The sequence below is a fragment of the Bacillus rossius genome, chromosome 11 (genome assembly GCF_032445375.1).
Source record: "Bacillus rossius redtenbacheri isolate Brsri chromosome 11, Brsri_v3, whole genome shotgun sequence".
Lineage (NCBI taxonomy): Eukaryota > Metazoa > Arthropoda > Insecta > Phasmatodea > Bacillidae > Bacillus > Bacillus rossius.
The window spans coordinates 45,453,958-45,514,905 of NC_086338.1; the positions used below are offsets into that span (position 1 = coordinate 45,453,958).

General features: G+C 41.6%; 1 protein-coding gene across 1 annotated transcript; it reads right to left on the reverse strand.

Annotated features, from left to right (window-relative positions):
• Nucleotides 1-4,537: 4,537 nt before the first annotated feature.
• LOC134536903 (nose resistant to fluoxetine protein 6-like) lies at nt 4,538-59,596 on the reverse strand. Its single transcript, XM_063376981.1, has 14 exons — nt 58,603-59,596; nt 52,478-52,630; nt 46,734-46,942; nt 42,079-42,293; nt 40,561-40,643; nt 36,888-37,075; nt 32,625-32,785; nt 17,972-18,140; nt 17,020-17,213; nt 14,377-14,506; nt 12,487-12,679; nt 8,750-8,892; nt 5,289-5,391; nt 4,538-4,613 (listed from the first exon to the last, which is right to left on the reverse strand). The coding sequence occupies exons 1-14, from the start codon at nt 58,751-58,753 to the stop codon at nt 4,561-4,563; spliced, it is 2,145 nt and encodes a 714-aa protein (XP_063233051.1). The 5' UTR covers nt 58,754-59,596; the 3' UTR covers nt 4,538-4,560.
• Between the last annotated feature and the right edge of the window lie 1,352 nt (nt 59,597-60,948).

Genomic DNA, 60,948 nt, shown 5'->3' on the forward strand with positions numbered 1-60,948 from the left:
AAATTCAAAAGCTTTTTATTGACATGTTTGCTTACATTTTACATTAACAATGGTTCGCATAGTGGAACGCCAGCACATTGTGCTCTTTTTCCATATATTACATACATTTTACAACATTTATATACATTTTACAACATTTATATACATTTGCAGGTGATAAATAACTGTTATTGGAGGAAAAGTTTAAAAAAAACCGTAGTGTCACAGAAGTCGCGCGCCTTAGACCGCTCGGCTAACGAACGTAATGAAATTGGTGTGATTTTTTTTACAGTGATGAGCCACTCACTCTTAGTCGAAAGAGTTACAGACAGACGGACGGACAGACAAACAAACATACAGGTGAAGCTAATATAAAGCATGTAATATCACATATTGTTACGAGTGGGATAAAATCGGTCCATACACACAGTCTCGCATGCAACAGAGAATTTTGAATCAATACAATATCTCGGACATAAGCCGTTGCACGCAAATTATCAAATGTCTCTGGATCGGTTACTGTTAAAGACTGCAGAGAACATTTCAAAAGTACAATCAGGTACAACAGAAAATACTGGCTTCTGTCCTGCGTCCTTTATGAAGAAAGGAAATCTAATAATTAACTTAAAGCACGCCATAAATATAAAGTATGCGAAACAAATTAAAATTCAGCACAATTAAATATTCAAAAGTTGTAACCCGCCATTATTCGATTTAACGGCTTGAAACACTTGAACGCTTTTCCAACACTGTACAAGATTTGTTGTACATTTACAAGGATTGTCCTTGGAAACTCAGTTTTGAACGATGCCAGATAGAGCTTTGTACCATTTGCAATTTTACAAAGCTATGCCATACAGTTTTACAAGTAATATCGTTGGAAATTGGGTTTCCAAGTGTTTTTATTGTAAAAAATAGTGCGTGGAGTCCCTCCGCGTGGAAGAAGTGAAACTTCGTAATGTGGAAATGAAAATAGGAAGGGGAAGAAATTGATTTTTAGTGAACTCACATTGTTTCTTTAAGACAAACTTTACTTGAGTGCCATGCATTCACTCTCGCTCTGTCTCTTTCTATTCCCCCTGCCCAGGAGCGTTAAACGTTTAACGCAACCTTGTTGGAAGACGCATTAGAAGTTTCACTTCGAAAAAACCAAATACAGAATTTTACAGTGAAATGTTTACACAGCAAAGGCGAATTGTGTTGGAGGTGCGTTGAGCGAAGCAGCGATCGTGTGTTGAGAAGCGTTCGTACGTCTCAAAAATTTTCGTTGAGGTGACTACCACAAAAAACCCAAAGCATCAGCATGGCTGGGGTTGAATGATAGGAGCAAGTATGAGCTTAAAATTGCGTTCGTTGGCCGGAGTTCAACCTCACAAGCATTATAATGAATTATTTTTGACGTGACAACGTCTAATAAATCGATGAACGCCGGCTGCACGCACGAAAAAGGATGACTCATTGTCCCGTTACTCACATTGTCCCGTTACGCTTTGTCCCGTTACGCTCATTGTACGCTTGCGTCGCATCTATCTCTCTTCCACTCGATTGGAACAACCATCGATTTCACTTTTTAGAGGCACATTAAATTTGAAACACTCCCATTCGTTTCCTACTTTTCCTATCATCGTCCTATCCTAAACAGAATAACACAGATTGGAAGAAGTTAAATAGCAAACATGTATAAAAGTTATAGTTAAAATAATCTCTTCGTTAAAGTAATAAACATATTTGAATTAATGAGTGCAAATAAAAGTAAATTTATCAATTAAATTGTAGAATTCATTTCACTCCTTCTTTGTATCCATACAAGATAGTGATAATTCAATAAAAATGATTCAATTTTACTCATAAAACAATGCAATCATTTCATCAATGTTTTGTTATGACGTCACGTAAAACTATCGTCCGTAAACCGACTTTACAGACAACCAATTTTTTTTCAACGCATTTTAGCACGAGTGTTTTGCCGCGCGACGTAAGACGAAACAGTCAGTCCAGTGTAGCGAGCCTGCAAGTTAGTCCGGGCAGGTGTTTGTTCACACACGCAGCGAAGCGAGCTACCACCACGGACGCAGTTACACTGCACGAAATCACGTCGGAGTCAAATTCGCGTGCGCGCTAGCTAGTTCCCCTGCACTGGAAGGCTGCCTTACACTGGCCAGTTCGAGTTGGTCCGAAGCAGTGTGAGATGACGCCACAAGCTGCATTCACCAGCAAAGCCCAAACCAAATACGTGAACTGGATGTGTTGGCTTTAATGCGGGCGTACGGCAAACTTCAGTCAACAAAATCGATGCTTCGTGCCACTTACAATTTGCTTTAGCTCAAAGGTGAAATAAGACGTTGCAGTTCACAATGCAGACATAATGTCGGTGAGGCCATGTGTCGTTTTTCCGTTGGCCAAATAGGAGTTAGGCAAAACGCCGTTAGGCAAAACGCCGTTAGGTATATCGCGGTTAGGCAAATCACCGTTAGGCAAACCGCCGACAGGCAAAACGCCGTTAAGTTAGGTTAAGTTAGGCAAAACGCCGTTAGGCAAATCGCCATTAGGCAAAACGCCGTTAGGCAATTCGCCATTAGATAAAACGCCGGTAGGCAATTCGCCATTAGACAAAACACCGTTAGGCAAAACGAGGTATTGTCATCATAGTAACATTTTAGGCAAAACGCCGTTAGGCAAATCGCCGTTAGGCAAAACGCCGTTTGACAAATCGGAGTTAGACAAATCGCCGTCAGGCAGAACTCCGTTAGGGAAAACGCCGTTAGGCAAATCACCTTTAGGCAAATAGCCGTTAGGCAAGCCGACGTTAGGCAAAACGCCTTTAGGCGAAATGACTTTAGGCAAATCGCCGTAAGAAATTCATGTTTAGGCAAACCGCCGTTAGGCAAATCGCCTGTTACTCTGTCGGTGAAGCTAAATTTTTTCCTGGCTGACTTAATTATTTTTGGTCGGCTCTTACTTGAAAGTCCCCAGGTTCTCGCAGGTGAAGAAGGCGATGACGACCCCTGGCTGCCGTCTGCGGTGGTCCTGGTTGCAGGCTTGTCCGCCAGAGGGCGGTCGGATCCCGGGAGTCTCGAGCGCCCCACTCGCCGCGTGTTTCCCGCACCAAGTCCACAAGCACACTCCCCTCCCCTCCTCCCTACTACTACCCCTCGTGCACATTCTCGCAGTCCGCGGGCCGGCGCGGGCGATGACGCAAGACACCGTACAAATGGCACCAACTTCCAGATTTATGGTACACGCCCTGCCAAACTCATGCCCACCGCTAAAAGCATGTTCCATGTTACGTCCAGCAGTGAATTATATGGTACGCAAAATTAATCATGGTACAAAGTAAATGCGAGCATAAACTATTAAATCTATTTTATTATCATTCTTCTATGATATAATAAAACTTGCGCGAACCGTCGTGTCTGCACATTGAAAATATTTGCCCCCCCCCCCCCCCCCCAAAAAAAAAAATCCTTTCGTAGGCACAACATCGAATTCGTGCAAATTTTGTATTAATCTTATAATTTTTATCTCAAACGTTTGTCTGAAACAATTATGATTAGACGAACCATTGCATGAGGGGGTTGAAAAAATAAGTGGTAGAATTTTAAAAAAATGTAGGTATAACTCCCTGAGTAGGTACACTATCAAATCAGTACAGATTGTTTGTAAATCTTATAATTTTTTTCTAAAACTTTTGTCAGAAACAATTTTTGATAAGACGAATCATTTCTGCAAGGGAAGAAAGACAAAATGTAACTACTTTTTTAAAATAGATGAACTATCAAATCCATTATAATTTATTGTAAAACGCCTTAATTTTATCTAAAACCTGTGGCTGGAACAATTTTTAATGAAAGTAACTATTGCCGTTAAAACAGAGGTTGAAATTAAAAAAAAACCTTTCTTAGTATCAAATCCATCCAAATTTATTAATAACTATCTTAATTTTATCCTATAACTTTGTCCAAAAAAAATTATACGACCACGCATTAGTGCAAGGGATGAAAAATAAAGTTTTAGTAGGCATAATATGAAATTCGTTAAGACGTTCAATATTGGATGCATTATGTTAAAAACATTCGAAATATTTTTACCTTATGGAAAATAAGAAAATGTTAATTTTTTTTTTAAATTGTTGGACATATAGGATGTTTAGTAGGCTACATTAAGTTCTAAAAACGTTCCAGGAGTTTATAGAAGTTTCCAAAATATTTCTAGTATAACTAGGTACTCCGAAATCTACCTACCCCTGTAAGCTGTGCCGAAAGGGATTTTTATGGTATGTGTTTCTTCTTTGTTTCTACTATAAAAGTATTCGTAAAGTGTTTCGGCAAAAAAAAAAAAGAAGTAAATTTGAGGACTAACCCCCCCTTTAGCAAAATAATCTCAATATAAATTTTATAAATATCATACAATTTTTGATGTAGGGATTTTCAATGTAATATAAGGATGTTAATGCCTTTAAAAGATATATTAATGTACGGTACAAAATAATATTGACAATACATTAATAATATATGTTTTATTTAACATATATAAAAATATTATTTAAAATTTACATAGTATTTTTTTTTCCATAACTTACGGTCATTTATTGTTATTGTTTGAATTGGTCTTCGTTAATGTCTTCTTTACTGGTCCTGAAAATAAAAATGGTTGTCTGTAAAGTCGGTTTACGGACGATTGTTTAACGTGACAACGTCATAACAAAACACTGGTGAAATGATTGCATAATTTTATGAATAAAATTTAATCATTTTTATTGAATTATCACTATTTTGTATGGATACAAAGAAGGAGTGAAATTAAATCTACAATTTAATTGATAAATTTACTTTTATTTGCACTCATTAATTCAAATATGTTTATTACTTTAACGAAGAGATTATTTTAACTATAAATTTTATAACATGTTTGCTATTTAACTTCTTCCAATCTGTGTTATTCTGTTAAGGATAGGACGATGTTAGGAAAAGTAGGAAACGAATGGGAGTGTTTCAAGTTTAATGTGCCTCGAAAAAGTCAAATCGGTGGTTGTTCCAATCGAGTGGAAGAGAGATAAATGTGGCGCAAGCGTACAATGAGCGTAACGGGACACAGCGTAACGGTACAATGTGCGTTACGGGATACTTTTTCGTGCGTGCAGTTGGCGTTCATCGATTTATTAGACGTTGTCACGTCAAAAATTGTGGTTAGTTATTATAATTTATCAAGCACCATTTCCGCAATATTTTGGACGGAACAAAATGGCGATGGCGAAGTTAAAAAAATGACTTCACCTACGTCACAGCGTTGTCACTCCGTGGTCCACTCACCTCTCTCCATGAGAATGCTCTTCACTTCCTGCAGCGGCAAGTCGAACAACAGAGTCATGGCGACTGAGACGGCCAGGGTCGCCAACACCTCCCCTCCGTCGATCTAAGGACATGCGACAGCGGTGCTAAGTTTCGGGAAGCCTTAAGATGTACATCAAGTTCTGTCCCTGCCCGAACACGCCCGAATATTCATCTTAGGCCAACCTCGGGTTTATTTATATATATTTATATTTCTATGTTTATTTTAATGCAGCTATACTAACCTAACTAACCGTTACCTAACCGACCACTTTTAATATTTATTCACTTTTCCTGCGCAAAAATAAAACAAATCCCGAGTTTGGCCGAAGGTGAATATTCGGGCAGGGACAGAGCTTGATGTACATCTTAGGTTTCCCCTAAGTTTCAGGACGCGGCTTCAGGAATACACAAGACCCAAGAAAGCAACGCGAGAATCAGCAGATTTTCAAATTCTTGCGCTTCGGCTTGCGTTTACGCAAACATTTTTGCACACAGAAGGTCACGATGTTGTTTTTTTTACTACAAATAATACGTTTCCAATTGTTGCGGCTTTCGCACAGTAAAGAATACAAAATTTTAAAATCAAATTGTTGAAAGTTTTATATTTTTCTTCATTATAAACGTGAATCATCAAAAGAGTTCCGAGGAAGAACATTGTTTTAGAATGTTTCATTATTTCAGTTTTAGGGCTGATAACGACTTGCGATTCGTGCTTGTTTAACGAACGTGATTCTCTTGCGTTGTTTGCGTGTTGCGACGTTACGTCCCTTGCGTAGTTCACTGATACAAGAATATATAAATTCTAATGGGAATACACAGTCAATGGTATTGAACAGCTGTCTTTTTTTTTGTAATTATTTTAGGTAGATTTCGAAGAAAGTCTACCTATTATAGCCATTACCATGGTGCGACTTCCAAGAATGTTAACATAGTTTTTCGTTTCATAGTCCATAGACCCAAAAAACATCTATGTGTATACGCTATATATATCACATTTTTATGGACACAACTGCAGTAATTTTGCCCAAATCACTTCCAAACTGATAAAAAAATATAGTAATGTAAAATCTCGGTGGAGTTCGTTAATGGATAAATTCGACCAAAGTAGAAATTCGAAACGTTTTATTGAAAAACAGAAAAATCGATTTAAATCCCATACTATGACAAATGTTGCATACGTTTAACGTTATTTAACTCGTAGAAGTAATACGAAAAAAGTTTATCCAACAAAATTTTTGATATGACCAACCAATACCTTCAAGTAGTGAAAAAAAAAAAAAAAACACTAGTTGGAGGACAAAAACAAATCCATAACTCCCTTAGTAGATATACCATCGAATCAGTTAAAATTGTTTGTAAATTTTGTAACTTTTATCTAAAACTTGTCTCAAATTTTTTTTGATAAGACGAAACATTGTTGCAAGGGGTTGACAAAATAAACCGGGATGAAATAAGAAAAAATTCGTAATTTTCGTACCGTGTACACACTATTCAATCAGGTTTTATTTATTACAAAACTTAAAAATACTAACTAAAACTTTTATATGAAATAATTGCTTAAATGACCAACAGTTACAGTAAAGGGTTGATAATTACAGTGTTTACAGGACAAAAAATGCATAACTCAATATCAAATCCGTTCTAATTGTTTGTACAACTTATAAATATTATCTAAATCGTTTTATGTAACCATCTTTGGTTTAACCAGCAATTACTTCAAAGGGTGAAAAAAAAAAATCAGACATATAAGGACATAAATTGTATAACTCCCTTATTAGGAACACTATAAAATCTTTAACAATGAAATGTAAATCTAAAACTTTGGGATGACACAATTTTTGATAAGACGAAGCATCACAGCAAGGGGTTTTAAAAAACTGAGTTTGGAATAACAAATATATATATATATATATGTTTCATACAATGTACACTATCGAATAAGTGCTGATTGGTTTGTTTCTTAATATTGTCTAAAACTATGATATGACGGGAAAAAGGGTTGAAAGACAAAAAAAATCATAGTTTTTTTTTAGTAAGAAAACTATCAAATACATTGTAACTTATTGTGAAATTCCTAAACATTATTTAAAAACTTTGGTTGAAACAATTTTTTAAAATTTACTATCAAATTCGTTCGAAGAAGTTTGAATAAGTTTCCAGAACCAGTAAGTACTTCGAAATCTATCTACGCCTGTAGGCTGTGCCAAAAGGGATTTGTTTCTAATTTTTTCATTGTAATTACATAACAAAAATGTTACAAAGTGCTTTAAAAAGGGGTTAAATATGAAAGCCTGAGTAATTAAAGACAATACCACTTCAACCTACTAAGAGTAGGTTTATAAACTAAGCAAAAAATGAAACAATGACGCAACACGCTAAGAAACTGAAAAAAAAAATACATTTTTTAAAGCACGAAAGTCGCAAGATGTTACCAGCCCAACGGCTTGAAATTTTAAGACATTTTTTCCCTGCTTTTCTTGACGATTATGTTTTTCATAATTTGTGTTTTACAGGTGTTATTTTATTTCCCTTTTCGAAAGTTTAACTAGCGAAAACGATCCATATAGTAGCAGAATCACCGCCTCCTGGAAATATAACGTATGCGTATTTGAAAGTTTTCGGAATATGTACTTCACTTCAAATATGGAAGGCGGAAATGCAAGCAAAAACGCAAGAAGTTGGAAGTTGATCGATGCTTACGTCCAGTGGGGGATCCAGGATTTTGGTTTGGGAGGAGCTTGACCCAGCTGAGGCTATGCTTTATCAAGGCAAACACTAAAACAATAGTGGACCCAGATGATTTGGGGGGGGGGGGGGGGTGGCTTGAGCCCCTTAGCCCCCCCCTCTGGATCCGCTACTGCTTGCGTCGACTTTTTGCACCTTGAGTTGGCAGGTTTTTAAAAAAAACTTTTGTTTAACTTTTTTTTGCGTCCTGCTTTCTTGCATTATTTGCGTACTTTATAAACTCGTTCTTAGGCTTGTAGGTAAATATATTTTTATCATCTGAATCCGTTATTAACTTCAGTTCATTCATCTATTTTCATGTAAAAGGTTAAAGCTAATTAGATACATAAGTATGGTTATGGTAAATTCGTAATTCGACAAGTTTTGGATAGAAGATATAAAATTGCGAAGTATAACGTAATTAAAAAACAAAACAGATTCACGTTACAAGGCTATTTTGTGATGTTAATCCGTCAAAAGGTTAAAGCTAATTAGATACATAATTATGGTTATGGTAAATTCGTAATTTGACAAGTTTTGGGTAGAAGATATAAAATTGCGAAGTATAACGTAATTTAAAAGAACAAAAAACAAATTCACGTTACGAGGCCATTTTGTGATGTTAATCCGTCAATTAAAGCATACAAACAACACAAAGTGATAAAATAATTAACTAAAATCTGTAGGTAAATAAATAAAACAAACCTTGCACTTACACTTTTAAGAATGTGGAATTCTTGCTCAGATCGAATCATTCCCGCGTTGTAGAAGAATATCGTGAACTGCGTGAGGTACACGGAGTACGAGATCCTGCTGATAGGTGCCAGCACTCGCCACGTGAGGAAAGAGTTCACGAATCCTGCAAAAGATCGCGCTTCAGTACACCAGCAGTGGATTTTATATTAGCGAATTGCATCTATTTATTTTATTTATTATTCAATTTTTGGTTCTGTAGATCCCATATGGAGGTAAGGACTCCGGGATATAGAACAAGTCAATTAATACAAATATATACATATATACAAACAAACTGTACAACCACAAAAACTAGATATTACATAGTACTTTTACATTTCAAAAGTAAGAGAGAGAGATAAAAAAAAAAAAAAAACATAGGTACATAAGAAATTGTATAAACTGAAGTCTAAAGCTCAGAGTGAATAGTTAGTTTACAAAACTCAATATTTTTCTCCTCGTTTTGTAATGTATTTAAATAAAATTTACCAGAGTTTAGTTTTCTTATCTGTTATTAGGTCAAAGAATTCTATCAGAGAGTAGGAAGGATGTTCTAACAGAACTTGTTTGATTCTTCTTTTGAATATAGGTAAATAGGTTATACTTGTGACATTTTGTGGCAATAAGTTGTAAATTTTTATGGCTATGTAATGTGTGCCCTTTTCATACTGACTGGTATTATGAACTTAATATTTAGCAAATTAATGTCAATTACAAATAACTAGCAGTAAAATCACACCGCCAGTGTGGGATTGAAGTCTCGGGTTGGGCCTAGCTCCTCATTTCAAATTCTTTCCGTTTGTTGGTAGGAATTATAAAATTTTAGGATTTCAGCCAAAAAAAAATGGGGGGGGGGGGTGGGGGGGGGGTGGAGGACCTTCACATATATATATATCCCCTCCCCTTTTCCGAGTACGTCATTGATTTTTATAATATTGCATGCCATACGTACATAATTATTTGTAAGTGTTGTGCACTGTTCACATAAACATAAGTCGATCAATAGTTGAGAATTCATAACGCGGCATTCATATTATTAAAATATTGTCATAGATGATAAGGCGAATATGGAAAACTTGTAAAAAAAAAATCGCGAGACAAGTGATGGCGAACCTGGCGGTGTGGAGTGTAACCTACGTTTTCAAATGCGTGAAACTCGTTACAGTAGTGGCATCTAGCGGCGTAGAGTGTAAATAGCTTGAAAACAATGCAGTGAAGTGTCTCACGCTTCACCCATGCTAATTGGCCAGTTTCCCCCGTATTGTATTAGTTTATAGAGTGCATGTCTGTTCTGAAGTTGAATTCATTCCGGTAGGCAACTGTTTGGCAAAATACACCCTAAATGTATGATGAATATTGTGGGTGTAAAAAATGTGAAATTTAATGTGTTTCTCAATCACATACAGGCTAACGTGCAAGTGTTTTCTTCAAGAAAATTATATTTACAAGTTTTTAAATTTACATACATAGTTACAAAATAGAGCGATGTTCTCTGGAACACTTTAGTAAATAAAAAAAAGCTTATACTAGAAGTTTGTTTATTATTTTGAAGGGAACTGCCTTGAAACAATTATCATGAAGTGAGTATTTATCACCAAGAAACTAGCATTATTTTTCTATTTAGATTAGAAAAAAAAAGCCGTAGAGGTGGAAGAGAGTGATTATTTTGTTTGGTGGGTCGCCATAATCACAAGCGTACGCAGAATTTCATATTAAAAAAGGGGGGGGGGGGAGGGGGATTAGAACCTCTTAAGGGGCCCGCCTACCTGGGCACACATACGGTGTGCAGAGCTTCAGGAAAAACAACGCGATTTCAAAACTACTCAAGATATCCGAGTGGGGCCTATTTGCGAATAGCATTTAAGAGTTCGCTGAGGACCGAAAAGTACTTTTAATTTCGGATTAAGTTTTTAAACTGTATTTTTAGAAGCGTTAAAATGCCTAAAACGCGTGTTTTCAGAGTAATTTTTAGGCATAAAACAATCAGTACAGATTCTTGAAAGCACTTAAGGGGCTTGCATAACACCTTTATCTTCATTTCTCCGCCATATAATGTTACGGTCACCGCTCAAATTTCACAGTTATTCTGTGACGACGAGAAGACTGCGCGCCAGTCCAGAGGAGACACCGCGCTAGAAGCACCAGCGAGCGTCGCGCTTATCATCCCGCCTCACTAACACATATACACCCCTGACGAGGCGGGCCCCCCGCTGTTTGTTTTCAAATTATTTCTAATTGTTTTTAGGAATGCGGTTTTTTTTTGGGGGGGGGGGGAGGGGGGAGAGTGGACATATCCCTTCACGCACACGCTCCTGTTTAACATTTTGATTTCAATTATTAACATGGCAAAAATATTTTAAAAAATCTTGGCAAAATTTTTTTCGTCCCGTCATCAAACTCTCGAAGCTTCTGCACTCAACCAGCTCAGTTCTATTTTCATTTTCTTGGCTTATGGGTGTAGGCCGTGTCAGATAATTGTCTTGCGACGTTTCGGCAGTCATTGCAGCTGCCATCATCAAGTAGACTAAGTAGACTAAGTCTAGTCTATTAAGTCTACTTAGTCTACTTGATGATGGCAGCTACAATTACTGCCGACACGTCGCAAGACAATAATTAACCTGACTCGGCCTTACGCCCAGAAACCAAGATAATGCAGTCAATGGCCGTGAGGAAGCCTGCGATATTTTATAAGTTCTATTTAATTTTTTTTTGGGGGGGGGGGGGGGCGGGCGACGATTCGTCGCACAAAAGAGCAGACCCGGAAACGGGGCCCAGCAAACATATGAGCGCAGTTTGCACTCTTTCAATCTGTGTGTTGGCCATGGGGGACGCACCACAACGCCGAACGTACAATAACGCCGAAAACCATAACGCCGAAATTCCTAGTTGACCACAACGCCGACAGCTAGAAAACTGCTGTGTACCACAACGCCGAAATACATTAACCCCGAAAATTCATTCAGTTGTTTTTCATTTTGCTTCTGTGGCCCCCCCTCCCCGCAGCAACATTTTTCGGCGTTACTGTATTTCGGCGTTGTGGTACACAGCAGTTTTCTAGCTGTCGGCGTTGCGGTCAATTTGGCATTCGGCGTTATTGTACGTTCGGCGTTATTGTACGTTCGGCGTTATTGTACGTTCGGCGTTGTGGTATTTCGGCGTTGTGGTAACGACCCTTGTCCATGTACCTAATTCTCTGTCAGAAGCGTTTCACAAGACAGTGAGTGTTTCACGAGAACGACGAATTGTCGCGCCCGAAGAAGCTCTGTGGAGGTGGTGGTGGGGAAAAGGGGAGAAGGGGAGAAGGGGAGAAGATGAGAAGGGGACAAGGGGACAAGGGGAGAAGGGGGGAAGGGGAGAAGGGGAGAAGGTTAGAAGGGGAGAAGGGGAGAAGGGGAGATGGGGAGATGGGGAGATGGGGAGAAGGAGAGAAGGGGAGAAGAAGAGAAGAAAGGAAGGGGAGAAGGGGAGAAGGGGAGAAGAAGAGAAGAAGAGAAGAAGATGAGAAGGGGACAAGGGGAGATGGGGAGAAGGGGAGAAGGGGAGAAGGGGAGAAGAAGAGAAGGGGAAGAAGGGGAGATGGGGAGATGGTGAGAAGGGGAGATGGGGAGACGGGGAGAAGGGGAGAAGGGGAGAAGAGGAGAAGGGGAGAAGGGGAGAAGGGGAGAAGGGGAAAAGGGAGAAGGGGAGAAGGGGGGAAGGGGTGGATGGGGTTCCTCACCCCCGCGGCCAGAGTGGCAGGCCAGCACGACCCAGCCCAGCGCCAGCGACCAGCACAGCGGGGAGAGCGCGGCGTAGGCGGCGCCGGCGGCGGCGTCGTGGCGGTAGTCGGGCGAGGCGGCGGCGGCACCTTGCGGCCACAGGGAGAGGCGCGCGGCCCAGGCGGCGGCGGCCCAGCCGGCGGCGGCTACCACCTGCGGCGGAGAGAGTCGGCGCGCGCATGTCTTCGCCGCGTCAACGATTCTGTTACCTCGGAGGCGCCACGGTATTAATGGGTGGTGTTCCGTCAGATGGCGAGATTAAAGAGCGAGCGAAGCCGCGGGTTTTAAGCTAGCATTATATGTATTTTTATTAATAAAAAAATATTTAACATTTACACAAATCAAAAATTTTTGTAGAAAGACACCGGCCAATAACATTAGCTACTGGGTAGGTATGCAACAAATCAGGTGAGTGCTCGCCTGCCATTGGCCGCACCGGGAGAGGGGCCAAACACACAAACACACACACACCTGTTAAAAAAACAAAAAAAAAACAGTACTGTCCAAAAAAAAGCGGACAGCGATGTCCATGTCCCCGCCCCCTTTGCTTAGCAGCTGTTTTGTATGTACTGTGTCCAACTTTTCTTCCCGAACCGTCAATATGTTTCCCGTAACCAAACTGCTTGTTTTTTAATGCACGAATGTTTGCACCCCGCGTGAAAAAGCCCACGGGTTTTCACCTGGTCCCAACTTAACTAGTTTTATTTAGTCTAGGATAGTCAGTGAGGGGGAGTTAGCCATGGCACCAATCGTAAGCCATGACTGGCCAATCCCCTCTTCGAACACACGATGCATGGCTTAAAACCTGCATGATTAGAGCGTATAGGCTTCGGCCTGAGACGCACTTAAAGAGTCTTCCTACCTAGACCTCCTCACAAACACTCTTCGTTTTAAACTTACTTTAGGGGAAAAAAAATTGACGGAAGCAGATCTCAGTTCCCGAAACGACGAAATTGTTTTGTCCTAGGAAAGCCAACTCTGTTCGTCCGTGCCGTGATCGATGTGCTGTCCATAATATCTGTTTTGAATCATCGTTGGGTTCGTCGGTTTGCTGCTGTGTTGCCCAAAGGCTGTTATTTGTTTGTTTCCTGTTCTTGTTATATTTGTCTCGTCGTTATCAGCTCCTTGTGTTCGTCTGTTTCGTTATAATTATTACTGATTAATTCCCTTCACGGAATTCTCTAAGCTGTTTGCGCATTCATACATTATGCACCGTCTGATTTTGGCTTGTTTTTGACGTGATGACGTCTAATAAATCGATGAACGCCGGCTGCACGCACGAAAAATGGTCCTGTTACGCTCATTGTCCCGTTACGCTCATTGTACGCTTGCGCCGCATCTATCTCTCTTCCACTCGATTGAAACAACCATCGATTTGACTTTTTCAAGGCACATTAAACTTGAAACACTCCTATTCGTCTCCTACTTTTCCTATCATCGTCCCATCCTTAACAGAATAACACCGATTGGAAGAAGTTAAATAGCAAACATGTATAAAAGTTATAGTTAAAATGATCTGTTCGTTAAAGTAATAAACATATTTGAATTAATGAGTGCATATAAAAGTAAATTTATCAATTCAATTGTAGATTTTATTTCACTCCTTCTTTTGTATCCAAACAAAATAGTGATGATTCAATAAAAATGATTCAATTTTATTCATAAAAGTATGCAATCATTTCATCAATGTTTTTTTTTTGTCATGACGTTGTCACGTTAAACTATCGTCCGTAAACCGACTTTACAGACAACCAATTTTTGTTGTTGTTTATGTGACGCCTCTGTTTCGTTTAGAAATTAGTGAATTAACGGTAATTGCAATCAGCATGCAGAAGGTTCTTGGCACTCGCCTGCGGAATGTGAGTCTTCTTGCCGGCGTTGTGCAGGACGCAACCCAGCGCTATGCCCAACAGGTACGGCGTAGCCCTGTGCGTCGGGATTATGTACAGGTGATCGGCCGCCTTGTACAGTTGCTCCACCCTGGAAAACACGACAGGGTTCCTAGACGTACCAATTTTTACGGTACACGTACCATACTTATACTACCTTTAAGAACTTCCCATCCCTCTTATGTGTGAAGTTGAACTCCTAAAGCGCTTGGCGTTAACGCACCCGTGTTTTTTTTGTTTGTTATTGTTTACTATTGAGTGGATCCATAAAACATGAAAAAAAATATATGGGTGCGTGTACTTAGGTACGCGCGTGAGAAGTTATACTTTTTTGGCATCATTAAAAAATAATTATTAGTTGCATGCAAAAATAGTGCGTGGAGTCCCTCCGCGCGGAAGAAGTGAAACTTCGTAATGTGGAAATGAAAATAGGAAAGGGGTAGAAATTGATTTTTAGGGAAATAATATTGTATCAAATCAAACTAAAAAAATAAAGGAAATAAATTCGCAACGATTCATAGATTGATTTTCAGAGAGAGAGAGAGAGAGACTTATTGAATGTCTATAAAAACTAACTTTTTTATTTTTTATGAGAGCAGATTTTCATGAAATAAATCATGAAATCATTCAACGATAAAAGCTATTTATTTAATTAAGCGGACGGGTTCGCCCCAAGGAGAAAATTGGCGTGGCGAGACCTCGTGGACATAGAGAAATGACACACACTCACTATTTATGTGTCTATGAAACATGATTTTTTTGAGATCTTTATTTTTTTCTTACTCTCTACTTAGTTCCTTACAATAACATTCACTCTCGCTCTCTCTCTTTCTATTACCCTCCCCAGGAGCGTTAAACGTTTAACGCAACCTTGTTGGAAGTTGCATTAGAAGTATAATTTCAAAAAATAATTATGTGGAGATCAGAAATTTTTAACCACCTTAGGAAACCAACAGTTCACAGGGATGGAAGCCACACCCAAACAGTTCCGAAATTCTCCGACGTTTGCCGATAGCTCGTGATGAAAATACTGTATTGCAAATTGCAAGGATTTATATATTTTTCGGTCATAGAGTATTATATATAACGCTAACCTAATCTAACGGCTGATTCATTTTATTTATGATCACCTAATACATATAAACTAACCGACCCTCCCAGAAAAAAAAAACTAATTATTTGTTGCCCTCACCGAACCTAACCTAACTTAACCACAGTTTCATTTTATTTACGATCACATAATCTAACCTAACGAACTATATAAAAAAAAATATTATTTGATGCCCTGACCGAACCGAACCGAACCTAACCTAACCAAACCTAACCTAACCTAACCGAATCTAAACGAACCTAACAACAGTTTCATTTTATTTACGATCACCTAATCTAACCTAACCGACTATCCAAAAAAAACTATTATATGTTGCCCTGATCGAACCGAACCAAAGCTAACCGAACCTAACCACATCCAACTGAACATAACCTAACCCAACCGAACGTAAAGTTTTATCTCGGTAAACTTCGGAACTATTCGGGTTGGGGTTGCGGCCTTCATCCCTGCGAACATGCGGGAAGCCTTCATTTCACAGACGAGAGAGCCACACCCGAAGTTCCCCGAAGTTCATGCTCGCTTTTTTTTTCCATTCTATCTCATTGTATAAACCGGTGTGACATTAAATTTTGCGGTCGATTAGGATAGGTTAGCTACATTATAAATACTTTAAAACATTGTGGATTGGTTGGTTGTATTAGGTAAGTATAGCTACATCAAAAAATGCTGTAAAATCATTTTATGGTTGCTTAGCAAATAACTTTTTAATATGTAGCTCTCCAGGGCTAGGAAACCGTTTGCATGATTTCGCAGTATCTTTAATGTAGCTATCCTAACCAAAACCAACCGTCCACAATGTTTTAAAAGTATTTATAATGTTAGCTAACCTAACCTTTTACAATGAACAAAAAAAAAAACACCCCGAAGATGTACGATCGGGAGTTTGGCTCTCTCGTCTGTGGAAAGAAGGCTTCCCGCGAACATGCAGCCCACTCCCGCCTCACGCTGGGCGACTCTCGTCTGCCATATTGGTGTGTGAAAATCAGATTAAAAGAAAGAGAAGGCTAAGATGTACATCAAGTTCTGTCCCTGCCCGAACACGCCTGAATATTCACCTTCGGCCAACCTCTCGGGATTTGTTTTATTTCCCCGCAGGGAAAAATGAATTCAAATATTAAAAGTGGTCGGTTAGGTTAGCTACATTAAAACACTTTATAACACTACGGACGGTTAGTCAGGTTAGTATAGCTACATTAAAATAAACAGAGAAATATAAATAAATATAAATAAACCCGTCGCACTTTCCTTAGGCGGGGTTTTTTAATTACTAGTGTGGTTATTATAAAATTATTTTTAATTGTTAGTGAACTGGGGGGTCGAGATGTTTTAACTAATCAGACACGGCCCTCGATTCTACCTCGGCATCGAAGGCTCGCCTGACTCGGGTGGGCCGTGGCTAGGGGTGCACTCCGCCAGCGGGGTCGGGCAGACCAAGTGTTCGGGCAGGGACAGAACTTGATGCACGTGTTGGGCTTCCCGCCGGGAGGACTCACGTCTGGCCGTGGTGCACGACGACGGACAGGCGGTGCTCGGAGGCGGCTCCGTGCCGGAGCAGGGCCGACCAGGCGTTGAGCCCCGCCAGGAGTCCCGCCCCCAGCCAGGGCCTGGCCAGCAGCAGCTGCGCCAGCAGAGGGCCCGCCAGGAACAGCTGCATGTCCAGGGCCAGCTGGTGCGTGTGCGGCGCGCACTGCCGGGCCAAAACCAGGGGACACTGCTCAGCACTCGGGCTGGGCTTCCCAATGTTCAAATAATAAAACGTATCTCAGTACACGCTTTGAATATATATACTGTACAGAAGTCGCCAGCCCAGGTTAAAATATCTAATACGGTTTTGAGGTTGGTTGGTTAATTCACCGCCGCAATCGCCACCATGCTCTAGGGCATCGACTTGTGGTGGTCCCTAGCGGACAATAGTGTCGAACTTTTCGAACACCCCTTTCCCCCCCCCCATTCCCGTTGAACGACCTTGAGCTGCAGTGAATGATGGGTGCGGGGGTGTGCGGGGGAATGACAGCGCGGGCGACAGTGCTGCGCTCTAACGTGCAAATAACAAACCTAAGACGATACAGGGGCGTTACGGCAGCGCCCTGCAGCGGTGAAGTTCCCAAACTGCTCAAAAAATAAGCTCCTGAAAAAACGTTGAGTAAATCCTATCCACTCGCGACTTCTATACAGTATATATATATATTCAATGGTACACGTGATATTAGTGAAAAACATTCCGAAAATTTAAACCAGGACTCGTAACCGCTCTCTTCACATCTCTTTGGCCTAACCTTTTTCACGGAAAAAAGGTTTCACTGAAATTCGGCCTACAAATTTTACTTCCAATGCACCCAAATAAGTTTCACTTCAAAAAAACACGAACGAGTGCACGGCAGGCCATGCTTACGCCTTTTTGTTTTCGTAATTGAAACCTTGCTGTTAGGTACTATTATTACGTACCATGTCTTGGAAGGGGAAGAAGTTCTGCAGGTAGAGCAAGTTCCGCCAGAGGAAGCGCTTGCACAGGTTGGAGTTCCTGACGACCAGCCTGTTCCACATGGGTCCCTGTCCCAGGTGCTCCCACACGTAGGCGTCGAACAGCAGCAGAGCCAGCAAGGCCGGCGTCAACCTGGGGTCACAGCGTGAGGGGTGCTGTCATAACTTATAAACACACAACTTAGAAACACACAACATAGAATTTTCTAAGTTATGACTTTCTACGTTACGTGTTTCTAATTTGTGTGGTTCTGCGTTGCGTGTTTCTAAGTTACGTGTTTCTAAGTTATGACAGTTCTAAGTTGTGTGTTTCTAAGTTGTGATAGTTCTAAGTTGTGACTTTCTAAGTTGTGATAGTTCTAAGTTGTGACTTTCTACGTTATGACGTTTTTAAGTTGTGTGGTTCTGCGTTGCGTGTTTCTAAGTAACGTGTTTCTAAGTTATGAAAGTTTCTAAGTTGTGAGTTTCTAAGTTGTGATCGTTCTAAGTTGTGACTTTCTACGTTATGGCGTTTCTAAGTCGCGTGGTTCTGAGTTGCGTGTTTCTAAGTTGCGTGTTTCTAAGTTATGACAGTTTCTAAGTTACGTGTTTCTAAGTTATGACAATTTCTAAGTTGTGAGTTTCTAAGTTGTGACTTTCTACGTTATGAAGTTTCTAAGTTGTGTGGTTCTGCGTTGCGTGTTTCTACGTTGCGTGTTTTTTAAGTTATGACAGTTTCTAAGTTTTGTGTTTCTAAGTTAAGTGGATTTTTCCAAGTTTTCTAAGTTATGACAGTTCTAAGTTGTGACTTTCTAAGTTATGTGTGGTTCCCACAGCATGACATCGCAACTGAAGTGCCCAGGCGGGCGTGAAGTCCACGGAGTTGGCTTGGTGTGGTTTCTTATTCTACTTTTCCCCGTGTATTTCATGTCTGTTTATAGTGTGTTTTACAACGTATCATTTTGTCCTTTTGTGCTTATCGATTGTCACCTCTGCAAGAAGAGACGATTTCGTCTGGAATTGCTGTTTGTTTGCTTCGTACGGTTTGTGCGTGTTAGTATTCCTATTGTTGAAATATTATTGGCCTTCAGGCCTCTGCAATCACAATACTTCTTGAATAAATATCAACTATGAAAACTGAAAACCACCAAAACCACGGAGTCGGCATGTGTTCTAAAGCCCGTTCTGCAACGGCGCGGACACAAGTGTTTGATCTCCCGGAACATTCCACTACAGCATCTCTGCTGCTTCCATAATGCACGGAAACGTAACAAACGGCAACCAATGAGAGATTGCATTTCAAGGTTACGAAATATTAATTTAATTAAAACAAAATATATATGTTTCGAGATCATAGCACGGGAAGAAATGTACACATATAATAAAAATAAACGACAAAGTTATAATAGAGCAATAGGTAATTCTTATAGTTGAAACATATTTTAAAGTTTTTAGAACATTAACGAACATGGCTACTGCCGCAGCCAAGTACCCGGATTCTTTAGATCGCGCGAGCTAATCCGTGCGGATCCGTCACCGTATGCGTTCTGTTGTGGAATCTCTGTTCCGTGACAGCCGTATCCGTTTACGAGATACGTCTCCGTTTCCGTGTCATCGTAGAACGCGCGCCTTAGGCTGGATTCACATTAAAAAAAAAAAAACAGTTACAGAAACAGTATGACCTGTGCATAAGATTTGACCACCAAGTATTCGAACCTATTGATTCAAACAACTTCACACAATACGTTCTTTGAATACACAGAAATCAATCCAAAATCAGCCAATGTTAAATGTTAATTATACAGATGTCACAGAGAATTTCATGGAAGTAATTGGAACAATATCCCAGCACGGATGAACACGCTGGGTTCGCATGTGTGTTTTGATGTGTTGTCGGTGTGTTGTTCAGATTATCTGTTTTGTATAACTGTTGGGTTCGGGTACCAGTCACAAGACCGAAAGTCATAAGACCGAAATTTCGGTCTTATGCCTTTCGGTCTTGTGCCTTTCGGTCTTGTGCCTTTCGGTCTAGTGCCTTTCGGTCTAGTGCCTGACGCCAGATTTAAGACATATTCCTAGCTAGAGAAATATTTAATATTTCGGTCTTGTGCCATTCGGTCTTGTGCCTTTCGGTCTTGTGCCTTTCGGTCTTGTGCCTTTCGGTCTAGTGCCTTTCGGTCTAGTGCCTTTCGGTCTAGTGCCTGACGCCAGATTTAAGACATATTCCTAGCTAGAGAAATATTTAATATTTCGGTCTTGTGCCATTCGGTCTTGTGCCTTTCGGTCTTGTGCCTTTCGGTCTTGTGCCTTTCGGTCTAGTGCCTTTCGGTCTAGTGCCTTTCGGTCTAGTGCCTGACGCCAGATTTAAGACATATTCCTAGCTAGAGAAATATTTAATATTTCGGTCTTGTGCCATTCGGTCTTGTGCCTTTCGGTCTTGTGCCTTTCGGTCTTGTGCCTTTCGGTCTTGTGACTTTCGGTCTTGTGCCTTTCGGTCTAGTGCCTTTCGGTCTAGTGCCTGACGCCAGATTTAAGACATATTCCTAGCTAGAGAAATATTTAATATTTCGGTCTTGTGCCATTCGGTCTTGTGCCTTTCGGTCTTGTGACTTTCGGTCTTGTGCCTTTCGGTCTAGTGCCTTTCGGTCTAGTGCCTGACGCCAGATTTAAGACATATTCCTAGCTAGAGAAATATTTAATATTTCGGTCTTGTGCCATTCGGTCTTGTGCCTTTCGGTCTTGTGACTTTCGGTCTTGTGCCTTTCGGTCTAGTAATTTTCGGTCTACTGCCGCGTCCCCTTGGGTTCCTCTGTCTATCGCGGTGTTGTCCAAGGTTGCTGTTCGATCTGCAGAAACTTCCTCGCCGTTGTCAACACATTGTGTTCGCGTGTGCTGTGATATTGTTTTGACGAATCCAGCGATGAAATTAAGCAGGTATTCTGACAACCCAAAAACGACAACACAGACGAACACAAAAAGCTTCCCAAAACAAACTGTAGTGACGTTTCCCGTACCGATCCCGTCATCAGGCACAAACAGACTGATGCATTATTTACATTTGACACTTCACATCTGATTATTTTGGCGTTTTTTTTCTGACTTTTTTTGTGCATTTATCTATTTTTGTCCGTTCTTCGGGACTTCTCTATGACATACAATGCAAACGTGCAATGGCGTATGTCCAATATAATGGTGTGGATACATTATTCTACATTAAAAAGGATAAAATTTATTTTAAAAGGTTTATTTATGCAATCTAAAGCAATAATTGTAGCTAAAACTAGACGATAGGCACCAAATTGCTTGCTTTATTGACAGACGCTGATTAATCCGTTACAGATATTACAAGATAACCAGGTCGCACTATCACGTGTACTTAATTTTTGGATCTTAATCCAGTCTTTTAGTACAAGAGCGTTTGCATGATGGAGAGAGAGTAGTATACGAATGACGGAGCTGGGACAGGCGCCAGGCGCTGGTGCTTGGTGCCGATCCACATCTCTGACGTCACGTCCATCTCTGACGTCACGACGGCCATCTTGGATGGTTGTGACCTTGACCTTTGACCTTGACCTTGAATTTGATCCTCAAAAATCGCCAAAATCCGCCAAAATTGGGCAAAATTTGCCCAAAATTCCTCAAAAATCGCCAAAATTTCCATTTCTGTGGAAAAAAGTTCCGCCAAAAAATCTCAAAAAATTCCACAAATTAAAAATTTCTCATTTCGAGGGAAAAATTTCCCGTTTCGAGGGAAAAATTCCCGTTTTTAGTCCTTAAAAATCCCAGCGGCTGAAAATTCCTAAAACTGGGTTAAGCATCCTTAACCCAAGCCTCAGTTAAGCCATTTCTAGGAATAAGGATACCATGACCGCCATCTTGAATTATGACGTCATCGTTGCAATTTCCGTTACGGCCGCCATCTTTAAATTTATTATCCGATTTTAATGAAAAAATATTTAAAATTCATAAAACAAATTAAATAATAAAATTTTTAATAAAATATTTAAAAAACAAACATTTACGACACGGAGCTCGGAGTCCTCGGTTCGAACCCGACGAGTGCAAAAAAAATAAAAATGGCGACCGATCCTTCCCCCGAGGTGGCTGCAGGCATACTGACTCCCACCACTTTTTATCATCATCTAGTATGACGTCATGGCCGCCATCTTGTCTTCGATGCTGGAAGCCATCATCATTGTATCGTCGGCTAGAGTGCGCCGATGACATGTTAGTTTAATTCGTATCCGCAAGAGTGCAGTAATCATTTATTACTGTGACATCCGCCATCTTGTCATTTGGCCGCCATCTTGAAAATCCGTAATTATTTAGCTAGAAATTCGGGAAAAGTTCCAAAATTCATTAAATAAATCACTCATTAATTTACATATTGATTCGATCGATTCCCGTCCTCGGTTCGATACCCGATCGTTGCAATAATGTTTAATCTTATGTAAAAAAATAATTTAAATAAACCATGTTCAACATTCTTAAAGAGACTTTAAATCCTCTACTACCACCATCCTATCAGACATCAAGACCACCATATTGGAAATGTGTAATTTTAATGCTAGAGATCCGGGAAAAAGTTCAGAAATCATTAAATAAATTTCCGATCAATATACTGATTAATTAGATCGACTAAGATCCTTGGTACGATCTAGGATGATGCAAAAAAAATTAAATATATCATCAATTTAACATAATAGTAACAGGTTCGAGGAATTAAACACCGCAAGTTCTTTTACAAACATAATATTTATTACATAATTTCTATTCTACTACAGGATCACTTACGAAAGCCAACAATCTTATAATCATTTAGTTCCGCAGCGGTGTGAAATGACTAATTCTTAGCTCCAATCGGTTTATACTAGACAGAGTCCAGCCAGAACCTTTACAGACATAGTCCACCTCTTCTTGACAGAGTTTCTGGATACCGTTTTTAACAGTTTGCTTCACATCGTTAGAACTGTAAATTACTGCAGCAGATGTCTTGAATGCACACTTCTTCACTTCGTCATCGAACGGATATGGCTTTCCATATATACAGTCCAACCACAAGTTATATTTCAAAGGTCCGTTTGTTGCTACATCATCAGTAAGCTGATTGATTATCTTCTGTCTGATATGGTCAAGAAAATTACAAATGTCCTTCGACTCACCGAACGTATTTAGATAATAGTAGTCTTTCAACGTTCCACGAAATGCAGACTGCGCCAAGTAGAAGCCATTATCGTTCACTTGTAATGCTACGAACACAGTCTTAGGTTTAGTTCCATGTTCAGACGTCATAACAATCGGTTGCTGGGCATCTGTTTTTTTTGGTTGTACGCTTTCGTGTCTCCAATCTAAAGCGAGGAGTCGAAATGTCGGCAGGTAGTTCAGCAGTAGGAGCACAGACTCCACCTTTACATTTTTTCGCATGATGTCGCAAACTGTCAATTCGAGTAAACCATTTAAGGCACTCATCACATCGAAACTTCATGCGAGAAGGATTCTTCGCGCATTTGCTCCGCTCATGTCTTCGTGCATCATGGTAAAATGCGAACGACGTATCACAGTAGCTGCAAGGATACCGTGGTGATGAAGACGATCCTTTCAGACCCGATCCAGATACAGGCGTTGCAACAGTAGTACCATTTCCAGGCATTCTCTTATGCACATCGATGCATCGTTGTTGCGCCGAAACCTTTACTTTCTGCCGCACAGCAGGACCTTTGCATGCCTTCATGTGCGTTTTCATATTATCTTTTCTGGCAAACTGCTTATGACATTTCTCACAAACAAACATTTTACGATATAGGTTCTTGGCACATTCGCTCCTCTCGTGTCGCCGAGCATTGCTGTTGTTTGAGAAAATCTTGTCACAGTAACAGCACCGATGTTCGCTAGTTGTCAAATCAGCATCCATTGAAGTCTCCATCGAGGTCGTATCGTCGATCGTCGTGGTTTCCTGCACATCCAGCTCAGTAGTCATTAAGCTATCTTCTGCTGGTGGTATCACATCTGTTGAAATCTCCTCCAATGTTGACATCGTCGTCGTTGCCAACGGGATCTGCTCCACCATTGTCGTCGCTGTCGTCAAGGTTCCCGTAGACGATGATACAACGTCCATCGAGTTCGGCGTTAAAGTCGGTAAATATGCCATAGAGTTCTCAAGAACAGGTAATTACGCGACTTATTCACCAGATGAAATAATCTAGGTGATCCTTACACCGTCGACGACAGTAACAAACTGAGCGACCTGCTGTCTAGGACTCGCTTATATACATGCACCGGATGGAATAATACGCAAGTCAAATCAAGAACCACTTACTATAATACCAGAGTCAAAACAACATTAAAAATAGAAGGACCATCAACGAAAAGGCAGCACATTTGGAAGCACCGACAACGAAAAGGCAGCACCGACAACGAAAAGGCAGCACATTTGGAAGCACCGACAACGAAAAGGCAGCAGCGACAACGAAAAGGCAGCACATTTGGAAGCACCGACAACGAAAAGGCAGCACCGACAACGAAAAGGCAGCACATTTGGAAGCACCGACAACGAAAAGGCAGCACCGACAACGAAAAGGCAGCACATTTGGAAGCACCGACAAAGAAAAGGCAGCACCGCCAACGAAAAGGAAGCACATTTGGAAGCACCGACAAAGAAAAGGCAGCACCGCCAACGAAAAGGAAGCACATTTGGAAGCACCGACAACGAAAAGGCAGCACCGCCAAAAGAAAAGACAGCACATTTGGAAGCACCGACAACGAAAAGGAAGCACCATCAACGAAAAGGCCGCACCGCCAACGAAAAGGAAGCACATTTGGAAGCACCGGCAAAGAAAAGGCAGCACCGCCCACGAAAAGGAAGCACATTTGGAAGCACCGACAAAGAAAAGGCAGCACCGCCAACGAAAAGGAAGCACATTTGGAAGCACCGACAACGAAAAGGCAGCACCATCGACGAAAAGGAAGCACATTAATTTGTCATTGACTGCAATATTCATTGGTTCCAATATTCATTGGCTCCAATATTCATTGGCTCCAATATTCAATGGCTCCAATATTCATTGACTCCAATATTCATTGGCTCCATCAGTCATTGACACCTACAGTCTTTTGGTTCCAAAAGTCTTTTGGCCCCAAATATATTAGGCTAGAATTCTTCGAGTCTAAGAGACTATGAGACCACATGGCTACGAGTCTAAAATGATCTAGCTGGTTACGAGTTATACATGGCTTGCGAGGCTACAGAGCTACGAAGTTTCTAGTACACAGGTTTACATGACTGCGAGGATACAGGACTACAAGTCTGCAAGAGTACTTGACTACGAAGGTACTCGTCTACATGACTCCAGTTACCGCATCTGTCTTCGACAGAATTTTCTCTTTTGCTCCAACTGCTCCATCAGCATTATGTTATAAGATTACAAGGCCTCTTGCTTACGTAGCTTCAAGTCTACGAGCCTCCAATGCATCATGACTACGAGACTACGAGCCATGAGGTTACGAGTCTATGCGATTGCGAGTCTTCTAGGTTACGTGATCGCGAGGCTATAGGACTACGAAGCTTCCAGAACGCATGGTTACGAGACTGCGAGGCTACAATTCTACGAGGTCCCAATACATCCTGGCTACGCGACTACGAGCCATGAGGTTACGAGACTACGTGACTACGAATCTTCAAGTTTACGAGACTGCGAGGCTACAGAGCTACGAAGCCTCTAGAAAACGAGTTTACGTGACTGCGTGGATACAGGAATACAAGTTTGCATGAGTTCTTGACTACGAAGCTACTCGTCTACAAGGCTCCAATTGACACATCTGTCTTCGATGGAATTTTCTCTTTTGCTACATCTACGCCATCAGCATTATGTTATAAGATTACAAAGCTACTTGCTTACGTAGCTTCAAGTCTACGAGGCTCCAATACATCATGACTAAGAGACTACGAGCCATGAGGTTACGAGACTATGCGATTGCAAGTCTTCAAGGTTACGTCATCGCGAGGCTATAGGACTACGAAGCTTCCAGAACGCATGGTTACGAGAATGCATGACTAATTGGCCGCATGGCTACGAAACTTTATGTCTCTAACTGACTACAATAGCACTATTCAGTGGTGAGAGTTAATTTATTTCATGCAAAGGTACTTGCTGCAAGCAGTTCCGCTTTTCAACATCAGATGACGTCACGTTTTGCTTGCAGGTAAAATAATATTTATTTATTTTATGCGGGATGCGGGTTGTTCACTATCGATCGCATAAGAAGAATGGCATCGATAGTCTTCAAGGAGAAGGAAGTTCGTCCTTCCTGCTAGTGCTTCTCAGATTTCTCACGGTCCGCCATATTGGATTGCGACGTCACGGCTGCCATCTTAGATGGGTGTGACTTTGACCTTTGACCGAAACCGCAGGAATGATCGCAAGCACTCGGATTAATCATCAAAATATTGATAAGAATAATCAGGAGCACACGGAGAAAACCATCATAATATTGGCAAGAATAATCAGGAGCACACAGAGAAAAACGACACACGTTTTCTTTGATATCATAAAATTACAGAAAAAAATATTTAAAAATAAAAATAAATTAATAAAAAATTTAAAATAAAAACAAAAAATACATAAACAGATTCTGCTAGCTTGTAAACTTATCATTGTTGAGCAAAGATAGAGTTCTAGTACAAGCCAGAATTTTATGTATTTTTTGTTTTTATTTTAAATTTTTTATTAATTTATTTTTATTTTTAAATATTTTTTTCTGTAATTTTATGATATCAAAGAAAACGTGTGTCGTTTTTCTCTGTGTGCTCCTGATTATTCTTGCCAATATTATGATGGTTTTCTCCGTGTGCTCCTGATTATTCTTATCAATATTTTGATGATTAATCCGAGTGCTTGCGATCATTCCTGCGGTTTCGGTCAAAGGTCAAAGTCACACCCATCTAAGATGGCAGCCGTGACGTCGCAATCCAATATGGCGGACCGTGAGAAATCTGAGAAGCACTAGCAGGAAGGACGAACTTCCTTCTCCTTGAAGACTATCGATGCCATTCTTCTTATGCGATCGATAGTGAACAACCCGCATCCCGCATAAAATAAATAAATATTATTTTACCTGCAAGCAAAACGTGACGTCATCTGATGTTGAAAAGCGGAACTGCTTGCAGCAAGTACCTTTGCATGAAATAAATTAACTCTCACCACTGAATAGTGCTATTGTAGTCAGTTAGAGACATAAAGTTTCGTAGCCATGCGGCCAATTAGTCATGCATTCTCGTAACCATGCGTTCTGGAAGCTTCGTAGTCCTATAGCCTCGCGATGACGTAACCTTGAAGACTTGCAATCGCATAGTCTCGTAACCTCATGGCTCGTAGTCTCTTAGTCATGATGTATTGGAGCCTCGTAGACTTGAAGCTACGTAAGCAAGTAGCTTTGTAATCTTATAACATAATGCTGATGGCGTAGATGTAGCAAAAGAGAAAATTCCATCGAAGACAGATGTGTCAATTGGAGCCTTGTAGACGAGTAGCTTCGTAGTCAAGAACTCATGCAAACTTGTATTCCTGTATCCACGCAGTCACGTAAACTCGTTTTCTAGAGGCTTCGTAGCTCTGTAGCCTCGCAGTCTCGTAAACTTGAAGATTCGTAGTCACGTAGTCTCGTAACCTCATGGCTCGTAGTCGCGTAGCCAGGATGTATTGGGACCTCGTAGAATTGTAGCCTCGCAGTCTCGTAACCATGCGTTCTGGAAGCTTCGTAGTCCTATAGCCTCGCGATCACGTAACCTAGAAGACTCGCAATCGCATAGACTCGTAACCTCATGGCTCGTAGTCTCGTAGTCATGATGCATTGGAGGCTCGTAGACTTGAAGCTACGTAAGCAAGAGGCCTTGTAATCTTATAACATAATGCTGATGGAGCAGTTGGAGCAAAAGAGAAAATTCTGTCGAAGACAGATGCGGTAACTGGAGTCATGTAGACGAGTACCTTCGTAGTCAAGTACTCTTGCAGACTTGTAGTCCTGTATCCTCGCAGTCATGTAAACCTGTGTACTAGAAACTTCGTAGCTCTGTAGCCTCGCAAGCCATGTATAACTCGTAACCAGCTAGATCATTTTAGACTCGTAGCCATGTGGTCTCATAGTCTCTTAGACTCGAAGAATTCTAGCCTAATATATTTGGGGCCAAAAGACTTTTGGAACCAAAAGACTGTAGGTGTCAATGACTGATGGAGCCAATGAATATTGGAGTCAATGAATATTGGAGCCATTGAATATTGGAGCCAATGAATATTGGAGCCAATGAATATTGGAACCAATGAATATTGCAGTCAATGACAAATTAATGTGCTTCCTTTTCGTCGATGGTGCTGCCTTTTCGTTGTCGGTGCTTCCAAATGTGCTTCCTTTTCGTTGGCGGTGCTGCCTTTTCTTTGTCGGTGCTTCCAAATGTGCTTCCTTTTCGTGGGCGGTGCTGCCTTTTCTTTGCCGGTGCTTCCAAATGTGCTTCCTTTTCGTTGGCGGTGCGGCCTTTTCGTTGATGGTGCTTCCTTTTCGTTGTCGGTGCTTCCAAATGTGCTGTCTTTTCTTTTGGCGGTGCTGCCTTTTCGTTGTCGGTGCTTCCAAATGTGCTTCCTTTTCGTTGGCGGTGCTGCCTTTTCTTTGTCGGTGCTTCCAAATGTGCTTCCTTTTCGTTGGCGGTGCTGCCTTTTCTTTGTCGGTGCTTCCAAATGTGCTGCCTTTTCGTTGTCGGTGCTGCCTTTTCGTTGTCGGTGCTTCCAAATGTGCTGCCTTTTCGTTGTCGGTGCTGCCTTTTCGTTGTCGGTGCTTCCAAATGTGCTGCCTTTTCGTTGTCGCTGCTGCCTTTTCGTTGTCGGTGCTTCCAAATGTGCTGCCTTTTCGTTGTCGGTGCTGCCTTTTCGTTGTCGGTGCTTCCAAATGTGCTGCCTTTTCGTTGTCGGTGCTGCCTTTTCGTTGTCGGTGCTGCCTTTTCGTTGTCGGTGCTTCCAAATGTGCTGCCTTTTCGTTGATGGTCCTTCTATTTTTAATGTTGTTTTGACTCTGGTATTATAGTAAGTGGTTCTTGATTTGACTTGCGTATTATTCCATCCGGTGCATGTATATAAGCGAGTCCTAGACAGCAGGTCGCTCAGTTTGTTACTGTCGTCGACGGTGTAAGGATCACCTAGATTATTTCATCTGGTGAATAAGTCGCGTAATTACCTGTTCTTGAGAACTCTATGGCATATTTACCGACTTTAACGCCGAACTCGATGGACGTTGTATCATCGTCTACGGGAACCTTGACGACAGCGACGACAATGGTGGAGCAGATCCCGTTGGCAACGACGACGATGTCAACATTGGAGGAGATTTCAACAGATGTGATACCACCAGCAGAAGATAGCTTAATGACTACTGAGCTGGATGTGCAGGAAACCACGACGATCGACGATACGACCTCGATGGAGACTTCAATGGATGCTGATTTGACAACTAGCGAACATCGGTGCTGTTACTGTGACAAGATTTTCTCAAACAACAGCAATGCTCGGCGACACGAGAGGAGCGAATGTGCCAAGAACCTATATCGTAAAATGTTTGTTTGTGAGAAATGTCATAAGCAGTTTGCCAGAAAAGATAATATGAAAACGCACATGAAGGCATGCAAAGGTCCTGCTGTGCGGCAGAAAGTAAAGGTTTCGGCGCAACAACGATGCATCGATGTGCATAAGAGAATGCCTGGAAATGGTACTACTGTTGCAACGCCTGTATCTGGATCGGGTCTGAAAGGATCGTCTTCATCACCACGGTATCCTTGCAGCTACTGTGATACGTCGTTCGCATTTTACCATGATGCACGAAGACATGAGCGGAGCAAATGCGCGAAGAATCCTTCTCGCATGAAGTTTCGATGTGATGAGTGCCTTAAATGGTTTACTCGAATTGACAGTTTGCGACATCATGCGAAAAAATGTAAAGGTGGAGTCTGTGCTCCTACTGCTGAACTACCTGCCGACATTTCGACTCCTCGCTTTAGATTGGAGACACGAAAGCGTACAACCAAAAAAACAGATGCCCAGCAACCGATTGTTATGACGTCTGAACATGGAACTAAACCTAAGACTGTGTTCGTAGCATTACAAGTGAACGATAATGGCTTCTACTTGGCGCAGTCTGCATTTCGTGGAACGTTGAAAGACTACTATTATCTAAATACGTTCGGTGAGTCGAAGGACATTTGTAATTTTCTTGACCATATCAGACAGAAGATAATCAATCAGCTTACTGATGATGTAGCAACAAACGGACCTTTGAAATATAACTTGTGGTTGGACTGTATATATGGAAAGCCATATCCGTTCGATGACGAAGTGAAGAAGTGTGCATTCAAGACATCTGCTGCAGTAATTTACAGTTCTAACGATGTGAAGCAAACTGTTAAAAACGGTATCCAGAAACTCTGTCAAGAAGAGGTGGACTATGTCTGTAAAGGTTCTGGCTGGACTCTGTCTAGTATAAACCGATTGGAGCTAAGAATTAGTCATTTCACACCGCTGCGGAACTAAATGATTATAAGATTGTTGGCTTTCGTAAGTGATCCTGTAGTAGAATAGAAATTATGTAATAAATATTATGTTTGTAAAAGAACTTGCGGTGTTTAATTCCTCGAACCTGTTACTATTATGTTAAATTGATGATATATTTAATTTTTTTTGCATCATCCTAGATCGTACCAAGGATCTTAGTCGATCTAATTAATCAGTATATTGATCGGAAATTTATTTAATGATTTCTGAACTTTTTCCCGGATCTCTAGCATTAAAATTACACATTTCCAATATGGTGGTCTTGATGTCTGATAGGATGGTGGTAGTAGAGGATTTAAAGTCTCTTTAAGAATGTTGAACATGGTTTATTTAAATTATTTTTTTACATAAGATTAAACATTATTGCAACGATCGGGTATCGAACCGAGGACGGGAATCGATCGAATCAATATGTAAATTAATGAGTGATTTATTTAATGAATTTTGGAACTTTTCCCGAATTTCTAGCTAAATAATTACGGATTTTCAAGATGGCGGCCAAATGACAAGATGGCGGATGTCACAGTAATAAATGATTACTGCACTCTTGCGGATACGAATTAAACTAACATGTCATCGGCGCACTCTAGCCGACGATACAATGATGATGGCTTCCAGCATCGAAGACAAGATGGCGGCCATGACGTCATACTAGATGATGATAAAAAGTGGTGGGAGTCAGTATGCCTGCAGCCACCTCGGGGGAAGGATCGGTCGCCATTTTTATTTTTTTTGCACTCGTCGGGTTCGAACCGAGGACTCCTAGCTCCGTGTCGTAAATGTTTGTTTTTTAAATATTTTATTAAAAATTTTATTATTTAATTTGTTTTATGAATTTTAAATATTTTTTCATTAAAATCGGATAATAAATTTAAAGATGGCGGCCGTAACGGAAATTGCAACGATGACGTCATAATTCAAGATGGCGGTCATGGTATCCTTATTCCTAGAAATGGCTTAACTGAGGCTTGAGTTAAGGATGCTTAAGCCAGTTTTAGGAATTTTCAGCCGCTGGGATTTTTAAGGACTAAAAACGGGAATTTTTCCCTCGAAACGGGAAATTTTTCCCTCGAAATGAGAAATTTTTAATTTGTGGAATTTTTTGAAATTTTTTGGCGGAACTTTTTTTCACAGAAATGGAAATTTTGGCGATTTTTGAGGAATTTTGGGCAAATTTTGCCCAATTTTGGCGGATTTTGGCGATTTTTGAGGATCAAATTCAAGGTCAAGGTCAAAGGTCAAGGTCACAACCATCCAAGATGGCCGTCGTGACGTCAGAGATGGACGTGACGTCAGAGATGTGGATCGGCACCAAGCACCAGCGCCTGGCGCCTGTCCCAGCTCCGTCATTCGTATACTACTAGAGAGGTGGGTATATAGGGTGAATTAACCTCCCTCCCCTTAAAATCCCAAAAAATACTAAAATATCGATCATTTCCACCAAAGAAATTAAAAAAAGACAGCAGGCAAAGAGGTTTTAAACGAACCCCCACCCCCTCCTTCCAGAAATGAAAAATTCTATGTACGCTCCTGTGTCCGTATCCTCTTTGCACATTATATCGGCACAGAATTGTTTAAATAATTTCGAGTTCGAAAGCCAGATACGTAATATTAGTTAACAACCAATTCTATGCGAATAATAATTTTTGATGCAAAACGAATATGCGAATATCAAATCGAATCAAGAATATTGTACTCGGTGAAGCTTCGTTACACTTATATTTTATAAAATACAGGATTGCAGTGAAAGGAAAAAAATCATTTTAACGTTTGTAATGTTTGAACTGATTACGTTATCGACCGATTAAGCCTTCTACATATATGACTCCTCATTAAATAAATATCATAAAATATTCACGCGTAATACTGATATTGAGCATTCATAAAAGCAAATGGAGTGCCATTTTTGATTTTTTTTTTAAAGTAATTAATTTCGTTCAAACAACACGTACTATATACAGCACAAAAAAATTCAAATAATTAAGCATGCAAAGTTGAATTGAAAGGTTGGCAAACAAACGCAAAGCAGAAGAGCGAAGTGGAACGGAGTGTACCTGAGGTAGCGCGCCAGGCAGCGCCGCCGCCAGTCGACGCGACCCCTCCTCGCCAGCTCCTGGCTGAGACTGTGGGCCGCCAGCAGCCCGCTCAGCAGCAGGAAGGAGTCCGTGTACACCATGGAGGCCCGCAGCACCATCGTCCACGGCTGGCTAGCCACCTGCGCACCCGGCTCTCCTCTCTCTCCTCTTTCTCTCCTCTCGCTCCTTTCTGCTCGTTCTCCACTCTCCTCTCGCTCTCCTCTCTCTCCTGCTCTCCTTTCGCTCTCCTCTCTCTCCTCTGGCTCTCCACTCTCTCCTCTCTCTCCTGCTCTCATTCTCATCTCTCTCTCCTCTCTCCTCTGGCTCTCCACTCTCTCCTCTCTCTCCTGCTCTCATTCTCATCTCTCTCTCCTCTCTCCTCTGGCTCTCCACTCTCTCCTCTCTCTCCTGCTCTCATTCTCATCTCTCTCTCCTCTCTCCTCACTTTCCTTAATCTCCTCGCTCTCCTCTCTCCACTCTCGCTCTCCTCACTCTCCTCTCTCTCTCTCCTCGCTCTCCTATTTCCTGCTTTCTCCTCTCTCCTCACTCTCCTATCTCCTGCTTTCTCCTCTCTCTCCTCACTTTCCTTGATATCCTCACTCTCCTCTCTCTCCTCGCTCTCCGGGATCCGTGCACAACTTACAAACACACATTCAAAAACCACGTTACTCAGAAACACTCAACGCAGAGCCAAACTACTTAGAAGCTTTGTAACATAAACCAAATGAAACCATACCTAGTTATGATTATAACTTTCCAAGACATCTGAAATGCGTAAAAAAAAAGTGCGTTTTACGGGGATATAATATATTTATATTTTTTAATTTTGGTATTCGGTCATCCGCCCTCCCAGAATTCGAAGTTATATCCGCCACTGAACCGGCTAAATCTCCGAATTTCTAGCGAGTAGGAAACGTGGCGGTCGTTACCATAATACATTTGGTTTCCTCAGGGCATGCCAGTTTTCCCCTGCCCATTTATATCATCAAAAGCATTTATACCATCACCCCTCGCCGTATCTTACGGTGCCGATATTCCATTTTTAAACTATATTTTTAAAATTGGGAATATTACTGAAAAAAAAGAGTGTTTCCGGAATAAATTTTAGGCATGAAAAATCCAGTTACATATTCTTTATCTTCATTTCTCTCTCATGGTTGCCGCTGAAATTTCATAGTTGTCCTATGCACGACGAGAAGAATCCCGCCTTCACAAACACCCCTGGCTGGGAGGGGTCATTTGAGACGCTGAAAGACAACGAAGTGCCAAATGGAGCGTTGACGGAATGAACGGAACGTGGCGTACGGGAGCACCCCGAGTTGACACACCGGCACACGGTGGAGAAGCCCAAGATGTACATCAAGTTCTGTCCCTGCCCGAACACGCCCCGAACATTCACCTTCGGCCAACCTCGGGATTTGTTTTATTTTTGCGCAGGAAAAATGAATTCAAATATTAAAAGTGGTCGGTTAGGTTAGCTACATTAAAACACTTTAAAACATTATGGACGTTTAGTTAGGTTAGTATAGCTACATTAAAATAAACAGAGAAATATAAATATATATATAAATAAACCCGAGGTTGGCCGAAGGTGAATATTCGGGCGTGTTCGGGCAGGGACAGAAATTGATGTACATACATCTTAGGCTTCCCCACGTGGCGAAGTCTTCACAGTTTTCCACTCGCAGAAAACAACAGGATTAAACTCAACCAGGTATCGAATTTGGATCACCTCGGTGGGACATCAGTCAACTGATCACCCAACCACCTTGACACTCTACAAGTTGTTAAGACGCGGAGGTACGTATTTAATAATTTATAAGAGTAACGTAAAACATGATTCTAAATAATAATTGTTTGCTCAATATAAAATAAATAAGTGGGGAATCTTCTTTGTATTGCAACTGATAGAAAATAAATTAAAAGAAAAAAAGCTTATAGGTACGTCATACGTAAATTTCAGAACTCTTGACTTGTGCGAATATTTGTCGTTCATATCTCAAATCTTTTCGCACTTTTGACACTTCCTGTTTGTACAGATTAAAAATTTTCCACGTCATAAAAACCTCCTAATCAGTGATCTTACATCCGTTATTTCACAGCGGTCTGTTTGAGACGCCGCCCTGTGAAAGCCACACGTGTCCGCTGTTAGACTTGGGTGTAGTAATGTTTGTACATCGTGATTCACAACGGAGAGAACCGCCATTCACAGGCAATATCCCCTTACGTAATATAAAAAAAAATACATGTGTCAGTTTAAAGGATGAGGAAAGGTCGCATCGCGCATGCATGACGAGAATATATATATATATATATATATATATATATATATATATATATATATATATATAATCACAGAATCTGAATGACTATATATATAAAATAATAATAATAATAATCACAGAATCTGAATGACTTGACAGAATTCGATGGGTCTGGATTTTTCGGCTAGATATTCGCATTACAGAGATCTGAAAGTATAGAAATAGTCAATACTGTGTGTGTATACATATATAAATATAAAGCGTGGCTCAACTTTGGGGGGGGGGGGGAGAAGGGGGTGATAGCCTCTACCGAGCCGAAATTTTAATTTTAATTTTATTTTATTTTGTTGGGTACGTTTATAATAACGTAAATAATTTTAACTCGCGCGCTAAACTTTTCCTTCATCAAAAAGTTGTTCGGAACCACTGAATGAAAGTACACATTTGAGACCATAAATGTTGTAAAAATATCCCAAGCCTATCTATCTCTCTGAATCACTTCACACCGGGCCACTCAAAATGCACCACAGCGCGTAGTACGCGTTGACGCGGCAGGGAAACACACAAGAAGTTCGTGTGGAGCGACTGCGAACGCGCCACTCCTCCACATTCCCCGTTGCCATTTGAAGGAAGCAGGTGCATTTGTGGTCGCTAACAACGAAAGGAATTCCGTAAATAAACAAAAAGAAAAAAAAACGTATTTGATTTATCCTATTCTTTGTCGAGCTACAACATGACGGTTTCTAACCAACACTATTTTTACGTGATAACGTCTTATAAATCGATGAACGTCGGCTGCACGCACGAAAAAAAAAAAAAGCATGACTCATTGTCACGTTCCGCCTGAGCCGAGCGTGCAAGAACAGGCCAACCACCGTGCGAGAAAAGCTTCTATAATATCAAACAGGTTAAGGCGGGCTTTTTAAACTTCATAATTGTTCGTGATTATATTTAAACAAATTATTTAAATTAAATTGGCAAAAACTGTAAATAATATTTGAAAATTAAAAAAAAGTATGCAATTTTACAACAATGTATTCTTATGACGTTATCACGTGAAATTATCGTCCGTTAACCGACTTTACAGACGAACCCCCCCCCCCCCCTTTTTTTTTTTTTTTAAACTCTCTGAGTATTCCTTAGCAGGCGCGAGACAGGTTGCGATTCCTTCCAGCAGCAGCGATATTCGGCGCGCGGGAAACTCGACCCTTGCCGTTATCCCGAAGAGACGTCTGCGTGGCTGGAAAGCGGGCCTTTGGACGTATGTAATAAACTCGCGCGCGCCTCGACTTGCCCATCTGCCGGGCGTGGATGCGTCACTCGCGTGTTCACGTGTCACCCGCGTTTGTTCACTATCGAATACGCGATCTCAGCGGCACCCGTGAGTGAGAAATGTCATGTTTTTTGACATCGCGTGTCGTTTCTTCAGGCGTCACAGCTGTTTCCCCCTCCCTTTTCTTCCTGAGAAGCCTTCCAGGAGCCGCCTTTCAGACAGAAACACACGCACACACAAACACACACACACGTGTTGGAATGAGGGTCGTTACCTCAACGCCGAATGTCAAAATATTGACCACAACGCCGAAAGCTAGAATAACTGCTGTGTACCACAACGCCGAAATAACTACTGAATGAATTTGTGCGTGTTTCTTAAATGTACTTTAACGCCGAAATACCACAATCAAACATAACCTTACCTAGTCTAACCTACCCTAACCTTTGTGGAAGTCCTGCAATGACATTTTTCGGCGTTAGTGTATTTCGGCGTTGTGGTAATTCGGCGTTGTGGTACACAGCAGTTTTCTAGCTGTCGGCGTAGTGGTCAATTTTGGAATTTCGGCGTTGTGGTGCGTCCCCTTGGACTGATCAGGGTAAGGGAGGGGAGAGGGAGTGGGGGAGCTGTTACAGCCTTCGACACAGACACACACACACACGCACGGAAGGGTTGACGGGGAACGAAGAGGGAGGGAAGGCTGACCTCGGCGAAGGCGTGTCGGTTGCGGAAAGGCGTGTGGCCCAGCGCGATGACGCGGTGCGCGATGTAGAGCGCCGCCGTGCCCAGGGCGCGCAGGCCGTGTACGCAGCCCAGCTCGCCGCCATTGGGAGCCGTCAGCTGTCGCAGCGTCCTGCGCAGCGAGAACGCCAGCGCCGCCCTCTGCAGCCGACCTGCGCACGACAACAAGTAGCTTCTGGCCCAGGGGCGTCAACAACTACATTTTCAAAGGGTGGCGGCGGGGTGGGGGGGTTGTGTGTGTGTGTGTGTGTGTGTGAGCAATATACCTTTTTATAAAGAATCATCGATCCTCCACCTACTATTGAAGCGGGGAGTCTTCACAGCTACATCCAAATAATAATTATGTACATATGTGATTTTTTTTTAAAACACTTACTTTAGTGATTCGTTTTGAATACAGGTCCACATAATTAAAAAATATATATATATATATTCTTTTGTGAATATCAGTGATATAAATATTGTATTTATGTGAGGTTATTTTCCCGTTTGTATAATTTATTACATTATTATTTACTTAATAATTAAAACTAATAAATTGGGAATGAACATTATTTATTTTAATTAAATTTATTAGTTATTTTACTGAATTAAAATTTTTTTGTATTTCAATGTGGAAAATGGTGCTATTTAAGCAGTTTTATCATCTAAAAAATTGATTACACAGAACTTTCTTTGCCCCCGTTTGCCCCCAATTCAAGGTTTCAGAAGGGGGGGGGGGGCAAAAATACCCTTGCCCCCCCCCCCCCCCTGTTGTTGCGCCCCTGGCCTTCTGCAGTCGTCTCGGGGAATCCTTCTTTTTCACGGACGAGAGAGCCCGAACGCCCGATCGTGTGCATTTTCGGAGTTTTTTTTTGTTTTTGGTTCATTGTAAATAAATATGGCGGTGTTGATAAAAAGGATACTAATGGTCAATTAGGTTAGGTTAGCTACATTATAAATATACTTTAAAACATTGTGGACGGTTGATTTGGTTAGGATAGCTACATTAAAGATACGGGAAGAAAAAAACCCACAAAACTTCGGGGAACTCCGGGTTTTTGGCTCTCTCGTCTGTGAAAAAAAGGCTTCCCGTTTCCTCGCGCAAAAAAGAAAATGTGCGAGGGTGAGATTTTTACGGTGCGCGCGCACCGCGCAACGAAATCTTCACAGCTACATCCAAATAATAATTATGTGCATAAGTGCTTTAAAAACATGTACTTTAGTGATTCGTAGAGACCGGAAAAATTCGCAGATTCATTTCGCGATGGTCTGAAATTCATATACGTAGTATACATTTAAGCTTCTCTCGCTATTGGCTCACTGTTCGTCTGGGCGACTCTGGGCCAATGAGAAAACCCTCAGACCAAAGAAGTGACGAATATCGGGCAAACACCAGTTGAGACGACTCACAAGTCAGCAGCCAACGAACTGGCGTTATTTGCCCGAGTGTACGGAGGATTGTGTAGACTATCCTGGAAGTCATCGAAACCGCGAATTTTTCAGGTCTCTAGTGATTCGTATTGAATACAGGTCCACATAATTAAAAAAAAAAAAAATGTATAGGTATTCTTAGTGAATATCCGTGATATAAATTGTATTTATGTGAGATTATGTTCCCGTTTGTATAATTTATTACATTATTATTTACTTAATAATTAAAACTAATAAATGGGAATGAAAATTATTTATTTTAATTAAATTTATTTTACTTAATTAGTTATTTTACTGAATTAAAAAAATAAATGTTTACACGTTTTTATATTAATATTGAATACTAAGAATTTATTTAAATTATTGAATTTATAATTTAACAACCAATCAATACAGTCTTCGCATTATTTTATTTTTATTAATTATTTGCAATCAAAATTAAAATTAGTTTTTTTTTTTTGTAAATTACGCCAAGTAAGCATAAATTCAAACGCGCATACATAAGTAAACGCGCCCATTTTTTAAATATTTTACTTTTGTGTTTACCTTTCACAAGCTTGCCGTGACATGCATGCTTGCTGCAAGCTTGCATTGGTACGCTTGCTTAAAATAATGCACTGATATTCTAGCAGCAAACTTGGCGTCAAATGCTTGATGCAAGCTAGCAATTAGAATGTTTACAGCAATATGGCCGTGACAGGTTTGCAGCAAGCTAGAATCAAACTAACTAGCCTCCTCGTTTCAAGATCTCAGCAAGTTTGCCATCAACTCTACAACTTTGCGGCAACTTTGAGGTGTTCAATCTGCAATATGCCTGCAGTGTGAAGTTACCCTTAAGAATGACAAACACGATCTCGGAAGAATGATAAGCAAGCAAGACGCCAAATTACACAAAGGTAACACGTAATGTGCCAACACATATATTATATTTTACATACGAACACATGTAGTATTTTTTTACAATATCATTTTTTTACATCTAGGTTATACATAAAATGAATTCAGCATAAAAACACACTGGCCCTCTGTCTCATAACGACTCTTATCAAATGACAATCACAAGTTACAGGTATTAAAACCCCTGCTATTCCTGATTGTGTGTGGGTACCTTCTAATTGGGAGGAACAAATATAGTTTTTTTTTCTTTTAGCCCTGGGTATACATTGTGATTAACATATCTTCCTCCCCCTAACCTTTCCACGGTCCAATATAAATAAACGTACCAGGCATAATTTGTTTTGCAAACTAACACTGCACTGTCTAGCTTAAACCTATCCCTCCCAAACTTACATATCCCGCTTTTCCTTTATACTACACGGCCTCTAAGCAAGCCTGCCGCGTTATCTAACAACGAAAGAAGTAATAAAGATATATACATTGAAAACAAGTTTTTGATAAGGAATAAAATAATTGGAATATATTACATGGTTGTTTTTGACGTGACAACGTCTAATAAATCGATGAACGCCGGCTGCACGCACGAAAAAGTGTCCCGTTACGCACATTGTTCCGTTACGCTGTGTCCCGTTACGCTCATTGTACGCTTGCGCCGCATCTATCTCTCTTCCACTCGACTGTTTATAAAGTGAAGTGAAAAGTTAATGTGGTTTTCATTGCTTATTACAACAACAATTGCGGCAATAAAGGTTAATTATTCTTGCATTTTAAAACTCTGATTACTAGTATAATTTCAAGTATTTATTCTTTTATTATTAAAGTAAAAATGATTCAATTTTATTCATAAAAGTATGCAATGTTTTGTAATGTAGTCACGTTAAACTATCGTCCGTAAACCGACTTTACAGACAACCAATTTTTTATATTCGCTTTTTATTTTACACATTTTTAAGTCCGCAAAAAAAATTCGACGGCCCAACCTTAAACCCTCTCTAACCTTCCCCCTCTCCCCCCATCATAGATACATACGTCCCTGCCGTATATTTCATATTTGTCAATTGCGAGGCTGCTAACTGTTACTGCCATCTATGTATCAGCAGGTGTGTGACACCAATGATAACCGAAGAGTTGGCCTGCCATCGGCGGGCTTGCTGCAAGCTTGTCGCGTGCGAGCCAAGTTAGCTTGAATCCATCAAGCTTGTTTTTGCAAGCCAAAGTGATTTCCCTGTATCAAGCCTGGCGCGAGGTTTGGACTACACCTGACAGCTCAAGTGGGTGGAGAAAGCTTGCGAGCTATTTCGGGCAGAGTTGAGTTGCGGTATCGCACCTTTATCGGCGACGAGGCGATTGCTGTCGGTGTCTTTGAGAGTTGCGAAGAGCGCCAGAGCAACGACAGCGCAGAAGAAGATCCTGGGAAAAGCGTAGGAAAATACAAAATTAGTTCAGTGTGATTTATTGGGAAAACAAAAAAATATTTTACCTACTGCCGTTGATAGCATTTGCAAACAATTTGCATATATATATATATATTTCAGACTATTCGTCCGCTGAAGAGGACAATTATTGATGTCTCAATGATACACGGAAATGATTAAACGTGTTGTTTAAAGTGTACCTACATCATACTCTATGGTTATAAAAGAGATAATTTTTTTTATTTTAATAATTACTATAAAATAATTATACGTTAATATTATAATTATAGTAAAATTATAACAACACAAAAAAAACAAAAAAACTAACAATGATACAGGCGTGGGCCTCAACCCAGAACAACTAACAACCGGAATTTCATTGCGGACGTGCAACATCTTAGTTCTCGGGGTACGGCATTTGGTTGGGGGAGTAATAATTTCGTGGAAGGAATGAAAAAGTTTAACAACCACGGTGCTGCCATCTGAAAAAAAAAACAACCAAAGTTCACAAAGCCAAAAGGGATTTTTTTTTTTTTTTTTTTTTAGTATTAACGGTTTGATGCAATTTTTTTTTTTTTAACAATACGGGCGGTATTTCAATAAAAATTTTCTAGTTTTACGTAGCTGCTCCGGCAGAGAAATTCTAGAAGCGGGGGTTTGCGTGAAACTACGTACGTGTGGTTCGCGTCCAGAAATGCAGTTGAAAACACTGCGGTGGAAAATTAGACTTCCATGATAGGCACACGACAACATATTTAATTCATTGGACAGGTATATTGTGTTGAGTCGTTTTTCTTAGACAGATGGAGTAATTAACTCCACGAAATATAATAGGAAAAAAATTTTTTAAACTTATTTTAAACTTTAATTACTCTTATCACTGACAGAGAATCCAACCATGGACGGGAATCGATCGAGTCAGTCATTATTTTAATGACCTAATGCAGTGGTTACCAAACTTTTTCAGCTGGCGACCCACCTTTCCTTATGGGAATACCTCCACGGTCTATCGGTCCATGGTGGAGTAGAAAAACCTTATTAGTATCGCATCCCTTCCTTATGTATGTATAATTTACTATAAAACATTGCATATATGTATGCTTTTTTTAAGATACCGATCGATTATTGATAAACAATTTGTGTTCTGATTTGAAAATGGTCGACAAGATATAATCATTTTGTAGCAAAACGGTTATTTATTTAACAATAGATATATGTATTTCCAGACAGTTCGATTTGTTTGGATTTTTTCTCGTCATTTCTGATGGCTTATTCGATGGTTCCTGATAGTTTCAGGATCGAGTCGCGAGACCCAACCTGTAATCCTTCCGCGACCCACCGGTTGGGAACCGCTGACCTAATGTTTCGATGATTTTTTTTTTTGAAAAAAATTTTTTTTTCCGAATTTCAAGTTGATTATTGCGACTCACGTGACGGCGCTGGCGGCGGCGCCCCACGGCGGGCGGTCCCTCAAGTAGCACATGTCCGGGTCGACGCGCGCCTCCGCCCTCAGCAGGCCCGCCTCCGAGGCGCCGAGACGCCCCAGGGAGCGGACCAGCGCCGCCTCCACGTGGGCCGGGGGGCAGGAGGCGGGCACGCACACGCCCCACTGCAGCGTCGAGTAGCGCGGCACGAAGTGCGCCGGCTGGGAACCACGGGCGAGGGGGTAGCCCTTAAGAGGCCACTTCAGTGTTTCAGGGGCACCACGCAACCCGCGTTAACCTCATAACATTCAATGCTATTTTCATTTTGCTTATAACTAATCAACTAATATGGATTTTGAAATGATCTTGCTTGATATGTAAGACAACGATGCACTTATCAAAACCCCTTTCTTCAAAAACCGTGCATAAATTATGGTTTTATTCTAATCTTTACTAATATGCATAAGTGTATTGTCTAGGTTTGAACCATAATTTATGCATGTTTTTGAAGAAAGGGGCTTTGATAAGAACATTGTTTTCTTACATATCAAGCAAAGCATCATTTCGAAATCTATGTTAGTTAATTAGTTATAAGCAAAATGAAAATAGCATTGAATCTTATGAGGTAAACGCGGGTTGCGTAGTGCCCCTGAAACACTGGAGTGGCCTCTTAAGATGTCCATCAAGTTCTGTCCTTCCTGCCCGAACACGCCCGAACATTCACCTCCGGCCAACCTCGGGATTTGTTTCATTTTTGCGCACGAAGTGGGCCGGCTGTAACCACGGGCGAGGGGAAGCCTAAAAAGCCCCGTTCACACGTTTCCAGTAACTCGCACAGAATGGTCGAGTAGTAACCGGTAGACGGTTACTTGACTCGCGTAAACGGGTAGGGCGAGCTACTCGTACAGGCCAGTCACAACTAGCATGCCAGCAACTGGAATGGGCGAGTTACTACAAAAAAAATATTTGTTTCACTGGCGCACTGGCCTTCCCCCCCACCACCACAATTCTTGCTGGTATCTGCGAGATACTTGAAGCGTGTAAACGCGCATACTAGCAGCTGGTTACTCGACACGTGTAAACGCTCCTGACGAGCTACTTATACAAGTAGAGTAGCTTGGGTTCTAGTGACCAACTGGAATGGTCGAGCTACTGACCCACTGACATGCGAGCTACTAGCAACGTGTAAACAAGGCTTAAAGCCCCGTTCACACGTTTCCAGTAACTCGCACAGAATGGTCGAGTAGTAACCGGTAGACAGTTACTTGACTCGTGTCAACGGGTAGGGCGAGCTACTCGTACAGGCCACTTACAACTAGCATGCCAGCAACTGGAAGGGCGAGTTACTAGGCTTTAGATGCACATCAAGTTCTGTCCTCCCTGCCCGAACACGCCCGAACATTCACCTTCGGCCCACCTCGGGATTTGTTTCATTTTCGCGCAGGAAAAAAAATGAATTTAAATATTAAATGTGGTCGGTCAGGTTTAGCTACATTGAAACACTTTAAAACACTACGGATGGTTAGTTAGGTTAGTATAGCTACATTGAAATAAACAGAGAAATATAAATAAATAAATAAATAAATATATATATATATATATATATATATATATATATATATATATATATATAAATGAACCCGAGGTTCGCCGAAGGTGAATATTCGGGCGTGTTCGGGGCAGGGTCAGAACTTGATGTACATCTTAGGTTTCCCCACGGGCGAGACACCCTCACTCTGACTGCACCGCACACAGAGAGAAAAAAATGTTTGTTTGAATCAAGCAAATGTTTGTTTATATATGTATGGCGAAACAAATATTTACTTGGCGGAACAAAACATTTTGTTAGCTCAGCCAAACTCGGAAAGTAACAAAAATTGGTTGTCTGTAAAGTCGGTTTACGGACGATAGTTTAACGTGACAACGTCATAACAAAACATTGATGAAATGATTGCATACTTTTATGAATAAAATTGAATCATTTTTTATTGCATTATCACTATTTTGTATGGACACAAAAGAAGGAGTTAAATGAAATCTACAAATTTAATTGATAAATTTACTTTTATTTGCACTCATTAATACAAATATGTTTTGTTACTTTAACGAAGAGATTATTTGAACTGTGACTTTTATACATGTTTGTTATTTAACTTCTTACAATCTGTGTTATTCTGTTAGAGGATAGGACGATGATGGGAAAAGTAGGAAACGAATGGAAGTGTTTCAAGTTTAATGTGCCTCGAAAAAGTAAAATCGATGGTTGTTCCAATCGAGTGGAAGAGAGATGGATGCTGCGCAAGCGTACAATGATCTTAACGGGACAATGTGCTAACGCGACAATGAGTCATCCTTTTTCGTGCGTGCAGCCGGCGTTCATTGATTTATTAGACGTTGTCACGTCAAAAAAAAAAAGAACTCTTGTAACTCAGTACACATGATAGAAGTGGTCAATTAAACCTCGACTAGTAAGTACATCGAAATGGTTAAAACGGCGAATAGAGGGAGAAAGATTATTAAAAAAAAGTGCATGTTACTGTTTTTTTTATTTAAAAAAAACAATTCTACCATTAGATTTAGAACACGCCGAAATCTCTTGACGAAATATGAAAACTCATGACATGTAGCGATCAACAGCGCGCGCTACGCTGCCGGGACGACACAGGCCACCCGCAACACGCAGATGTTCGACGGGAATAATATCTTCCAGGGGTAAACAAAGTCCTGTTCTTTAAAGAGGGGGGGGGGGGGGGATGAATCTTAACGTTGTGGGCTGCGAATAGCAACCACAACAATTTGCAGATTTTACAGATGGCGGACAATATGGCTGACAATATGGTGGCTGCGACGACGGCCTAGTAATAAATACTACTGTACTCTAGCGGGTAAAAAAAAAAAAAAACAATATGGCGGCAGTGATCTCTATCGGACAAAAACAAAATGGCTGATTTATACTGGTAGGTAACTGCTACTCTGATGGTGGCGCCATCAGTTTACCGAAACGTCGGTTGCATCTTCGAATTCGACACCGCTGCAACCCAGAAGCCAAGCTACATCACGCCGAAAGCACCATAGATAAAGTGGTAGGAGGAAAGGAAAGGGAAAGAGAGAACTGTATTTTTCGTTGCTGAACATATGTCCGAACAGCTCACCCTGCGCAGTTCTAAAATGTTGAATATCACGCGCAGTAGGCGCCACTCCATTGGCTGAAAGGCCAGTACCGCGATTTTTAACGCCGCGTCAATCACCGCCTCCCCAAAGCCGAGCACGTAAACGTGACACAAACAAACTATCCCCTGTGCCGTAACGACAAGCTGATGGTTGCTTAGGGCATCCTGACTTTCCTCTAAAAACGTGCGCGCGTCACATTCGCCTCCTATTTGTTTTGGAGAGCAACATCAACAATGATACGTCACGGCGCAATGAGTTCGTGCGTCCTCCAAAGCCACTGGAATGGCGGGCCTCGTTCACGCGGGAAATTCAAAATTTTGCGCAAGCATGCTCTAGACGCGAGAACGCGCAAATACTTTGCCCAGTCACTTCCCCCCTGGCCGAGCAAGCGCGGCTCCAGAAAGGGGGGCGGGGGGCGGTGGGGGGGATAGCCCCTCACGAGACCAACTTTATATTGATCAGTGTATATTTATGTTTACTTTAATTATTTAATTTCCACATGTTAAAACTTTTAATCTCATCAAAAGTTGCATGGAGCTACTACAGGTTCTGCATTTGAAACCTGTAAAATTTGTAAATGATACTCGGAAGGCCGATATCTGACCACTTTCATTTTTTTTTTGCAACTACTACGACCTTTCTTTGTTGCGAAGGCCCCCTCCCGAAAAGGTCATCCTGAAGCCACCATTGCCGCAGAGAGGAGGGGGGTAGTGACCGGGGGGAGGGTTGAAGGGGGGGGGGGGGGTCATGAGAGGGGGCTACTCGCTACTCGCCACTACAAGAGTCTAGCGGCAGCAATGCTACCTTCCTGCAACTGGGTGCAAATGCCGATCCTCTCCGAAGTTGGCCGATCGGGAGCGCCTACCCCCTGGATGTTTTTATTTTATTTTTAAGCGCGCGTTTTTTCTCTCCAGTATAAAAATGCCACATAGACTGTTTAGTGGATGGTTGGTTATATTAGGTAAGTATAGCTACATTAAAAATACTGTAAAATCATTTTATGGTTGCTTAGCAAATAACTTTTTAATATGTAGCTATCCAGCGCTAGGAAACCGTTTACATGATTTCCAAGTATCTTTAATGTAACTATCCTAACCAAATCAACCGTCCACAAAGTTTGAAAGTATTTATAATGTAGCTAACCTAACCTAATTGACCATTAGTTATCATGTCCTTACCTGAAAATTACAATTAAATTAATAAATTTACTTTTATTTGCATTCATTATTCAAATATATTTATTACTTTTGAAATTATACGTGCTCGTATTTATTTTTACAATTACAAAAAAAATTCGAACCCGCCGGGATTCGAACCGTCAACCTTACGATTAGATGATAGCGCCGCTGAGCGCTCAGCCACGAGGCCATATTTGACAATGAGATGTTTCAGATGACATATGTGATCGTGCCGCCGGCCCCGGAACGAGCCAGTTGCCAGTTGCAGGGAGGTAGCATTGCTGCCGCTGGACAACTTCTCTCGCCACTCACGTCTTGCACGGAGCTGCGGATGAAGTCCCCGCCGCGGACCAAGCTGACGGCGCGCACCAGGTCCTCGGAGGCCGCGGGCCCGGCGCTCACGTCCAGCGAGGCCAGGCAGTAGCTGCCCTCGCGCGCCGACAGGCACCCGTCGAAGTCCCCCAGCTGGTTGGCGTTCCCCCGCAGCAGCCCCGGGGGAAGCTTGGCCGAGGAGTCGAGCACTGCGCACAACGCGACGTTCCGCAACGGGAAGCCTACAACTCACGTAGTTTCGGTTCCCTACCACGTTCGGGCAACTTCGGAATTCTCTCAAAAATTGAAATCGAAAAAAAAAAAATCGAAGGGTTAGGTCAGGTTATGTTAGGTCAGTCACAACATGCTTGTTTTTCATTGGAAACTTCTGATTTAGCGGCTGAAGTGGCGTTAATACCGAAACGCAAAACTTCGGAAATCTTCGGGAAATTCTTGCAGGGAACCGAAACCACGTGAGTTGTAGGCTTCCCTCCCGCAACACTCGACGTCAACACGACGACAGCTGGCAGGTCAGCAAGAGAGAGAGAGAGAGAGAGAGAGCGTAACCCAGCACACGCGACAGAAGTGAAACCTCTTGCTTGTTATATTATTAGCTATAGGAATATAATTTCTCTTCGGCTGAACCAAAAATTCGTTGTCTGTAAAGTCAGTTTACGGACGATAGTTTAACGTGACAACGTCATAAAAAAACATTGATGAAATGATTGCATACTTTTATGAATAAAATTGAATCATTTTTATTGAATTATCACTATTTTGTATGGATAAAAAAGGAGTGAAATGAAATCTACAATTTAATTGATAAATTTACTTTTATTTGCACTCATTAATTCAAATATGTTTATTACTTTAACGAAGGGATTATTTTAACTGTAACTTTTATACATGTTTGCTTTTTAACTTCTTCCAATCTGTGTTATTCTGTTAAGGATAGGACGATGATAGGAAAAGTAGGAAACGAATGGGAGTGTTTCAAGTTTAATGTGCCTCGAAAAAGTCAAATCGATGGTTGTTCCAATCTAGTGGAAGAGAGATAGATGCGGCGCAAGCGTAAATGAGCGCAACGGGACAATGAGTCATCCTTTTTCGTGCGTGCAGTCGGCGTTCATAGATTTATTACACGTCACGTCACTTCAAATATATATATATATGTGCAAGTACGCGAACACTACATTACGCAAGTGTGCAAGTATGTTGCGTCATTTCTACCTCTCCCCTGCCGTCTCCTCCACTGTCGGTTCCCCACACCACGTACCTGACCATTCCCCTCATGCGATCGGAATTATCTTGACGCTAGAGAATTGTAGCACCCCCCCCCCCTCCCCCCTTCAGCAGAGAAGTTTCACTTCAAAAAAATATGAAGAGAGAAATTGAAATTAACTTGGAGACAATACTGATACGTTCAACACTCGGGCAAAGACGTGGTTCTCGGCTCACCCGCCAGTAGTCCGAGAAGGGAGGGAGGGGTTGAACACTAAGGTTGTGAAATTTTCCCCACCCCCTCCTTCACTTTGTTACGCAGGTTGGGTCTGCGTAACGAGGAAACTCGCCCCTGCGGGCTAGTGGGATACCACCCGACATACACTGCACGGACTCGGCGCGCGAATTTCAATTGATGCGCGTTGGATAGCAGATCCTCGGGTCCACTCGTGCCGAATCGCCTTTGATCGGAGCACGTGGACGTGGTCGGAAGTTTCCGAGCCGCGTTTCCGATTCAGGATGTCCAGAATATTCCTCGCTGTTTTAGTATGGAGCGCAGCGAGTATATAAGCAGGCTGCTAGCACGAGTTCCACAGAGAGTCTTCTCTCAACCGGCTGCGTGAATAATGCGGTGACCACGACCCGCACCTTCGATCATCGACGCCGAAAGGCTGCCCGCTGAGGTCTTCAAGCTGCGCATGGATGCCGAAAAAGGCGGTAAGAGAGGCCGCAAATTATACAAGTCAGTTACGGACTTGGTAATAATTCAGTGGTAGCCCAGAAACAATTTGCAAGTTGGCACGGGACTTCGGAAGTAAAAAGTAGGTGTCAGACTTTGCAGTAAAATGACCAAGGGGAACATAGAAAATTCCGCCGAGGGTCATGAAGTGGTTTGCGACTAGGAGCATAACAGAGTTCTGCTCAGCAATACTTTAAAAAGAAAAATATATTTTCTCGTTCTATTAATACGGTGAAAATAAAGGTGTTACTACTTGATTAAAACATTAAGGGCGTAGTGCAGTGGCATTAGCGGGACTACCAGTCGTGGCGTTTAAGACTACCAATGAACATAAACAAGGAGGTAAATTTTTAATGAAAAACTGTTTTAAAATAATTTCAAGCAACAGCATGTTAGGTGATTTGTCTCCAATTCTCTGCACTAGTATAGTGTTCGTTTTATTACCAAATAGTGTGAATTAAGAGCCGGCGAAAATGTGCAAGTATCAGGGAATCAGCACGGCGGCAGAGGTAGAATAAAGAAATTCGCTCCGTCGATGGTTTCCGGTCCGACTGGGGTGATCAGGTCAAGGATCAACGGAAATAAAAAAAACACTCGCCGCCATCACTTAAACGACACTGAAGATTTTAGCCAATTTTATTTGGGGAGAAGTGTTGAAATTTAAATTGTGTTAGAAATATCTCGTTCCTAAGTCTCTGGTACTGTTAAAACAATGTCTAATTTTGATCTGTAAGTGAAGGTTTAAGTATTTTGTATTAAAAAGAATTTGTAATTATAACTAAAAGAAAAGGGTCCAGTTAAAATTATTTATTGAGGAATAATTCGTGTGGTTATGAGGAAATGTTTAAAAAGTAGTGAATGGTACGTAATTTTGTATAAATTTATTTCAGGTGTTTTGTTGGTAATCGCTGGAACATGAATTGTAGCAGTAATGTGTAACAGCCAACATAATAAGAAAATATAGTAAATGTATGAGGATTATATGTGTTTGTATAATGTGTGAATAAATCTCTGTACATGCCGTACTAAATATGTGTTATACATTGCTCTGTGTTTCCTTAAGCTCTTGTTGCCATTCTAATTTCCAACGACTAGGTAACAACTTATCGACGCCAGTGATTCACCTAGCTACGGAATACTTTACAGTTAAAAGAAGTCCGAAAAAAAAACAACAATAAAACAAATAATTCTTGAAAAGGCTATTTTAACGCATTTCTAACAGGCAATCATAAGTTGAATTAAAAAATAAAATTTTAAAAAATGTGAAATAAATTTGAACCAAATACAAAGGTTAGGCCAGGAGTATATAATCTTTTAATCACTCCAATTTATTTTGTTTATTACCAGGGTTAGGAGGGGTGGGGGGCACCCCTATCGCCACATCCAAACAGTTCCGAAGTGCTCCGAAGTTTGACGATCGCTAGAGAAAAAAAACGAACACCATACTGCAGGGATTCATATATTTTACAGTCATAGAATTTTGTAAATAACGCTAACCTAGCTTAACCAACCTTGAATTATTGCTACGATAACATAACCTAATTTCCCGAAAAAAAAAAAAAATTATTGCACTGAGTTAAACCAACGTAATCTTTTACTTCGGTTAACTTCGGAACTGTTCCTCCGTTCTCTGTGGTAAGCCTAAGATGTACATCAAGTTCTGTCCCTGCCCGAACACACCCGAGTATTCACCTTCGGCCAACCTCGGGTTTATTTATATATATAATTATATTTCTCTGTTTATTTTAATGTGGCTATACTAACCTAACTAACCGTCCATAGTGTTTTAAAGTGTTTTAATGTAGCTAACCTAATATTTGAATTAATTTTTCCTGCGCGAAAATAAAACAAATTCCCGAAGTTGGCCGAAGGTGAATTGCACGGGTGTAATCGGGAATGGCAGAACTTTATGCGAATCTTAGGTCTCCCTCCCGTCCTCTGTTCGGTTCGCGAATCTCTCTTATCCGCGAAGAGTCGGTCGTGGACGCGAAGGGAGGAGTGGGGGGGGGAGAGGGAGGAGGGAGATGAAAGGTCTTGGCGCGGGTCCACCTGGCGGGATGCTGTGTCGCTACGCAGCGGCGGCGCTGCTTCGTTGCGCAATGTCCGTGACTGAGCTCCCGAGGTCGCCCCTCCCCTCCCCTCCCCTCTCCCCCTGGTGCGGGAGGCCTCCTCATCCCTGCTCGCGCAATTACCACAATTCACATGCAAAAAAAAAAAATAATAAGTTTTTGATGCGTAATATCTTGGGAAGCCTACAACTCACGTAGTTTCGGTTCCCTGCAAGAATTTCCGAAGAGTTCCGAAGTTTTGCGTTTTGGTACCTATTAACGCCACTCCAGCCGCTAAATCAGAATTTTCCAATGAAAACAAGCATGTTGTGACTGACCTGACCTAACCTAACCCTTCGATTTTTTTTTTAAATTTCAATTTTTGAGAGAAATCCGAAGTTGCACGAACGTGGTAGGGAACCGAAACTACGCGAGTTGTAGGCTTCCCTAATATCTTAGCTCTCCGTGTACGGGTTTTGGCGGGAGTAAATTTCGTGAACGCGATGGAAGTCAGGTGTACCAATCGCGGTGCCGCTATCTGTATCCAGAGATTATAGAAAGTTACAGATGGAGCATAAACACAGTTTGCAGGTATCTCTGCTGAAGCCAGGGGACGTAAGGGGGAAGCAGGTCGCCGCCATATTGTGCAATGAAGAAAATCGCATTTTCTCATAAATGATGTATGCATGGTAGTGGAAAAGTGCATGAATATTAAACAAATAAAGACTGTTGACTCGAGAAAAATGATTGTGTACAAGAGTATGTCGTAAAATACATTTCTATTTACTATATAAACAAATGGCCGCCATCTTGTTACGTAACTGGCCACAGTGCTCAGAGCTTATGCTCCATCTGTAACTTTCTCTAATCTCTGTCTGTATCAGATAGCGCGAAAAAAAAAAAAGAATCCTTCACAAGGTCAGGGGGAATATTTATAGTAATAACGGTTTAATGCGTTTCAACAAGATTGACAATATTTGAATAAAATCCCTTTGTAAAAAATCAAGGCCTAAAACCGGGGCTTAATATATATTTTTTCCAAGTATTTTTTAGCTTTTATCGGAGCTGTTTCATTGTCTGGTTGAATTTTCCCGTCTTTTAAATCAAATGATTTAACAGTCAGCGTTGCTGCACCAACAGCGATTTCTAGCGGAAACTACGCACGATTCGCGTTCATAAACGTTGCGTAATTTTTTTTTCTCGGAAAATTATTTTGAAGAATTCTACTTATAATCATGCTTTTGTTTTCGTGTCATCCGCCATAGATGGCAGCACCTTGGTTTACGCATTTCCGTTCCCATCGCGGAATTACTACCGCCAAACGCCGTACACCTAAGAGCTAAGATGTGAGCCTAGAAGCGTGAAAACGTCCACCGACGAGTAAGAAGAAGGAAGGAAGAAAGGAAGGAAGGAAGAAAGAAAGAAAGAAAGAAAGAAAGAAAGAAAGAAAGAAAGAAAGAAAGAAAGAAAGAAAGAAAGAAAGAAAGAAAGAAAGAAAGAAAGAAAGAAAGAAAAGAACCTGGTACCCCTCTTAGCCAAAAAGCCTTCCGGGGTTTTAGTATATTTTTAATTAATTTTACATTTAAGGTCCCACAGTGAACCAGACACCGCATGCCGATCCCTACAGTTCCACTCAGATCAGGCGCCGACGAGAGCGGACGTTTTCAAACCAACTTGGAAAAACCCAAGGCGGGTCCCTAAAGGACGGGCTTTAAGGGGCCCGCCGGGTGACTCACTCTGCAGCGCCCACAGCTCCCGTCTGCCGATGGCGTCCGCGACCATGAGGCTGTGCCGGCGACAGTCGTCGCTCGCGTCGCCCGACGAGGCGGGGTCGCCACGCGACAGCTCCCGCAGCACGTCGGGCCAGCAGCCTAGCGGCGACAGCGACTCTGCGGGCAAGACAGCGACTCTGCGGTCAAGACAGCGACTCTGCGGTCAAGACAGTGACTCTGCTGGCGGCGACAGCGACTCTGTGGGCAAGACAGCGACTCTACGGGCAAGACATCGACTCTGCTGGCAAGACAGCGACTCTGTGGGCAAGACAGCGACTCTGCTGGCGGCGACAGCGACTCTACGGGCAAGACATCGACTCTGCTGGCAAGACAGCGACTCTGTGGGCAAGACAGCGACTCTGCTGGCGGCGACAGCGACTCTACGGGCAAGACATCGACTCTGCTGGCAAGACAGCGACTCTGTGGGCAAGACAGCGACTCTACGGGCAAGACATCGACTCTGCTGGCAAGACAGCGACTCTGTGGGCAAGACAGCGACTCTGCTGGCGGCGACAGCGACTCTACGGGCAAGACATCGACTCTGCTGGCAAGACAGCGACTCTGTGGGCAAGACAGCGACTCTGCTGGCGGCGACAGCGACTCTGCTGGCGGCGACAGCGACTCTACGGGCAAGACATCGACTCTGCTGGCAAGACAGCGACTCTGTGGGCAAGACAGCGACTCTGCTGGCGGCGACAGCGACTCTACGGGCAAGACATCGACTCTGCTGGCAAGACAGCGACTCTGTGGGCAAGACAGCGACTCTGCTGGCGGCGACAGCGACTCTGCTGGCGGCGACAGCGACTCTGCTGGCGGCGACAGCGACTCTACGGGCAAGACATCGACTCTGCTGGCAAGACAGCGACTCTGCTGGCGGCGACAGCGACTCTACGGGCAAGACATCGACTCTGCTGGCAAGACAGCGACTCTGTGGGCAAGACAGTGACTCTGTGGGCAAGACAGCGACTCTGCTGGCGGCGACAGCGATTCTACGGGCAAGACATCGACTCTGCTGGCAAGACAGCGACTCTGTGGGCAAGACAGCGACTCTGCTGGCGGCGACAGCGACTCTAAGGGCAAGACAGCGACTCTGCTGGCGGCGACAGCGACTCTACGGGCAAGACATCGACTCTGCTGGCAAGACAGCGACTCTGTGGGCAATACAGTGACTCTGCTGGCGGCGACAGCGACTCTACGGGCAAGACGTCTCTGCTGGCAAGACAGCGACTCTGTGGGCAAGACAGCGACTCTGTGGGCAAGACAGCGACTCTGCGGTCAAGACAGCGACTCTGCTGGCGGCGACAGCGACTCTGCGGGCAAGACAGCGACTCTGTGGGCAAGACAGCGACTCTGCTGGCGGCGACAGTGACTCTGTGGGCAAGACAGCGACTCTGCTGGCGGCGACAGCGACTCTACGGGCAAGACAGCTACTCTGCGGGTAAGACAGCGACTCTTCTGGCGGCGACAGCTACTCTACGGGCAAGACATCGACTCTGCGGGCAAGACAGCGACTCTGTGGGCAAGACAGCGACTCTGCTGGCGGCGACAGCGACTCTACGGGCAAGACATCGACTCTGCTGGCAAGACAGCGACTCTGCTGGCGGCGACAGCTACTCTACGGGCAAGACAGCGACTCTGTGGGCAAGACAGCGACTCTGCTGGCGGCGACAGCTACTCTACGGGCAAGACATCGACTCTGCGGGCAAGACAGCGACTCTGTGGGCAAGACAGCGACTCTGCTGGCGGCGACAGCGACTCTACGGGCAAGACATCGACTCTGCTGGCAAGACAGCGACTCTGCGGGCAAGACATCGACTCTGCTGGTGGCGACAGCGACTCTGCTGTTGGCGACAGCGACTCTGCGGGCGGCGACAGCGCGCGTGAGCCAGCGCACTTCACAGAAGTTAACTGCTCGGGCATTACATTTTTGACGTGAATACGCCTTTAAATTTGCTTGCACAGTGGGAGGCAATTAAAAAAAAAATTATAACAAAATCGGGGGATACAGTTTGGTGTTACATATATATCATCTCCATCCAAAATTTAATCACACAACTGGATAGCTGAAGGATCAAAGAATTCGTTACGCTAAGTGAGGGCTGTGACGGATCGCGCGCGGTTGGAGGGGGAAGCGCCGCCATTTTGAGGTCACTTTGCTGCTTTTCGAAATTTACATGTAGTATTTATAACTTTTGACAAGGAGAAGCTACGACGTTCGTTTGAGTTTCAATCGTCAGCTCTTGCTGAAATCTATCGATTGCATATATAAAACATTATTGTAAAATAGTTACAGTGAATATATATGGTGTTAAAAAAAATAAAACATATAATCAAAAATATATAATGTCGGACTATACGCGACTTCTTAGTGTTCAAACATGATTATAATATACATAAAATAGCGTATTTTATATTTTGTATAGCAAATATTACCTGTTACGCATTACGTATTCACGTACGACACACGGCCGTGTCCATGACACAGCCACACCCCATTTTTTTTAATGGGGGCTGCCCTTAACACTAGACATACACTGATACACATCAATGCGACAAAATACGAAACAACACAACACACAGATAGATACGTAATGATTGATATAGTTCATGTTAACCAATAAATTGGTTACTTTGGGTTTCACAAAAATCTTAAACCGAAAGTAAAATGGCGTATACAAAATAAATAGGCCTATGTAGATTGCAAAAGTTTAACCAATAAAAGTTTGTAGACTATTAAAAAGGAGTAATAATTTTTTTTACACATTTTATGGTTAATAATGGTTTTAAAAGTGTCACTAATTCTGTAATTGCAAGTTGGAATTCTTAATCCAAACCGAGTCATTTTTTCTGGACCAACGAAAATGTTAATAAAATGTATATAATAAAAAGTGCATCACTGATCGAACGTCAAATAAATAGAAAATGCAAATAGGTTATATAGGAATGTAGCATATTCAAAATAATTTAAATGCCTAAAATTTTTAAATATTAATTTAAGAACTTTTTCTGCGTACTTTATATTCTTTTCTAATTAAAATCATTTGATTCAGAGAAAGTTTTAAATTTAATAAATCTAAAGATCTTCATGTGTTGCTTATAGTATTATCTACATGTTGGTGAACAAGGCTTGGTATCCAATATAACTCTAAGGTCTTAACAGAGGACACCACGTTTATTGATATGTGATAATTATGATTGATTAAATTAGTTTTTTGACTAAAGGTTATACAATAAATGCTATCGTAATTCAGAGATAACTTGAAAATCAGACCTGGACAGCTCAAATATCTTGAAGAATAGTTTCACAAAAATATTTTTCAATTTTTTTTTATCAACATCTTTTCTTGATCAAATCTTATTACAGTTGGAATATCATTTATTAAATATTAAAGTGTAGTTGATATAAACTACTACTTTGCGAAACATCTAATACCATGAAATAGCATTTGTAAATTTGACTGAAAAGCGTCTACTTGTAAGATAATTATAACATATAAAAATTGATAAATTTTAATCAAAAGATTATGTTGGATAGTATCAAAGTCTGTGCTCGTGTTGAAAAAATATAATACTTTGTTTATATCTGGATATTATACTGGTACACATACACGTATTATATATATAAACTATGTGGTATTTCAGAACTAATATTTTTAGGAATAAAATTCATGTGCCTAGAAATATTGTTTCGTCAAAACCTTCTAAAATACTACAAACCAAGGGTTTCTGTCTAAAAGTTAACCGTCAATAATACTTCAAGAAAATATATACCGATAAATGGTTGAACACACAACATCGGTATACAACCACTCACTGACTGATACACACTTGATTCCAATATTTTATGTACAAAAGCAAAGATATTTTTAATGTTTAAAATGTATTTATAACATGTTGGATGATAATACTACTGTTACTAAAAACTAAAACGCTACAAAACTAAAAAAAAAAATATTTTTGCAAAACTCCGTTCCCCCGGAGAAACCCCCGGAATGGCCACCGCATGGGGAGCCCAAGAAAAGAAACGGGCTCCCCATTTGGAAGCCACCTGGAAGGTTTTTTTCTGTTCCACCCACCGTTTCTTTTGGTAGCCTGACTTGTTACAAGGGATTGTATTCATACCAGAAAAATGCCACCATTTTATCTGGGCAATCCGCCTTGGAGGAGCCGGGGCGCGAACCCGGGTCCTACAAGTCACAAGGCAGGCGCTCTACCCCCAGAACCAGAGTGGTAGAGCGGATACTTGCAGTCTTCTTAACACTGACATGATGTTATTCCACGAGTTTTTATAGTTTCGTGTGTCATTAACACGTGCAGTACGTGCAGTAACATCCAACATCGGTAACGAACACATTTATGTGTTCTTATGCTGTTCGTTCAGCATGAATTATGTAATTTCACAACAGTGAAATATAATTTGTATAACTAGTCTGGCAATTTTTTAGTAGTTGATATCCTGCAAACAAACTTACAGTCCCGCTGTACAATAATTATATAGAAATATACACTAGTAAAAACATATGTAAGAGCTTGCACTGCCGATGGTAAAGTTGAAATAAATATTATATATTAAAATACGGTGTTTAGTTAAATATGTGTGCACTTACAAGCATGAAGTTATTGTATAATCATTTTATTTATTTGATTTTAAACCCACAGAAAAGTTAATTTTTTTATATTACTTTTGGTTCTCTTTTGTTTTACCGTTATTAACTTGCGCAGCTAATACTGGAAAGCTATTCAAATAACTGTTTGCAAAGAACTACATATTGGAGGCACTGGGGAACACTAAGCATTAATGGTATCACTATTTTTATTTCGTTAATTTTTTGTGGCACACCCACAATATCCTAAAAATAAAATAATAGAGGGAAACTGAAAGAATTAAGGTTGGCGGAAAAAAAAATCATCCCTGGAACGCGCATGAATTAAAGGGAATTCCTTTAAGGCTGTGTCTGACGAACAAACCATTATGATTTTCTTTTTTTTTTTTTAATTATTACTTTTCAAGGGATGCATCTAAAATTTTAATTCGACGCCTCCCTTGCAAATTTTTTGTTCTGCGACCAATATTTTCGACAGATATTTATCCAGTGTATTAAAAATGGGGTAACGAGGCATGATATTACACAAAGTAAATAGTAAATACGTATTAAAAAAAAACAAATGTTTGCCAAAATAATAAATTTAACGGAGGAATCGAGATAAATTGTTGAAATAGCCCTTGAATAATTTAAATTAAAAAAAAAATGGTTGTCTGTAAAGTCGGTTTACGGACGATAGTTTAACGTGACAACGTCATAACAAAACATTGATGAAATGATTGCATACGTTTATGAATAAAATTGAATAATTTTTATTTTAATAATAATAGAATAAATACTTGAAATTATACTAGCAATAATTTTTAAAATGCAAGAATAATTAACCTTTATTGCCTAAATTGTTGTTGTAATAAGCGGTGCAAGCGTACAATGAGCGTAACGGGACACAGCGTAACGGAACAATGAGCGCAACGTGAAACAACGTAACGGAACAATGTGCGTAACGGGACACTTTTTATTGCGTGCAGCCGGCGTTCATCGATGTATCAGACGTTGTCACGTCAAAAAAAAAACCAACATGCGTGTGAGACCGTGCTGAGCATTTGAGAGGCCACTCCAGTGTTTCAGGGGCACTACGCAACCCGCGTTAACCTCATAAGATTCAATGCTATTTTCATTTTGCTTATATCTAATTAACTAATATAGATTTGGAAATGATGCTTGCTTGATATGTAAGACAACGATGCTCTTATCAAAGCCCCTTTCTTCAAAAACGTGCATAAATTATGGTTTCAAACCTAGACAATACACTTATGCATATTAGTAAAGATTAGTATAAAACCATAATTTACGCACGTTTTTGAAGAAAGGGGCTTTGATGAGAGCATCGTTGTCTTACATATCAAGCAAGCATCATTTCGAAATCTATATTAGTAAATTAGTTATAAGCGAAATGAAAATAGCATTGAATGTTATGAGGTAAACGCGGGTTGCGTAGTGCCCCTGAAACACTGGAGTGGCCTCTTAAGTGGACGCGGCACCGACCTCTCGAGATGTTGACCCCTGCTCGCCTGTCGCCGGAGTGCGCGCAGAGGCCGCCGTCTTCTTGGGACTCCGCCCCCGAGAGGCGGTCTTCGGCGCGGGACCCCAACAGCAGGAGGAAGCAGCAAGCGGAGAACAACGTTCTCGAGACCATCTTCGGGCGACGGTGCTGTGACGTGGCAGAGATCCCCGCCTCGTTACCCCGGAGGGGAGGGCTGATCAATTGGACGTCTCACAAGGGGGCCCGCGAAGTCCCGCCTTAACACTTCTAGCGGTAAAAAAAAGACCGGGGCAAAAGGATCTATCGTCGCTGCACGTAAGAGTTGGAGTTCCTGATCGACGAAGATCCCCCCACCTTGGTACCTCGTGGAGTCAACCAGATGAAGCCTTGGGACGTCTCACGGTGTGGGCTATGTCCTGGTTTCAACCTCTCTTCCGATGAAGAAGACGAGAAGGCGAGACTATAATCGTCGTCGCTCTTATGTTTGAAGTTTCCTTCCGACGACGGTCTGGTATCTCGGAGATCCCTAGGGTCGGTGAGTCGAATGCCGTACGGTGGCCAAACACAACAGTGCTACACTGACCTCCGGATCTCACCCTTGATGAAAAAAAACTGGAGGGGGAGAGAATCTCCCTTCGAACTCTCTGACCGGCATGAACGAAGATCACCTCGTTGGAAAAACGTCGTGGACGATCAGTTTGACGAGATCGCGGCACACCGCACACACCCTTGACGACGACAGAGTTTGCGAGACGAAAACGTCGCCTTCACGTGAGTTGGACTTTCCCGATCCGCTGGCGTTGAAAAGAGTTTCCAGGTCTCAGAGTCCGAAAGTTGGGTTCGGCCGGTTAGAACGCGAAACGGCGCTACGCTGCGGCCCTTCGGATCTCGCCGGAGAGACGCGAGTGGACAGACGACTCCCGTCGGAGGTTCTTCAGCGAAGGAGCTCTCCCTTTTTCTCTAGTAGGAGCGAAACACTTGGACGGGGACGTCTTGGAAGGGGGGATCGCTGAATGGGTCGCAGCATCCCACAAAGTCAAGTCGGTTGCCAGACGGAGTCGGGGGAAGGGGGGATGTCGGAGGGAGTTTTGGCCCCAGGCGAGCGACGCACGGTCCCAACTGGTGCCCCGGGTCAAGGATCCGTCTGCGTCTTTATTTAGCTTCGTTTTCCACGCCGTTGTCACGCGGCGGTGCAGGGGGGGATACCCTCCCCCCTTCCCCCCGCCTTGCATCACCCCCTTCTGCCCGTCAACCTACTCACAAGTCTTCGCGGTAATGGCGTCATTCCTTGGCAACTCACCTTAGAGCTATTTCGCGCAGGGCCCTGTCCTCAGTGGAACCACCTACACTGTCGTATGTTACAGTAAATTCACCGAATTTCCAACGAAGAATTTAACTCAAGCCAACGAAGATTTCTTCGTAATTTTAAATAACCAAATATTCATAGAAACTGCGTCGTATTCCATATATTCCCCGTGGTGTATTATCGTTTCTAATCAAAGGCTAACACACGATTGGACAGAATAAGAGTGTTCTTACTGTGGACCAAAACAGTTTGTTAAATGGTTTGCTAATACACCAGGAATATTGAATTTCGGATTCAAGTTCAAAGTAAGTGAAGTCAGTGTACGTAAATTCATGTGTTATCATGTTGCAAATACACTTATAATACGAAACTCGTGAGACTAAAATTTGGCCAAAAATTATTTAAAATAATGCCGAGCGAGATAAATACACGCAAATTGTGTTTTCAACAAAATTTATGGACGCGAATCACACGTAATTTCCAAACCCGCCGCTAGAATTCGCTTTCCTTTTGTCTTTGAAAAAATTTAGTTCGCGCCATCCACCACAGATGGCAGCGCCGTGGTTGTGACACGTTTCTGTTTCTTGACTTCCGTCGCATTCAATAAATTACTTCCACCTAAAGCCGTATACCGAGAGCTAAGATGATGTCGTTAGGACGCAACAAGCTATGTAGTCCAGTCATCTTAGTAAGTTCACCTCGGAATTTGAGATACCCAACTATAAATACGTATAAACTTGTATTTTGACATCCTAAAAGTTGTCTCAAAACCTACATATGGTAGGGTGTACGCGACTATTAAAATCCAAGGTCAAAGGTCACAAAAACCGTTTTGTTTGCACGTTTTTGCAAATATCTCGTTTCCTATGGGTTTTTCGCTATTTGTATTTATTATCAATATTGTAGAGGATTAAATTTCCTTCAACTTTTGTTTCAAAAATGTTTTTATACGTTGAATCGTTTTCGAGATAGAGGGCGGAGAGCGTGCGGTTAGAGCATCATTTGTCAACCGGTAGTCCCGGTCAAAAACACGCCATATAAA

Coding starts and splice junctions, on each gene's coding strand:
- LOC134536903 (XM_063376981.1), bottom strand. CDS start 58,753: ATGGTCTCGAGAACGTTGTTCTCCGCTTGCTGCTTCCTCCTGCTGTTG. Junction 52,631..58,602: donor AGGGGTCAACATCTCGAGAG/GTCGGTGCCGCG, acceptor TCTTGCCCGCAG/AGTCGCTGTCGCCGCTAGGC. Junction 46,943..52,477: donor GGAGCTGTGGGCGCTGCAGA/GTGAGTCACCCG, acceptor CGTTGTGCGCAG/TGCTCGACTCCTCGGCCAAG.